Here is a 71296-nt window from a genome sequence, read left to right as displayed (position 1 = left end):
GTATGATCTCATTCCTGGCCGTCCCTGTTTCAGACAACTGCAGGCATGTGCAGCTCCGTCTGAAGGTCTGAGTCAACTCGAGTCAGACACTAACCTATCCCAGTTATGGCACCGATGTCAAATGAGAAGGATCTCAACATCAGCCGTCATCATCATCAGCGCATCATCAGCGATAATGTTTTTTGAAGTCTTGTCAAAACTTTGCGCAATGAGCTGTAGTGATGTAATGGCGCCGGTTGGGAAAGTAGGAGCTGATACACACGGTGATAATGACGCAAAGCGATGTGAGTGCTTCAACAAAAGAAAATAAACAAGTGAAAGAGTGTGAGTCAGGTGAAGTCGCGCCAGTGTCTTCGAGGCAGAGCGTCGACCAAACCATATATCAATATAAGGTGCAAACCTACAATCCTCTTCTCAGAACTCTGGTTTCAGACAAGCACACATTTATTGACAGATAAATATATTTATTGACACATAATCAGGCAGCAGTAGAAATAAAAGGTCTTGTGTGCGCAATTCAGGACTTCAGGACTAAAACAAAGCAAAAAAGGAGGCAATATCCCATGTTGGTTGTATCTGGATTGAGTCAACGTTTCAATCTGCAGACCTTTTTTAAGACATACAGAGTACAACAATGATGAAGTACAATGAAGTACAACGATGAGGCCATCACATAGTTTTCCCTATATAGGTTAACTGCCAGGAGGTAGGTAACCATCACGTTTCAATTAGTTGATTACAGAGGGATTTTCCTCTTTAAATATATCTTTTACATCTATTTTACATAAATTTTTCAAATATGGAAGGCTAGGGATTCCTGTTAAACTATCTTGGAACAAGCAGTAGCAAAAATATGAGTAGTTTACATGGCTCAAGAAAGTCTTGAGAAAGGTCTGCAGACTGAAACGCTCACCCAATACAGTTAGAGCCAATATGCAATATTTTCGCTTTGTTTTAGGGATAGTGGCTTTTTAGAAGACTTTTGCTACTCCCATGTAGCACTGTGACATATTCCTTTTATTAAAAATACATAATAACTGGAAATGCAGGTCTGTTTCACTAAAGTACCTGAAAATACATGTAAGCCTCTTGTTTAGCTTCACAATAAAAAGCTCAGGCAATATACTCTATGTCAGAATGAAAAATACTGTCTTCAGTCTAGTAATTTTCCATGTAAACAAAGCCAATAGTGGGACAATCATGTTTTAACAGGTGTTGCCACCCTGCATTTACAGACTGTTCCTTTAAAATGACTTCTTACCCAGGATACATCAAAGGACGACTATCCGAAGAACAAGAAGAGATGAGAGGACTGTAGTCTGCGTCTGCGTGATTTATTGGGCAGATGAACGGGCTGACATTTCGGATATGCATCTTCTTCTGAGCCTGTTCCCAATAAATCTGAGTCAGACTACAGAGAGTTCCCATCTCTCTGTTCTTTTCCCCCTGGACGCTCATCATTTGAAATACCATTGGTAGCGGCTAAGAAGTCCTTTTAAATCTCCCCAAATCGGTTTGCGTTATGAATTTGCCTCTGTGTGTTTTTCTTACGGAGCCAACGTGAACCTGAGGGGAAGCAGGTAAGACAAGCGGTGTGTGTTGTAATCATGAGCTGTCTGCCTCCGTCTGGATTATCTCTGCTGCCTGTCTGGGAGAATGATGTCACCCAAACTGTTGCACAAACTGTGACGGCTCCGCTCCCTCTCTGGTGGTAAACACAGTGTAATAATAATCACTGTTGTCAGACGAAAACCACTAATCTCTAATAAATTCGTTCCCATGAATTAAGAAAGATTACCTAATTTGACATTGTATTTTTAATCTTATACGATGGGTTTTTAACTTGTTTCATGGGGCCAAGGGTCATGAAAGCCATCCAGCATATAAATGAACATGTCAAATTGCAATTTAGGTCAGAATCAAAGCCAGAATTGCTTTAATTTGCCAAGTACGACGTTTACACAAGGAATTTGACCTGGTTAATTGGTGCTGACACATTGTGAGAAAGTTAGTCCCTCAGTGCAGGATTAACACAGTAGGTGCAGGACAAAATGCGACAGGAACTTGCATATACTGCAGATAATATGTACTATATGATAAAACAGAACATAAACACACTATAAATATGCATTCAAAGTCACAGATGTGCAAAGTACATCTGTAGTATTATAGCGATAGAAACACCAAAATTGGAGTTGCAAGTTTTTACCTGACCTTAAGCTAATTTTTAATTAAAAACACACATTTATTATTTGAATTTCACAATCCCGTTTGGCTGTTGCAATAGTTGGCAATTTTGCAATTGCCTGTGGTTTATAATCACGACCACAAATTTGGGTGAGGTCCAGAAGTGTGCTGCAGGCAACTGTAGCAGCAGATGTAGCTCCCAATTGGTAACATTTTTGTTGCATAAAAAAAAAATACAGTGCTTGTTAGCTCAGTTTTCAGCTTACATACCATTTGTTAAATTGATGTCCCCTGCGTTGAAAACGGTTAGTTCCTCAGTATGACACAGGCTGGAAACAATGGTGCCACTAACAGTGCCGCTGCCTGGAGCGCCCCGTGGGGAAGCCAGTACTTTTAGGGAAATCATGAAGCTTAATTCATGTGGTTGAAATATTGCTGAGTTGAAAATGAAAAACAGATGAACTCATAGAGTAAGACGACCACAGGCACAAAGCTATCTCATAAGAATGCTGCAGTGTTACATGCTCATCATCTGCGAGGAAATAGAGGAAACCGAGTTGATCTTATTAATATGATCTATTGATACAGGAGGAAAAAGTTAACTTCATCTGTGGAATCGCCCTCCATAAGTGTATCTAATGCTTTCCTCTCCATCAGCAATTACCGATGAGGTGCACTTGAAGGAGCTTAACCCCCAGCTGTTCCAGTGGAGCTGCTCAGTGGCTACAAACAGCGGGGTGTTGCTGAATGCAGCTGAATGAATGCAGAATATAAAATATGATAATTTATTTTGTTTACATGTTATCAGCCATTCAGACGCCAAAGTAAATGTTGCCAAACACCAAAGCAACAGTTTTAGTTTGCGAAGCTGGTAAGAAGATTAGTAAAAGCATAGAAAACATTCTCTCTGCTGTTATCCATCACTTGACATGTAAACAAATAGCTCTTTTTTCCAGTCACACACACACACACACACTGACCAGATGCCAGCAATGAATATTTAATGTAGTGCTTCAGTTATCGTTGTCAGAATAACAAACAGATGTGAATGGATCTCCAAGTACAGCCATTAATATTAGATGCAATCAAACAAGAGTAATGCATTCACTCACTGTTCAGGCAGCATGGAGTCACAGCTAGAGAGACCATACTTCCATCGAATGACTTGGGTTCAAGTGCCCAAATTAAATGTCCTTGAGTGAGACATGTAGCTGAGCCTGACCTCTGACCTCAGACCTGCCTGTGAAGATCACATGTTCTTATCCTCAAGGATGGAAGTAACTAATTACATTTACTCCCATTACTGTAATTGAGTAGTTTTTTTGTGTCCTTGTAAGTTTTTAAAGTCAGTAAGTTTGCAGCCATTCGCAGCGAACGATCAGTCAGCAAAGAAGAGAAGAATAATCTGGCTTTACTGTGCACTTTTTTTGTATTTTTCCATTAAAAAAAAAAAATAGTTTGAACTCTGTCCTCATCCTTTTAGTTACATGGAAAAGATGTAACATGTTATCTTTTCTAAAAAAGTAAATCAGTCACTTTTACTCTTACTATACAAGTTGTCGATATGTCAATGCAAATTACAGCTGAAACGACTGGGCATGTTGGCCACATCTGACAGCCACGTGTGAAGACGCACATCACCTGAAACTTGAAACAACGCGGACAGAACTGCAGCTACGTAGATGTGTCTCTGTCCAGGATTGACTGAAAGAACAGGAAGTGGAACCTCTGGCGAATTCTGTTGTTTGGATTTGGAAAGCAGAATTTTCCTACAGCACCACTAGAGTAAAAGCGTTCCCAGGCGCGTGGTTGTCGTAAAAACATGAGAGGCATGAATTCCAAGACGTGCGTTTCTGTGTGTAGCCACACAGAAAGCATGAAGCAGCCATTAGATAGTTTTTGGTCTTTGTCACATATTGTCAGGGGGCCCAGAATTCCTAGCGGCGGCCCTGGCTGTAGTTGTGGTTGACCTCTTTACATACATTTTACATTTTAGACATGTAGCCGACTCTCCAGGGTGACTTACAATGAGTGCAACAGTAGGATGAGCTTAAATTCCTGGATCAAAAAAATTACGAGCGACCAGTAACAACAAAGTAAAAAGATCAGCGCTATAGAGACCTGACAATATTCCTGTTGCCGTAGAATGATCATTTAAGAGAGAAGTAAAAGAAATGTGATAGGAGCTTAGGAGAGAGAGAGATGGAAGTTCTTTGAGTGCAATTGGAGGCCAATTGGAGGCAGAACACAGAGCTAAAAGGGCAGGACTATGACCTGGAGGTAACTGACATGTTACAGCATGTCACCTCATTATGTCCACAGTTGCTCTGTAATAACACCATGCAAACCAGTGGTAGTTCCATGATCATATAGTATAATAGAAAATGTTCTATTAAAGCTGCACAAGGCAAGATTTTATGTAAAAAAAAAAATACACCTGTGTTATCAGCCTAAATCACAAAGTGGGACTGCAACAGAGAAAAGCGTCCCATCCCCACCGATTGAGATGCTGTAGATTTCCCCGTATTTGCAGAAATTGAATTCTGCTGGCATGGACACTTCTTCACACACAGGAAGTGACAAATCAGAATTTAACAGTGAAATCTGTCTCCTAAACAGCGGAGAGCAGCGCTCCGTCCAGAGAAAGCTGGACTCTTCTGCCTCTCTCATCACTTTGGTTTCCTTTTGTATGAAGCGTCACAGACCGGCCTGGTTGGTAAACATGAGAGTGCTGTGTGCCGTTTACTGATGTCAGGTTAAAGGATTTCTGGGTATTGAAGTTCCAACAGTTTTCAAACCGTTACCTCTTGCTGCTTGTCAAACACAGAGCCAGAAAATAATAATAAAAAAAACAAAACCCAAAAAAGTGACCTTCATCTGCCAGCGCCAGTATTACTAAGCTGGTCTCATTTACCAGCAGTCATTATTTTGTAAGTCAGCTTTCCTCTTACAGCACTAGCCTAGTGGTCATAGCGATCTACCGGCATAAGGTTTATTTGGCGAGCTCCTATTCACCTCCCCTTAATCATCAATCATCTTTTTAGGTGGCCTTAAATCCAACACTCTCTCATTGTCCGTTCTCTACGTCTTTAGCAGGCTCTACTGTTCTAACTCTAGAATATATTTTTGGGGGACATCCTAATTCCTACGTCTATCCCGGATGTACTCCTAACTTCACGAATGGGAGGAGTTCCTGCATGGAGCTTACGCCAAAGTTTACATCTTGTTTCATGTCATGAATAAACTTTTTCATTCGAGCATTCATCCTAGTCTCTCCTGATTGAAATATGGAAATACAGGAAAAAGCAGCTAAACTAAACATCTTTATTTCCTTGGCCTGGTTACACAGATCGGTCTGACCTGCCTTGCACAAGGTGGCAACAATTTTGCAATATGTGATTGTTCCCTTCAAGCAGCGCACCACAAAGGAATGTTCCAGACAAACTGCATCTTTTACACCCACCCTGCCCCCACCGTGGTGACGTTAGGCCAGGGCATGAATAAAACTAGTACTGGTTAGAGTTATATCATATTGTATATAGCAGTGGCTATCTGTTGTTGTTGTTTTTTTTTACATTTTAGTCATTTAGCAGACATCTTCTTGTCCAGAGCGACTTACAATGAGTGCAATAGCAGAAGAAGTGTAAATGGTAACACTTTACAATAAGGGTCCCTATGTTAAGGGTTAGTTAATGCTTAATAAGCATTAACTAACCCTTAATTAACAGTTAACTAATGTGTCTGGTAATCATTTACTAATGGTGTTCATGTTAACTAAGGTATTAATTTATACATTATAAAATGTAAAATACATATTAGTTAACTGTTAATTAAGTTATTAAGCATTAACTAACCCTTAACTTAGTAACCCTTATTGTAAAGTGGTACCACGTAAATTCCGATTTCAACAAAATTGCAAAAAGCATCTATTCTATTCTATTCTATTCTATTCTATTCTATTCTATTCTATTCTATTCTATTCTATTCTTAAAAGCAACCAGCAGTAAGAAGTGCAAAGTGTACTGACAATATTCCTATGAAGGAGAGAGGATATGATTCAGTGGGCAGAGTGTGACATGAAGCACGTCTTTAAAAGATGAATAATTCCAAGGCACACTTATTAATCATACAATTGTTCTCAAATGTCACAACCTGTCAAACCCTGTTATGATTACACACCTCATTGCCAATAAGCAGTGGTTCTCAAACTGTTTAACATCTGTGTTTGACATCTGACACACTTCCAAGACAAACCTACTGTATCCATCAGCATCTCAAAAATATCACACACTGTAAAACGTGGTGTGATCACACAAGAGGAGACAGAAAAATTTATGGATTTGCTGAACAAGTGAAAAAAAAAAGCTTTAATAAAGAGGAAAAATGTGATCAACCCTGAATCCATTTCACAATTAGCTTTGCATAGCAGTTTAGGACCATTGGAGAGTAATCATATGCCACAGAGGAAAGAATATTGGTTTGTCATGCATTTATTTGTAGGCTCACTCTTTGCTTTCTTATATTGTCTCCATAGATTGTGGCATCATTTAATGCAAAAGCACATACAAGTGTAACACACTCTTTACCTTGCCCTTTTGGTTAGTCTCTCTCTCATTCATTCACTATTTTAGAGAAACACTGAAATCAAGCCAGATTGCTCTCACTCTTTTTGTCTGTCTCTCTCTCTCTCCTCCTCTCTCTTTTACACTAACACACACGTGCACAAATAAATCTACTATTTTTTGTGAGTCTAGTTTAGTCTGTCTCTCTTCATCCTCTCTCTCTGTCTCTCTCACACACTGACTACCTCATTTACCACCCCAGGATGAGTCATTCAAACTATTTCCACCAAATGATGCATTAGACCCAAAAGGAGCCGCTGATAACCTCTCTCCAGTGTCACAAACATAAACCCTGAACGACAGCGAGCCCTCTCATTAACTCCAACTGTGAGCCGAAAATGCTGCTGGATGCTATGAATAAACCTAGAGGAGTTGTGCTGCACTCTCTTGTAAACAAACACATGCAACCAGCGCACAGGCGTATCACAATCAGACGTACAGGAGTATCATTGGGAATTTAAGAGGGCAGTTTATAAATCAAACATTAAGCTGGCTGTAAATGTTTATGAACCACTGAATTCACTTGAGTGGTACATAAATAGTTAGGCTACATGTCAGCAAACTAGCTGATAACCCTCACTGATGTTGACATTTTACACCTTGGCATCAGATTTTCTGTGCCAGGCTAACTGACAGATTACAATTTTGGTCGCATGTGGAAGACACCTGCCGCATAAACCCCAAAGAATTGTGGGATACATCACAACCACTGACCCTCTGTTGCTTTATGGAATAAACCAAGGAACCAATGGCTCCCTTTACACCTGGCATTAACATGCGTCCTGTGTGAACGGATTGTGATCAGATAAAATAAAATAAAATAAAATAAAAAATAAACACATAAAATCCAGAAGTAAATGCATGTAAATGTCATTTGACCACATTACCAAAGCATGCAATGCGTCTTCAATCCGCATACATCAGCTACATTAACAGAAATACATTTTCTACACAAATCCAAATGAGAAGCACAAGCGAAAGGCAGCTTGGGTGGTAACATACTACCAAAAAATGGATTGTCATGGCACAGGAACATGAAGACAAGGTATTTACTGTCAATTTTTAAGGATGTATGATGATGAAATATTACTTCAATAATATTATTGAAGGAAAGAGAAATCCAACCACAGTATGGATGCATGAGACGCATTTTAACACCAGGTGTAAATGTAATCCAGCTAAAAGATATGTGGATGCAATCCGGATGTGGGACGCATGTTAAAGCCAGGTGTAAATGGAGCCTATAAATTCATTGGAATAAACCAGGAACTAAAGCCACACAGTTGGAGAGGAAGAGAGGTGAAAGGAAGGGAACTGATGCCCCTGGCCTAGAATCAGCTGATCTTGATTAAGTCCTACTTTAATCATTACTAAATGCTCCGTACACACACATTACATTAGATCAACACTGTAACAATGCATTCTCTGTACTCCGCTGGATGTTTCTAACTAGCAAACACACACCCACACCCCCACACACCCACACACACACACACACATATGTTTCACACATGCACACATGCCAGCTATTGACAGCTGAGTTCAGCACTCTCACCGCTTTGTTTTATTTACAAAACCACAGAGTTGAGTGTCGCCGCCACTGATGCCAGCATGCATGCCTGCCTCTCTGCCTCTCTGTCTGTCTGTTTGTCTGTCTGTCTGCCTGTCTGTCTGTCTGCCTGTCTGCCTGTGTGTGTGTGTATCTCAACATTGTGTAGCTGTAAGTGTAATTCATCAAGCAATCAACAGAAAAGCATGAACAAACGTAATCAAAACAATTAGGCATCTGTATACTTAACAATGTTAGTATGTATGTTTTTTTGGCATGCGTGTTTATTGAAATCTTGATAATGAAGCCTGGTGCATGAGTTTGTGTATGTATGTGTGTGTGTGTGTGTGTGTGAGACCATCTTCGGGTGTCATCAAGGGTGTCAGAACCGAAAAAGCCATTTACTATACTTTACAGTGAAAAGACTGAATAACCTCAGTATCATACAGTGTGAACTAGGTATAAACAAAATGTTCTACCTTTAAGTTGGCAGTTTCTTCACCAGATGCAGGTTTAAAGCCAAAACAAAGGAGTATATGCAAAAGTGATCACACAAATCAAACTGTGTTATTCACATTACAGTGTAATTGCATGAGGTATTTAAATGTAGTTGTGTGTTCTCTGTTCTGTAAATGGGTCTTAAGGGATTTAACAAGCTCATTGTTCTTTAATCCCTCTGTCTGCTAATTGTGGTAAGTAATTGCAAACTGCTTTGTTGGTTACGGGAATGATACATAGCTCATATTGTAGCTTTGTATTTCATTTGCCTCTAAAACTGCTTGTACCGTGTAAAGTGCTGTGTGTAGTGTGTGTTATGAGAAAGCACAGTGTGTGTGTGTGTGGGTGTAGGAGGTATACTGCAGAATATCGCCTCTAAAGGAGTATGGTTTGTGTCTACTGTGAAAGAGCGCGTTCTCCGCAATACATTTTTTCAAAACCACATCATGGTTTCACTTTGCCCGCTTCAAAGGGGTGAGCACAAACCGCCAAACAGCGTTATCTTTGCCGCCGAGGCCTCACAAGAGGAACAGGTGCTGTGAAGCGGTGCTAAAAGATTACACACATCATAAACCAAAGGGGAAGTCCCCGATAAGCATGTGAGTACATCAGATTATCCTGTTCATTTGAACCATACAAGGCAATCGTGAATACATCGCTGCAGCCGTGCCGAGATAAGGGACGAGCGGCACAGGCGAGATGCTCACAATTTATTTCAAACCTAATTTTAAACCTATATTTAACTAGGTAGTCAACTGATGGACATTAAGAGTCTGTTTTTCAAGAGAGGCCTAAAAAGCCTCTAAAAGTCAATATAAAAATTGCAACAACATCGTAAATGACAACGTCAATGAGCAAAAAAGAATGGTTAAATAAATTAGTTTATTACATGAAGAGCTGCTAATTTGATTTCCCTATCCAGATGGGAAAATCGGGGTAGGAGAAGTGAATGAGATTTGCTCTCTCCATCAATAACTATTGGAAAAAATGCATGTAAGGAGTTTTAAATGTTATCTTTATAATATCTCTGCTTTTTAAGTTCAAGATGGGAGAAAGAGAATGGACGTGAGCAGGATTTGAGCCTGTGAGGTTTAAAGTACATAGTAAGCGACCTAGCCTAGTGGTTCCCAAACTGGGGTCCAGGGCCCACTTGGAGTCCGTAAGGGGGTTCCAGAGGTTCCAAACAAGAGGTTCAAAACAAAACAAAAATCAAAACAAACCTCCTGGGGCAAAACCTTTATCATATTGGGTTCTAAATTGGATCTATTTGGGATTCAACATGACTTGACATGAAAACATTTGGGAACACCTGCCTTAGCCCACTGGCCCAAACACACATCCCTTCTCCACACCATCAACCGATCGATTTAGTAAAGAGAATGCAGTCACACTCGCTGCTTAATAGACGTTTCATATAAAAATAATCACCAACTTGGTCTGAGTGCAGCGGCCCACCTACAAACTAAGCAATTCTAGTCAATTTAACTACTGGTAGCTGCTAGAAAGGTTCTTACAACTTACGGTACGTCTCAACTAGCTACAGACACATGACCACCCACTGGTGATGATACACACACACACACACACACACAGCAGGACATCAGCATCAAGGGTTTGTTGGGCAAGTCTGGTCCTGAATTTGAGACAAGCAATTATATGGTAGACTTAACAGGAAGACCAGGAGGGAGGAGCGGGACTTTCACAGAGAGACAGGACTGCTACTGCCTCAGTGTCAGAGACCAGCTTCCACACACACACACACACGCACACACACACACACACACACACACACACACACACACAGAGAGGGGTCGTATTACCCCTGGGGCACAGCCATAACAGAAATGGTCAGCTAGCAAAAACCATTTCCTACCCTCCTTGAAGACAAAGTGCTTCATGCTACGTTTTTGCTTTCACAGGAGAATTTTCTTGGTATGGGACCAACTCAACAAGACACCACTGGTATGGAGCCAATAAGTTAACATTTCTATCAACATATTTTACTGTTGATGCTCTTCAGTGAAATAAAAATAGTCCTGGACTCAGTTTAAAGGCCCAGTTTGGAAATGTTACCCCTTCCTGAAACTCTGTCTCCCCCCGACTGGATTTGTTTATGTTTTACTGAAGACACTGACTGAGCTTTTGATACAAGGAGTGACAGTGAAATATTTTATGTGTATTTTTAAGATGGAACTGGTTTCTTCTTGTTACCTCCGTCTGTCAGCAGAATATCTCAAAAACCCATGAACGGATTTCCATGAAATTTGGTGGACAAGTCAGCCTTGGGCCAAGGAACAATTGATTAGATTTTGGCGGTGATCCGGATCTGGGATTTCTGCCATTTGTATGTTTAAGGGTATGTTTGCTGATTCAAGATATCAATTTAGCTTAATATTAAAGTGATGGGACGTCCTGGTGGCTCAGTGGTCTGGGGGCACATGGCATTTGGCTGCAATGTCTTGGGTTCTGGCCCGGGACCTTTGTTGCGTGTAATCCCTCTCTCTCTCCCGATCTTTCCTGTCACTCTTCACTTGCATCTGTCTAATAAAAACAAAACATACCCCCAAAACTAGAAGTAGTTTTTCCGTAATCCTGCTAACAGACAGAGAGACAGACAAACAAACGGCACCGAAAACATAACCTCCTTGGCAGAGGTAGTAATCTAAAGTGACAGGAATGATGACTTTGGGTCTAACAGCAAGTTGAAGAATTTTTAAGCGTTGGAAGAGGTTTGCACTCTCTGGTTGATCATGTTTCTTAAACAGAAGTAACTCAGCCTTGTATTTTGCATTTTACAATGAGTCAGGAAACTCTTCAAATATCAGTGTAAATATTTTGATTTGATTTGATTAATTAAGACCAGGATGTTTCCGGGGCACGGCTCTGCTGCTGACCCAGCACTTCATCTTCTAACTTCACCACAAAATGCTTTTTGGCAACAACAAATTCCTTAAAGGATCATTTTGTTTTTGTAATTGTGATGGAGTTGGTGGTAAGTGAACCCTGTCCTGTAGTGGAACTCAGGTTAAAGTAAAGCATTTCCCATCAGACTCCTAAATATATCTGATGTTAACAGACATGCAGTCAGTAGTATGTTCAGCAGTAGCAATGTCCGCAGCATTAGATCATAGTCTGTCTCTCTGAGGAGAACTGCAGTGAAACCAGCAACACTGATGAATTACAGCCAGTGGTCAGCAGCTGCTGTTGAGCACCCGCCCCCCAAAAACACACACACACACACACACACACACACACAAACACACACACACTCATGCATGTATGTATATGCACACAAACACAGAAACATAAATGCAAGTGCACACACACAAATATACACATGCCCGCACACACATAAACACATGCATGCACACTAACAAGGAGACACACACACACACACACACACACACACACACACACACACACACTGGTAAGCAGACCAATTAAAAACACTCAGGGAGTCCTTGTTTCAATAGAGTTTAGTGTCACAGTTAACAAGGTTTGGCTTCTTGCTGAGTATATCACCATTAAAACTTTCTGTGAGATCATTGGCTGAGCGAGAAAAGCATTTGCGAGGATCCTTAAGACATAAATGTTGAAAAAAGAGATGAATATAAATATGGCTGAGGGCAGAAAAAATATGTCGTTTTTTTCTTTGTTTATCTTCTATCCCCTCACTTCGCCCCACCCCACCCTCTCTCCCTTTCTAAATGCCCAGTCTTTGGTCCCAGCCTTCTTCAGGAATGCCAAACAAAGCTTGTGAGAAAGAAACATAAAAGGGTCTACCAAAAGGTACGCACATGCACACACACACACACACACACACACACACACACACACACACACACACATACACACACACGTATATGCACACACATGCACACTCATCCACCCACACAAACACCCACACCCACCACACACACACAAATACACACACAGGAAATGACTGATGTCTGGCTTTTGTTTCATTTAGTTTCTTGCAAGCCTGTTTACCTGCCTTGCTGCCTTTAGCTCCAGAGGAATGAACCGACCTCGCTGCCTAACTGAACTGCTGAGAGGACAGTTTCTCCCTCCAGTGACCGCACCGGCAATTTGGAAAATTTCATACACACCTTACAGTCGAATCATTGGCTTACCTGGCAAAAATCTGTATTACCTATAGCAGTAATGAGAGTACCAAGTGATTTCCACCAGACACAGCTGTGCATCCCTCCCTCGCCACACTTTAAATTTGGATCTGAGGAAAGTGGATAATATTTATATTTTTATATCTTTTTAGTCTGGCTTTTAACTAGGTGTGTAATGTTTGTAATGTTTTAGCTCATCTTTCATATTCGTATTATTTTATATCGTGTCTTATTTTTACTCTTTTGTTTTACCTCTAACTGTTCTGTGCATTGGTCTCTATTGCTGTAACCTGTCCATTTCCTGACTTATCTACTGCACTGGAAAGCACTTTGAATTGCATTAATTTGTACAAAAAGTGGATCTGAGCCTCAGTTTGACTAAGATTGTGAGTGGTGGAAGGAACCAGACTTCATTTTTGTGATGGACTGTTTTGAGAAGAGCTTATGCCAGAAGAAACAAAACAACGGGATGACAGCTCATTGCTACAATATAGGAGAGAGAAGGGCAGATCGATTGCTAGAGAGAGAGGGAGAGAGAGAAAGAGAGAGAGAGAGAGAGAGAGAGAGAGAGAGAGAGAGAGAGAGCAGCCTACTGTTGTTGGGTAATAGATTCATCCCCCTTCATCCCCTCATCTTCACTCACTATACTGCATGTTACCAGCTGTGTACTCACATATCCGTTCACTGATCGACTCTGAGCCATTAAAACGGCTTGTGTGTGTGTGTGTGTGTGTGTGTGTGTGTGTGTGTGTGTGTCTGAGACATCCTTGAGGAATGCTCCCAGGACTTGTTTACAGTCCTCCGGGGGGGCGGAGGGACTTCAGTGGCTTTAGAGGGACTTAGCGGACAGAGACTGTTTTACCTTCTTTGCATAATGACTTCCAGACTCTCGCCTGTTGCTTCCCTCTTAAGCTGCATACTGTCAGGCTCCATCATCGGGTTTATCCCTCAGCGAAACCCATCCTCAACCTACTTAATATGGCATGGCTCTAGAGTTTGATTGATACCTCAGAGTAAGGTAAAGTTATTGTAGAAGTGTAGAGGCCACACACAGGGAACTCCATTCACTGCAAAAATCTCCATCTTAACAAGTCATTCAGTCTATTATTGAGTCCTAAAATCATAATTTTCTTCACTTGTTTCCAATGCAAATCAACTTGTTTCCAGAATTTTGTAGAATCAAGTGTCATTTTCTTAATAGTAGTGCAGTGATCTGCCTTATTCTGACTTGTTTCAACATACTAACACTCATTTCTAGAAAATTCCTTAAACAAGTGAAACTGCATTGGAAACAAGTGGAGTTATTTCACCTCATTGCCATAATTTTTCTCTTGTTTTAAGAAAAATAAGATTTGAAGACTGAATGTGAGACTAAATGACTAAAGATGGACATTCCTGTCAGTGTTCACACATCTTTTACTGGTAATGTTTCTTTCCATGATGGATCAACGAAGCAGAAGATCCACATTGGATTCAAACGATGAATGGAGTTCAAGACAACGTGTGCAGAGTTTGCTTTTTTCAATCGCCTTTAGACTTTCCAGTTGAGTGGGTCAGCGTTTCTGCAACCATGGTCAGGAGCTAAAATGGGTCAGCTTGAGTTTGAGTTTGGGTTTTGTGGTGGGTCCCCACCTGCCAAGAGTAGCAACATGTTTTCATTATACTCAATCCCAGGAGAGACTAAATTTCTCAAATTTGGGTCAGCTCATGTCAAGTTAAATTTATTTCTAAAGTGCTTTTAAGAAAATTAGGTTAATCACAAAGTGCTTCGCAGAGCAATGAGGGGACAGAAATAGAGATGAAAACAAAAGGCCCACACAGAAAAGCTTGTGTCCCGGGCCTCAACGTGGTTAGGAACTGTTTCAGTAGCTGAGCTTCAACAATCGGGCCACTGTGGGCCCATTACAGTCACTAGCCACCCTTTTAATGAGATGTAATGCGGCTTCTGACATAAACATGTAATTGAGTCGCCGCTCCCTCTACCTCAAAGAAGAAATTAAATTATAGGTGCACTAACATTTGCCATTTTATTTGGGTCATTTTCTCAGCTACTTTACGTGACTCTGCTGATGTGAGTGACATCATGTTGCATGTTGGACAGCCAGCAGGAAAAAGGATCTCAGAGGTAGATATGACATTTTACATTTTTGTTTTGTAAGGTTCAGACTTACAGGATTGGATATATAGAAGGAACCTAGAATCTAACAATCTAACTAATTGAGTCTACACCATCATATCTGATTGGCAAGACTCAAGGCTTTTTTTGTGGAGCAGTGAAACCTTTCTCTCTCTCTCTCTCTCTCTCTCTCTCTCTCTCTCTCTCTCTCCCCTCAGTCACTTTAGCATCGTTTGTCGAACTGATTTGATGGGATATTTGGGTTATTTGACTGTTTTTTTTTTTAAATTTCAATTCACTAAACTTTATTGACAAGACATATATGTGTATATATTGCCAAAGCATACAACCTCAAAACAACAAATAGGCTACAACAAATGTAAGACAAGATGTGAATATTATAATATACATTTAACTCTCTTTCTCTCTGATTCATGGAAACAGGGGATCTGCGGGTCACTAAAAAGTCTGAAAAAAGTCTTAATATAAATACATTTAAGGCTTTAAAAAGTATTAAAATGTCATAAAATATAAAATGTCATGTAACATGTCATAAAATGTCAAATGTATGTCACTAAAATCTTGCTAAGCTCTTGCTGCTGTCAGAAGCACTCTCACTGCTCTCACGCTCTCTCTCTCTCTCTCTCCCTCTCAAATGTTCTGGCCTCACTTCCTTTAACAGGCTGTGGTTTTTGAGATGCACGGTTTCTGGCCTTAAGTGGTCAAATGCGATTTAGTATGAAACGGGAAGAAGACCTGGGGGCCTGGATTCCCTCTCTAAGCTCTTCTTTGAAAGGTTGCCATCCTCCCCTCGGCTCCTTGATTGCTCCAGCACATGTCCGAGGGAGTGTATTTTTCTATGCCTCCCTTTAGCGTTACCAGTCAACCACCCTCTCCAAATGAGAACAGAGCACTCTGGATGTCGATGTAATTTGACAGGCAGCAGCAGCACTGCAAACCCCAAGGTCACGCAAAACTATGTTGTTGTGGGTTTGGCGCGGCTCATAATTTCATTGCGGAGCGTGATTTGACCTGGTGTTCGATTGTGAACCTGTTGACTTAACTGCCTGTGAGCTGTGAGTCGAGTCAAGTCAAGTCAAGTCAAGTCAAGTTTATTTGCATAGCGCTTAATCACAGTTACAGTCTCAAAGGGCTTCATAACGCCCACATTATGAAACAATAAATGAAAACGACACCCCCGAACCTTAGACCCTCAAAGAGAACAAGGAAAAACATGAAAACCTCAATTAGGGAAAAAAAATAATGGAGGAAACCTTGGGAAGGGCCTCACAGAGAGGGATCCCCCTCTGCATGTGTTGAACCTTGGTAGTACCTTAACTTATGTAGCTTCCTGGACATGATATAACCCCAAAATTGGCGATTCTGTTATCTGTTGCTCCGGTAGAGACGATTAGAGAATTGCGTTTTTCTCTTTCTCCATTCTCTGCCATTATATGGCTAAACAGGTCTCAAAATCACACTTCAAGCACATAAACGCAAACAAAGTAGATTCTGACAATATATAAAAAACAAGCCTCTCACTTTTTTCGCCTATGTACAATTACTGGTAAACTATTTTCTTTGTTCCATCGGCATAAGTTTCCTCCAACTGGATTTCAGGATTTGCTATACTTGTTCAAACTGAAAGGTTTAATAAACATGAAAGAAAGTGACTCACTTAACCACAATTCAGCAGCATGACTAGTTTTTTCATATATTGTCAGAATCTGCTTTGTTTGCGTTTTGATTATGTGCTAGAAGTGCGATTTTGAGGCCTGTTTCTGCAATTCTCCAATCGTCTCTCACGGAGCCCCGGAGCAACAGAGTTTTGTCATGTCCAGGAAGCTACACAACCCAAGGTACTACCAAAGTTCAACATCACTTTAATATTGATAACCAAATAAAACATAAACAAAATAGACAGAATAAACACTATAAGAAGGCTTGGGTGAAACTTCTGGATGTGGATCTGGTCATTGAACATTATCCGTACCTCACAGAAACCACTCAGCCAGTGTCTGTCAGCCTGTCTTTCTCATTCACATCTTTTATTGCTGTGGGAACTACTGAAACAGCAGACAGGAGGGCGGTTTCCAGTCCTTGTGCGGTGTGGAGTCCACAGCCTGCATGCGTACCCTTTCTGGACCGAGAGAAGCCCTCCAGAGACTCAACCTCCTGGGTCATGTTTTCAAATGTTCTTGTTCTAGCTCGGGATTCCCCCATGCGACGGCGGTCATGTTTATGCTATAAACCAACTTTGGGCCAGTAGTTAGAGTAGAAGGAGTGTTGGTTTCAGTGTCAGTGTCTTTCAGATCATAATAAATTATCTATAGGTCAGTGTGACCTGGTCAATGATCCTGGACGGAGCACTCGTTCTACTTTAAGGTGAAAATAAACCCTAAAAGGAGAAGTCACAGATGTGATTTATTGGCTATCTTGTTCATTATACTCTCCAAAAAAAACATATTCTAAATTCTCAGCATTTTGTTTTTACCTGCTTGGAGTACCAGGGGTTTTACCAACTTTCAAATACTTTCCTATGATTATGTAATTTTTTTGTCCTATGTGGTAAACCCCACCCATCTGGAATTCCAAATGGTTTAAAACAAATGCAAATAGTTGCAGGTTGAGAGGGGATGCTTCTCCAAAACATTAAAGTCTGTTTGGAAAAAAATAAAATATGTAAAAGAATATGTGAAAAAAGAAGCCACAGCATTCTTGTCTTATTCTCGTAAAAGTTTTATAGTTTAGTTAGTTGGTTTAAATAGCCTTTGTTTTTCTATGGCCATTTTTCTGTTGTTTTTAACTTTTGCACACAAAAGAAGAGTCCCTTGGCTTTCTTTTATCCTTTTTTTTTTTCAAATTCTAAGAATCATTTGTAAATACAATTCGATCCAAGTTTGGAATGGTAACATTGTTGTAATAACACTTCAAAGTTCAATTTTTTGGATGGAATTTCCCTTTAAGTAAAGGCACAAACCCTTTGAAATAGCACTAACTCACTGCTTGGAGGGGGTTTCTGTTACACAACCCTGAGTCTGAGAGTTGCTTCAAAACAAAGCACACCCACAGGGAGAGCAGCGTTGACCTGGCAGGTCAGCAGTTGTCCTGGTGCGGGGCCGAGCCTCGCCCCTGCGTCCTTCCCTCTGTATTTCACAACTGTAATAGGTAGTGACCTGTTTGTGCTGCCTGTTCTTTTCAGCAGAAAGAGCTGTGTCAATATTGGTGAAGCTGTAACTCAGCGATATGCTGAATGGTTAGATAATGCTTGGGTGACAGGAGCCGTTAGTCAAACGAGGCGTGTGCAAACAGATACACTTCCGCACAATCACACACAAACACATGTGCTTACATGCACATACACTTGTACACACAGTGAGAAAGAAGGGAAAGGGAGAAGGAGGAGGAGAGAGAGAAAGAAGGGCATGTACACAATCAAATGCCACACAAATGCAAAGCAAGTTCCTCTGAAATTCACCATTACGCTATGCATTACGTAATTATTCGCTTTAATTGAAGGTTTATTCAGAGTTCAGGGCAACCAGTCTCTCAACACACAAATCTTTGAGTTTATTTTTCCTTCCAGGAGAGATTTAGATGACTGACAGGAAGATGAGCAATCGGCAGATCTATTGTCTGAAAGGTTGTGTGAACAAAACCTGGATCAAAAAGTATTATCAAATAATTCTTAGCATTGGTTTTGACCTTGGAGCAGCAGATGGGTGAGGTTTTATTTAATCTGTATCATTCAGATAGTTTCAATTCAGCAACTTTCAATAACAAAGCAGTATACTAAGTTGACTTTTCAAATACTTTCCTGTGATTTCCTAAGGTAACTGGTACTCTGTTAGCAAACACCACCCATCTGGGACTCCAAGCTGCTTAAAACAAACGCCATAGGGATTACTTGCAAATGCTATTTGACATGGGTCTGGTGTGTGAACAGCACTTTGTCGCTGCTGTCCTGAGGGAGTTCATTCTGTCTGCGCTGACAGACGGCTCAAGCAACCCGATCCTCAGGTACCGAGCGAGCAGCCAGTCCTGAGTCACTACTTGGCACTGGAGTCACAGTGGATACACACACACACACACACACACACACACACACACACACACACACACACACATATGAATATGAACATACACACACACATATACCAAACAGACCGCAATAAAAGGCACTGTGTGTGTTCCACGCACATTGTAATGCTTTATTTAAATCAAGTAATGGTTTAAGGACATTTAAGGATGGAAAAAAGCAGTGTCTCTTACATATTGCACGAAGACCTATTACAACAGACCCACACACACACACACACACACACACACACACACACGCACACACACGCACACACACACACTAGAATGTCCCCTCACACAGAGAGACTGCATGTTCCCTACTTTGTGTTTTTTATGTCTTTTCTCTGTCTAATTACTTGGCACTGGAGTCACTGGATTGCACACACACACACACACACACACACACACACACACACACACACACACACACACACACACAGACACACACACACACACACACACACACTACATCGGGTCCCTCGCTGTGCTGTGGAAGCCAGGCTGAACCCCCCAGGCCGGAATAAATGATACACACACTAGAGTCACTGTCAAGCCCGTGAGTTCAGCTGATGAGGTTTGATTAAAGCAGCTGAAACCCAAAACTCGCCATGTGTGTGTTCACTTTCAATCACCCCGGCTCACACACAAGCAAAAGGTCACACACACACCAGAAAGAAACACACACACACACACACCCTGTGCTCACTGTGTGTGTGTGTGTGTGTGTATCTGCGTGTGTGTCCTCCCTAAATCATCTCTGCAAAACAAGGAGGCATCTCTGACCCTGTGACCTCTCCAGCGCATGACTCGCCAACCGGAGCCAAGTACAGGATGAGCCTGAACGTATGGAAACACTTGAAACATCTGGAAAACCTTAAGCTCAACTAAATGAATGGGTGGAAGGAGACGCCGGCTTTTCTATAGTTATTTTGTCATCATGTGACACCCCAAAGCACGGCGGCTCCGACTGCAGAGGAACACACAGAAAAATAAAGGTGCGAACTGGAACCGAAAAGTGATGCCACATTTCTGGTTCCACAAATAACCTTTTAATATCCCAAAGAACCATTCAGGTTCTTAATTCTTAGTTATTGGATGGTGGGTGATGGCATAAATGTGGAAAATAACCAAACCCCTCCATAGTATATATTGTGCAGTTGCAGTTGACGCTATACAAGGGCAGATAAACAAAAACACAATGCAGGTGTCTAAGGAAAGGAGTGCAGAAATGGTTCTTTAAAGTGGTGGTTCTCAACATGGGGTCCGGGGACCACCAGGGGTCCTTGAGGGGGTTCCAGGGGGTCCCCAGCAAATTGATGAATTGTTAAATTTCAGCATTATTTCATTTAGAAGAAGTTAACACAATTGGAGAATGTAGAAAAAATTCTGTTTTGATCATAGTTTGACTGTTATCTCTCTACCTACAATACAGAGAGTCGTGGGATTCTGGACAAAATCATATTTAGCAATAAAAATATTCTCAGATTTGAGTTTGAGAGACAAAATCTCATCAAATGGGGATCAGTGGCCCTAATGTGAACTAAACTAAGGGTCCTTGATATCAAAAAGGTTGAGAATCACTGCTTTAAAGAGCCTTGGTTGTGATTGGTTCTTCTGTGGCATCACTCTCAAGAACCATTTTCGATTCCAGTTGGCACCTTTACTTTTCTGTGTGAAGCCAGCAACATATTTCACACACTGACGTCACACACTTGTAAAATGCTTTCACAGCGTCACCAACACCATGTATCAAATGCAAGATGACACATTCCTCGATCTCTGGCTTTCTATTTTTCCACCTCCCTCCCTAAGTGGTTTCTGTGTGTCAGGATGCGTGGCATGCCAGACATTCAGTTCCTCTCCACATGCAAATTACTAAATCACAGTTTCACGGCCGATTTCAGAGCCAGGCCGCCACTCAGGTGTGAAAAGCACCTGATGGATGGCATGTTATTCTCTGAGCAAAATACCTTTCTGTGTAGCTAAGAGCAGAGACGCCCTGTTGTGTCAACAAGGCCAGATTTATGATAGGATTCATTATTCTGCATTATTGTGGTATTTGTGGGAGAGGTGGCTCGCTATGAATGTTAAATATAACTGCAGAAATGTCTTTACGATTACTCATAATTAACAGTTAATCACAGATTAATTGTTGTAGCTGTGTAAATGTGCTGTGTATTATGTGACAGTAATTACACTGAATGTAACTTTAAATCAATGCAGTGTGATTTGTGCAGTGAGCAAAGAGTGACACCCGCTGACCAAAGCGTGTCAGGAAAACAGCAAGAAAAAGTTTGTGGTTCATTCTTTGAGTCTAGTAAACTGTTCAGTGTTACTCATTTTTCTATAACAATCCAAGGAATATTTAGTAATAATCTGTGACATTTTCATATAAATAAACATCTGTTTTGCTTCCCTCTATTACCTTTTGATATAGCACAATAGTGATCCATCCTATACCCAGTTCTAAACACCGGGTGTCTGGTCGGTCTTTCCCGGGAAAAATCCTCTGGCACACAGGAAGTGATGCATTTTACATTACTGGCAGCAGCAACAGCAGTTTATTGTTCATTGTTTATTGTGGATTCCCATTAGTCGACGCACAAGCGACAGACTAGTCTTCCTGGGGTCCATTTTAAAATATCAATACAAAACAGTCAAAGTTAAACATGTATATAAAATTAGAATTACCAATTACAAGACAACTGTTACTACCATAGGTACAAGAAACGTATTAGGACATACAGAGTACTTCAAACTGCGAGAGACAATACACTGAAATCACATAACATAGAATACAACACAAAATTTGCACTTTGTTTGCAATAAACAGAAGAAGGACTGGGTAGTTAGCATGAGCAGTGATAGTCACCATGGCTGAACAGACAACCAAAAGAGCGCCACCTACAGAAACTCAAACTGCATCAACAGTAAATCAGACGAAAAAGACGTCACACTACTGGACACACTGTTTGATTGACAGGTGATCTGTGGAAAGTGCAGTGCAGAAACACATTTTTGGTACCGATTAGTTCCAAAGATGTCACCAAAAGAAAAAAGAAAAAAACGATGATGTTATAGATATACCACTTCACAGAAAAAACCTAATGCTTGGTGAGAGGCATTTATTTGAGAATTTTAAAGACAAAATGTGTGTTTTCATGGCTGCAGATGACTTTCATCCATTGAATGCTGCTGACACTTAGTGGACACTGGTGAACAGTACAGCTCTACCCAACCAGCAGTTTAAACCCATAGGGCCATGATCCACTGTAGCATGAACACTGGACTTGTAGAGAAATTCTTCATGTTCCCTTCCAACAGCTTTCATTATGGATTATGGGTGTACCTTTGTGTAGTCCAAATTCAATCTTGTAGTTTTTATCATTATAATAGAGAGCAAAGATGAAGCCAAATTTGACAGAATCTTTTATGGAGCCATTCAGGACCAATGTTCCCCCTGTGTGTGTCTGTGTAAGATAATTTACTGGCCTACATCTAATAATTGATCACATTCACCAATAATAATATGTTGGCAGTTATCAGTAATTGCTCCACTTGTCTCCAGGCTTGTTAGTTTATTGGATGCAGGGACTTTGCCATACCTTATAAATTGTATAAGGTTTCCCAACTAAATCCTCCTTTACTTGCAAAACTCTCCTGTTTTATTAAGGGGAAAAAAACAGGAAAAGAATAACTTTTTCCTACTGTTTTAGTTGGCACTTCTCTATGGTGCATGGTCATTCATTTCAGGAAGCTTTTGTTTGTACCCTTGCATTCCTGAGTTTTGGTTGCTTGTAAAGTTAGTGATCATGGAATTTAAGATCATTCTACTGCTCTTGAAAATTGCCTAAAATGTTAAATGTAACTTAAATATCTTTCTGTTACTGTAGTTTATAAGTTCAAGTTCAAACCTCCAGCTTTTGACCCCTGACAAGAATGCACAAGTGTTAAACATTCCCATATGGGCTTGAACTCCATTTACCCTTTGTTGCTATATTTTTGCTTAGTGTAGCATACTGAGTTTGCGGAAGCTAATTGTGCAACGAACGCTTAAGCAATTCTAGTCATGAAATGTAATGAAATACGGTTGACTGTATTGTGAAAAGAAATCTAGTAGATGGAAAGGATTAATAGAAAGTCGTCAAAGCAATCCACTGACATCAGTGCAGGTGAAAGCTGTGATCCCTTATTGATTTCATCTGTTGAATCTACTTCAGTCACACGGGGGAGATGAAGGATGACGGGGATGAGACACATCAGACTTCAAGCCCTGAGATAATTGAGACATGATTGCACAAAAAGGAATAACTTTATGTTTCTAGTCAGTGTAGGCCTGCAAATGGACAGATTGGGAAACAATCAGGCAGAAAGATGGACTTAAACAAACTCAGAATTGCTGCCAGATGAAATTCAACCACAGCAACATTCACCTTTTATATTCTTGTTGTATATAGCCTGTTATATTTTTATGTGACACTGATTTTAATTCATATTACTCGGTTTTCAAGTACAGTTTATTATATTATTATTTAATGAGTTTAGTTGGGGGTTTGGGGGATTTACTTTTGAAGAACAACAGCGACACCTGCTGGTCAAATCCCTTCACAGACGTCATCTCATACAAGATATTGGGCAATGTGAAATTTATGCAGGCTATTACAAGAGAGGTGATCATGTCAGAAATCAAGTAAACCTACCCTATATATTTATATTGGAGTACATATAGGTTATATACATGCATGTATATATATATACATATGTATAGGATAGGTTTATGTGATTTTTGATCAGATCACCACTCTTGTAATATGTAATAATATAATGTTATATAAATGCATATAATATAGGCTACATGTATATAAACGGTCTATAATGTGCAAAATCTGCAAAATCACAAATAAAACAAAGAGGAAAAAGAAAAAGAAAACCAAACAAAAACAAAACTAAGAAAAAAAATATAGAAGGCTATGATAAAATCTCTCACTTTCCACAGACTGATTTTTCTGAATAATGACTCAAAATATTGCCATATTTTCAGTGAACCACACAGCAGGCTCCTCCATGGTAAAGATGATGCAAGTTCATGCTGCAATCACATATAATGTTTCATCAGATGTGTCCTGTCTGTGTGCAGTAACCCATTCCACACAAGTACAACAATACGTCGCTTTAGTAAATGTAATAGATATGTCTCTCCTCTTATCCTAGTTAGTGAGGTTATGAATCTTGAGACTCATTTGAAGTTAATGTAGGTGCATATGTACACAGGCTTTAATCTAGTAACATTAGGCCTCTATTTAGTTTCTGCACATAGAACAAAGCATTCACTAACATCAGAGACATTTTAACAGAACAGCAGAAAAGTTCAAAGCCATGTGCATATTCATTTTGTCCAGATGGTGTACTGTACATCTACCGACTACAAGCTCTGGAAACCAAGATCCAAAATGTAAACGTGACGGGTAGCATGAATCACATTACCGTAAATATCATAAAAGATCACACTGTAGACTTAAAAAATGGTTTTAATTTCCTCCATCCACTATAGCCTTCCTCGTGTTCTGCAAGAGCAAAATTGACCTCTTTAGCAATAGAAATGTAAAGACTAACGTCATAAACAAATAGACCTATAGGCTATTTCTACAGCAAAGAGTTGTGATGGTTGTATGATTTTAGAAAGTAGACAATATTTGTGTTTCATTACAAAACTATATATATCCATTTTGGAAAATGTTTGCTACCTGAAATTCATCTGGCAATATTGAAAAACATAAATGATTCTGTCCTAAAAAATAAAATAAAAACTGTTTTATAAGCAAATGTCTTAAGGTGACTCCTAATTTCAATCCTAACCCATAATGTGCAGAACTTTCATGTCAGCATTCAATATGTGACAATCATTTTTTTTAAATGAATCTAATTTTGAAGCTAAACTTCATTTTTTGCTGTGGTTTTAGTCCATCACTTACACATCAATGATAATGGCATTAATGATTCCCATCATTGGTGATTTGTTGGTTTGATTGTCATTGGAAATCACCATCTCAAACACCATTTAATAGTATCCCACATACTCATTATCTCAAAATGTTGCCAGTGTGTGATGTGTGTGCCTTTATTTTGACTGTGTTGTGCCACATGACCCATAATGTGGCACAACACATTCAGTGTATTTTTTTCGTGGACACAAATAAATCTGTACATTTCATTCAAAAGTATTTATCTCTAACTGCATATTCCATGTGCATGGATTGGAGTAGATGGAAATGTGTTACAGTACATTTATTACTTTTGGAAGTAATGAATAGCCTACTGTCATGAATCAGAGTAACAACACTCCTTTTGAAAGGAGGAAAGAGTAATGAATTACTTTTGGGAGTAACTAGCCCAACACTAGATGTGAGTGAGTTCATCCAGTTGTAAAATGCTGCCTTCATATGCTCTCGGAAATATTGTACCGGAGATGGAACGCACCTGAACGAGACAGAAACACAACTGACTATGTAAATATGACTGGGAGAGTTGTGATTTTCCAAAATACTCTAGTTGCCAAGACATTTGGGGGACAGAGAGCATGGAAGTTATGTCAACAACAGATAGCAGAAGAATCAACAACAGATAGCAAAGAATCAACAACAGATAGCAAAAGAAGGCCTATTTCATTATTTTCTAGTATGTTTGGCACCCTCTGTAAATAATTGGTATTTTGTATATTTCTGTTTTCATTCTTTGTTTAATTTTTATTTGTCATACATTTTGGTCATAACTTGTATTTTTAATGCTGAAGAGATAGCAGCTGCAAATAGTATTTAGACTAGAGCAGGGATGGGCAGCCATGCGGCATGGAGGGCCATGATTCCTTCCAGTAGTCAATTTTGCAATATAATTTCCGACCAAAAGCACTTGAATGCATGATACTGCCTTTATGTCATGTTGTAAATATCAGAATTACTGTAAGACCTGAGCTGCTGAGATGTGACCTTTAGGGAGCGGAGACCATGGAAACCATGTCAGTAACTGAACAAGGTCACAATGATATTGGTTGGTTAACTTATTCCTACATGCCATTCCATGTAAATAACTATAATTGGTGTATGTTTCTGTTTACACTCTTTAACTTTTAGTTCTCATGGTTTTTTGTTGTAATAAAATAAGACATGATGCCTGACATGAATTTTCTCCACCTCATTCTGTCACCGCAGCACAAAGTAGCACTGCATTGCTTGATTCCTAAAGTAAAACATCAACCACCAAAAAGCTACTTTTATTATGGGCCCAGGTTTGTTATTATTTCCAACCAAATGCACTTGAATACGTCACGAGTCGTATTTACAACTTCCGAACTCAGAAGTCGGAGCTTACGAGGAGCACTTGAAGGCAGCAAAAGTAAAAGCTCGACGAGGAATGTTGCTGCGCCTTCATTAGGAGTATTACGCCAGTCCTTCAGTGTGAGAGGAGGTTCTGTACGTGGCAGCGAGAAAAACCTCTATCCTTCCCCTAACAGCGGGTAGAATTGCGTTTACAGTCAATGGTGTGAGGTTAATCTGTCAAAACCAGGAAAATAAAGGTAAGATAATATTAGATAATACCTCATTTTTGCTACTAAAGTCTTTCCTTACAGAGGGGAAGCGGCTGCGTTTTGGGCTCTCGTTCCTTCCAAACATGCTGGGATGGTTGTCAATAACAACTGGGTCTAACAGTTTTTTTTTTTTTTTAGAAGGGGGGGGATAACGTGTTGCTTGATGCCTGGAGCTAGAGATTTAGGTTACCGAAGTTGTGAAATAAACAGGGCGAGCTTGCTTCCCTTTTGTGTTTGTTTGATTTCCGATTTGCTTGTTACAATGTAATGTGACTCCCTGCAAGACAGTCTGTTACAGTGTTGTAATACCGCGAAAAAGGGGAAGTTTTGAAACTTTGCGTGAACTTTATTTCCAGGGCATCTTAGTGTCAAACTAACGCATGTGACATATCACATTTATTACCAAAAAGTGACAGTGATTTTAATCTCTAGATCAAAGGGAATCCGTTACCCTCAGCTGTTTTTTAAACCACAGTGTTGTACAGCAGGACATTCACGGGACTCAAAGAGCTGCAGTGTTGGAAATTTCTAGAAACGACACTGTCTTGGGCTGACGCCACCTACTGAGGTCCAGCTGGAGAGGAGATGAGCTAAGGCTTGCTGTTGTTCCTACCCAGTCCTATTCTCATTGTAACTCCAGAAATTACACCCAATTCTACCAGTGTTAGAAAAGTACAAAGTAAAGTTCAGTCTGTCATTATTCTTTATTTAAAACAGCCTGTGGAGTGGCAGTTAACAAGCAGCTGAGATTTCAAAAGGCTTACATGCTAACAGAGAAGACACTGGTTATATCCACCTTGAACAAACAGTCCCAAATGTTCAATTCATTGCACACAGTCCAGCTACTAACTAAAGGTTGTGCAGGCCAGGTGAATGATGTCATGCCGTGATTTGTATGTAATACAATGGCATCAAGTGGAGTCAAGCCATTGCAGTTTGTATAAATAGAGGGCAACAAATGGAGGGAGGCCATGAAACTGTCAGCTGTAACTGAACTGTTGGGCAGGTGACAGCAGGCTTTCAGAGAGAGAGAGAGATGTCTGTCTCTCAGTGTTTGGTAGATAGAGCTAGGCAATAATTATAGTCTGTCATTGGAATCATATCGCGATGACATGGTGATTTTGGGATATAATTTGGTCTAAATTGATGATAACAAACACCTTTTATTTAAAAACGCTGACCAAACCAGGTATAACACATTTTCAGGAATATTTTTTGAAAATTTAAGTTTTGTTTGACATCACACCATTACTATTTGATTACTTAACATTGTGATTTTGCATATGTGAGCCATATCTTGATAAATATCGATATAAAAGATGCTCATGATTATTGTGATATTGATTTCAGCCATATCACTGAGCCCTAGATATAGTCTATTAAGTTACCCATTGCTATGGCAAAATGGTCTCTCTCTCTCTCTCTTTCTCTCTCTCTCTCTCTCTCTCTCTCTCTCCTTAATCTAATCGTTTGTAGTCAGTGTCTAGTCTAGTATCTAGTCTAGTATCTAGTATCTTTTTATCATAAATATTGGGTAAGTGCCTATCTCAGTGTTTCCTCTGTATTCATTTAGCAGCATTTAGAGCATTTAGAAAATGTGAAATACAAATTAGCTTTGTAATTTAGTCTTACTATCATAACTAAAATAAGTGCAGTCCAAATGTTTTAGAAGTAATGATTTTATTATAATTAGAACATTTTTTTAGCTCTACAACCTCAACTTGAAACACAAATCAGACCCACACAGTGACCCATATGGGACAAAACTAGAATTATCCCCCCCCCCACACACACACACACACACACACACACACCACACCTGCATGAAATTACAGACTGCTATCTACATCAAGTCGTTCATGCTTATGATAACATTCATAAGTCATTTTTTTGTTGAACATGATTTGTATGCACACTCAATGTTGTCATAACAGAAAAGGCTTTTGATTGTGTGTACACATGCAAGCAGGCACGCAAATAGTTGTTGGTGTGTGTGTGTGTGTGTGTGTGTGTGTGTGTGTGTCCATATGGATGCTTGCTTATGTAAGCTAAGAGCCAGAGATTCCAAACTTTGAGCTTCTCTGTCACTTCATGTTAATGAATGGCCTGAAATGAGGCAGGCAGTATAAACAGTTTCCCTGTGGTATGAATATAATTCTTCACACAGGCAGAGATGAACTTCTGTTAGCATCACAGCCTGCCTGGCTGCCACGTCGGGATGCTTGGTGACCAGATGCGGGGTGCTGGGCTGAAAATAATCGCTGATGTGTTTTACGTCACACAGCGGCGTGCACAGGCGCTCTCAGGGGCGGCGGAGGGTATATTAAAAAAGGGCAGTTCCCCGAAGTTAAATAGACCTTTTAGATATTTTAAGTTGCAGGCTGCAGCTCTCAGGGCAACCAGAAATTTTTCCACTTTGTCATCTACACATGGCCCGCAGAAATCTCGGTTGAAAGGTTATGAACCCCTTTTGCCATGCTGGGACTTTTGGTGTGTTTGTACACTAGCCTGGCAAGACCATCCCGATCACGTGACCTCTTATTCTGTTTCGCTCCACGGATCAGTCTGGACTTCTAGCCGCTCACATCGATTTCAGTGGGGCAGGAGTACTTGCCTTGACAGACAAACTCCTTCAGCCAATCAGCGTAACAAAACATGTCGGAAGAACGGCGAAAACGTCTTTTCCCGCCGAGAAACTCCGCTAGTGCATACTCTTGTTCTTGTTTAATTGTTGTTATTGAGTCTATTTCTGCAATAACTGCACTTATGGCTGTGTTTACTCTACTGACGTTAACGCTACCGCTCGTTGCTTCTTGGAGACGCCATTACTGTTTTGCCAGTGGCGGCCTGTATTTCACGTCATCAACTACGACGCAGTCCCTGATTATTGGCCCGGTTACATTGTAATTTCAGGAAATCGATGTGGGCGGACTGATCCGTGGAGCGAAACAGAATGTGAGGTCACGTGATCAGGATGGTCTTACCAGGCTATTTGTACACATTCCTCCCTGATATATAGTTTGCAGGTTAAGCTAAGCTATGTTAAAAATGCTTCACTCTGTTGAGTCAGAGCAGAGCGAGAGAGGAGGTGGGGGTGGGGGGGGGGTCTGAAGGGCTCTGAAGGTGAAAGGAAAGAGGAAATAAGGCACTGCCCAGTGTCCAAACAACCAGTTATTCCAAATATGTATGTCTTCATTCTGTTATTTGATTTAGAGAAACTTTGAACCGTTTAACTGGGCTGTTCAAAAATCCTGGGCTGCAAAGAAATTAAAGATTTTTCACAAACCGATTCGAGTCTTCAAACAAACCAAAGTTTACAGGATACAATCTAAGGGGGGCGTGCCAAGTTAGCATCTGAGCTACGTAAGCTACTCATGTGTCGTGCCCCAGCTGGGCCTGGCAGTTCTGGCCCGAGAACCGATTCAAACCTTTTGCCTATGATCACAGAACTCCCCAAATGGTAAAGATATATTTTATGGGCGGTATTCCCCTTTCATGTCTCCAATGCAGAGCGCGCTTTTCAGTCCTCAGAGTTGGAATGTGTTGCAGCACAACGCCAGGTGGCTAACAGATGATGCAGACGACTCGTATTTTGCACCGTCAGAGTGGCTGATCACCAGTTTCAATCAGGGAATCCCTTATTTTGTTAAGCAATCTCAAATTAAAATCACACTATCCTGTCAGTTAGGTCAAAGACTTGAATCGCTCACAAAATTTGAAAAAGATGAATCTAGGTTAAGAATAGTGTAATTGAGGAACTATTTTTCTTCTGCCGCCAGTATAACCTGAAATGCACAGACCAACAGCTATGGAAATAATACAGCTGTTTCACAGAAGTTTGAGTTTGAATCTGAAATTGTTTTGTTTCTGAGGAGAGAGTTAAATCTCTGAGTCTGACAGGCAGGAATTGTCTCAGCATGTTCATAGCCGGTGGATATGTTTCTGCGTGTGTGTGTGTGTGTGTGTGTGTGTGCAATTATGTGCGTATGTGTTTGTGTGTGTATGTCTGCATGCGTGTGTGGTTGTGTCCGTGTCCGTGTCTGTGTCTGTGTGTGGGAGGGACACACCAGTCCAGTATACTGATTACCATCAGTTACTTAGAAAAATACCTGTTTAGCATCAACCAAGTTTATCTCAGTTCATTCTCTGGTTGCAGACTGTACGGTCTGTTGGGAGTTTGCAGGATTGTGAACTTTCCATGCTCTGTTGGATTTCAGTTTTCTGGAGATTCATTATGAACACAGATGCCTGTTTTCCTGCTCTCCACTAGTGTTGTCACAATACCAAAGGTTTGTCTTTGGTACCAATACTATGTTTACTACCTAAAAATCTTACTACAATACGACAGTAAAAAAGCCATCAAGCAAGGTGTTACCACACTGTCTCAGACAGCTTTGCAGCAACCTTTGCACAGGGGTTTGATGTGTTGGTTGGGGGTCCGTCTTTGTTGGCTCTCTAAACTAAATATTCCCATATTTTGTCAACCGGTTTAGGCGAACTGGGATTCAGGTCCAGATATTGTGAACTGTTTGATGCTGTTGCCATGTTCAACTGATGGATTTTGCACTGAGTGCTACAATCCACTGTCAAGAGCTAGATTGCAGCTCTGTCTGTTCCAATCTTCCTCCTCCTCCTCCTCCTCCTCCTCCTCCTCCTCCTCCTCCTCCTCCTCCTCCTCCTCCTCCTTCTTCTTATTCTTCTTCTTGTCCTTCTCCTTCTTCTTGTAACTATTCCAGTTCACATGTATACACCCACTGGAGGTGATGTTGAAATGGAAGTTCAGCTTGCAGATCACATTTTGTGTAGATTTCTAAAATTTTGTATTGAATTCAATTGTTTGCAACACTATTGAACTAGTAATGACATTTCAGTTATCATGACAACACACCCCAACCTGAATACTTTCTACTTTTTGGTGTTGCTCTGATCAGACTGGTAAAGTTGTCAGAAAAACTATGAAAAAGATAAGTTTTGTTGTTAAATCAGTTTTAAAAATCAATTCTACCTTCCTCTTGAACCAGTTTTTTTTAAATGACCACAGCTCAAGTAGAGCAAGCTTAGCCTGTCCTTCTTCTGGATGCACTGTATTTATATGTTGTAACCTGTATTCTTCCCAAACTGAACAAGGGATGCGTTTTAACGACTTCCCCAGCTGGCTCTTGTCTGACCCAAGACAGCTGTTGCGTGGAACAGCCAGGGTTTCTCTGTGGATCTGCTGTCAGCCGAAGTCCAGCAGAACAGAGAAACAAGACCGGCTCAGACGGCAGCGATTTAACTCGCTGAGTAAACTTTTCCTGTTTTCTCAGTTGGTCAGAAAACACTTTTGCTCCCCAGTAAACCCCCCCCCCATCACAGACCTTGGATCCTGACTGCACTGCCAGAGAGTATGCTACTCTGGTTTGTAGCTCCATTAAGTTTTGGAGGTCTGCAGGACAGGAGGAGAGGCTGGACTGCATTAGGCTGCGTTCACAATGCAGCAGAAAGCGGCCCAATTCAGATTTTTTCCCACGTGACACAGATTTCACAGTTTCACAGTTTTCTTACCGCCGTGAACAGCATTTTTTTTCAATTCCAATTTGAACTACATGTATATCTAGACATGCAGCCGGCATGATACTTGTACTTGAATGCTAAAATCAGAATTTGTCACTGTGTTACTGTGACAATAAGTAAATGTTTTGTCATTCACCTGAGACAATTGTCAAAATGTTGACGCGAAAGCATGGAGGAAAACGAGACACAACAATATAAATAATGCGAAATAGCCGACTTGATTGGTATTGGGTGTATTTACTGATGAAGTCGTCACTGATTTGCATGAAAATTTTGTAGCATCCAAAGAGCAAAGGCACTGGAGTTGACTAGCCAGCCTAGAGAGCGGGACTCTGAACTGAAGTACAAAAACAGACGTCTTTTGTTATTGTTATGTCTTTTGACATCTCTGTCGGTTCATATTGGTATCGGATGTGGTTTACATCCTAGAATAAATATGAGCAGTATGAAAGCCTGCGGTGCGAACGTAGCCTTAGAGAAAAAAAGACCACTGCAAACAGTTGCCTGTCATTACAATTACGTAGAGTCGTGTTCAGCTACAGTGAATATATCAACACATTAGATACTGTGGTCCAGGTTCTAAAAATATCATGCATGTTTCTTAAATAAAGGGTTTATTGCTTTCAGGGATGAGCAGAGAAACAGATGAATATTTGGACAATAGGCCGTCATCAGTGTAATGACCTACATTGGTCAGAAATAGCAGGAGAGGTTCAGGACTAGAGAAAGGACTTGTAAATGTAACAGCCGTCTTTCCAGGAATGTGACATGGGAGTAAAAGCCTGCAACAACAGGCAAGGCTGCGTTTGGGACGGGCAATGGTGCATATAGGTTGCAATTTACCAGGAGAGAGGTTGTGGTCCTCCCATCTGTACTGTAAGTCTGTGCTAATGGTTATCTGATCTGTAGACTCACACCCAATGTGGCACACTCAAAAAAAAATAATAGTGTGTGGTGTTATAGTTGTAAATAACAAAACTGTCTCTTAAAGGGATATGAGGGGCAGAGGAAATGCTAGACTGCCAGAAACTTCTGGTCCTTTCTTTTTCTCCAAAATAATCCTTTGGTTTGTCGATTACGGCTTTTGTTAATCTCTGCTCCTTTTATTATACCACACAGTGATTTTTCAGGCTGTAGCCTAGGACTCACCTTTCAATTCATTGTTGGTTTGGCCCTGTTTTCTCGCAAGACACTCAGCCCTGGGAAGTCAGAGAGGCTCTTGGGATGCTGGAATGTGGGAGCTGAATTTACAGGGACTCGTTTGCACATTGTAAAGCCATTTCACATCCCTACTCCAATAATGCCTACTGTTGGTAAATACCATTTGGCATGGTCGTCTTGACTGTTTGCCCCATTGAAAGCATCCATTTGTCACCAACAAGCCAGATTCTGCCCAGCTCACCATGTTTATGCTTGGAGAAAGTAATTTCAATTAGTAGGCTTTACTTTGTAGCAAACATTGCAAACAATGAGATAGTAAATAGCCTTTTCATGGTGTACTAGATATCCAAATTGCAATACTGACTGCTGCTGCATTTTTATCAGTTATTCTGGTGTTATGCAAAATTCCTGGCTGCACACCAGAGAAAATCATATATTTTATTCGGGACGCACTAATCACACGGCCACCGTTCGGGTCAGTTCTAAATTGGTCGTTGGTGATCGGCTGAGCAACTGCATTATCATATTATAGGGCTACATTTGTTATTCATATATATATATATATATATATACACTGTATATGCTCTGTTATTAGTAGAAAGTTCAGGTAAAAGGCATTATTTCAGTAGGCAGTCAGATTGGTGATCATCTGGTCAGTGAGAAATCGGCCTCCGAAAAACCTGATGGCTGCACCCCTGCATTTTTTTCAATGGACAATATCCTTAGCCTTAGCATCTCATTTCTCCCCTGCCCACTTTTTGGAAGATTTCAACAATGGAAAAGAAATTGGTGCTATTTCATCCCATTTCATACCAGTTAACTTTAGACTGCTCAGCTCTCTTTAGAGAGCTGAGCAGCTCTCTAATGTTTTAGCCCCAGGATGAAATGTCACATTGACACATACTCTATTTAATGAATCTTCTGTATGTCCTGCATCCTTCTTTGCACACTGTTGGCTCTATTAATGTGAAGGACAGGTTTCCCTTGAGGCTGATAAAAATTCGATTTAATTTCTATTTCTGTCCACAGCAGGCCAGGAAAATGGAGATAGGAAGATGTGTAAGATTTTCCTTGCGCTGTTTACAACAACTGTCTCATCCTCTCTCTCGTTCTTTGGAAAAAGATTATGTTTTGACTGCTGATGGATATCTTCCTCTTGGACAGCTCTAGGTGTCACAGAGTCTCCTTAAGAGGCTCAAGCTTAGAGGTTTGGCTGAATAGATTATCTTTGTCATAACTCATTGGCAGAAAATAGAAAGTAGACGTGTATTTTGTCAGCAGGTGTCAGATAAATTAAAAGATGATTCTTTTTCCCCTTGAGCAGAGTCTTCACTGTGTTATTATCATACTAACAATTTAGCCCAATTTTCTATTTCAGAGGGCCTTGGTAAGCCTTGGATTAGATGGTGGTGCAGACAGAAGTGTGTGTGTGTGTGTGTGTGGATCTGTGCACGTGCTTGCATTTGGGATGTATGTGTATGTGTGTGTGTGTGGATCTGTGCACGTGCTTGCATTTGGGATGTATGTGTATGTGTGTGTGCATGTTTAACACAGGCGACAGTAAACAGTCATCAGTGAGGAATGATGTGGCGAAGCAGAATTACACAAAATTCAGGAGGAGAAAGTAGCGATGTTGAAACCTAAAATCACAACACAATTCTAGTCCGAGCGCTGGACTGAGAATTATGAATTTCTGCCACATGATGATTTCATTGTTTAGTCTTGTTTTCATCAGCTTAAGCTCTGCTGTTGGCTCTCTCTGAAAATCCTATGTTTCTTTCCCCCTAGATGCCACTATTGATTCGATAGGACAACAAATCAGTGAAGGCAATGTGACAACCTATCACAAATAAATCAGAATAAAACTGAATAAATCTAGAAGCAGCTTTTTTTTAACAGAAGCTGGCTGCTTAAGTTTCCAGTGAATGTTGAATAAATCCATGAACACAGGACAGCACTCTAATTTATATTTTATATTCCACACGGACGTTTTGGGCTTGAAATGTCTGTGCAGCATATGAAGAAACCAGATCTGTAACCCGTTGTAATTGGAACAAGGTTAACATTTAGAGCTCCTCCAGAGCAAGCTCTATGGTTTATAATTCTGTCATATGGACACTGTCTGGGTTATATTTAGTCATGGCATTAGTCATGAACATTTCTCAATAGGCATCTGGCGGCCATGTTGAAGTCTGATAGCAGCCAGAACAGAGCAATCAGGAGAGAGGGAGGAGCCTCTGGCTTCACAAGAAACCGATGTTTGGAAAGTTGAAGACTGGCATTTTTTTTTTACCTTGTTATTACAAAATTATTACATTTTTTCCCTCCTAGTTGCTTTTGCAAGGGCCAAACTAGAGGAAAGAGTGAGGAGGGGACAGGACACCACAAGAGTCCATGATTGGGATTATATAATATATGCATGTTCAGTATGTAAATGATATGTAGATGCGTGTGCTTTAGTATGAAAACTATTTCCACTGTGCCTGTGTCGTAGCCCTGTTTTGGCACTGAGTGACGACATTGTCCTCTCGTCATTCTTTGTTCAAGCGACCGGAGCGTAGAGGGCGATGAGGCAGCCTGCCTCCCAGCAGGAACTAATGACCCATTTAGAGGAAACCCACTGGAAACTATGAACACACAACATCGGTAGACCATCAGCCAATCCAGCGAGGAAACACAGCATCATACAAAAGCTGCTGGCTTAGGCTTAGTCTGGCTAACTGCATTTTGCTTGTATGTGTGGTTGAAGATTCAGTGTGACATTTTTGCGATCGAGAAACAATGATTGAGGTTTCTATGGTCTACTTTGTTGGGTATGTTACATGGATACATCTTTATATGGCCTTTTACATAGCTTGAATCAAAGAGTGTATCCAAAACACGTACACATCTTGGATCCGTAGTTTTATACAGCCACCAATTGATAAAAGTACCCTTTGTATGCTTTATGCGCTCTGACAGTCTGTGTAAGAGTCTGATGAAGATGTATCCTGTCTCTATACAGGAGTATCTTTAGCAGTAGCAGTGGAAATCTGATTAAATTGATGTAAATCCGTTGTGGCATGATGTGATTATGGTTGTAATTGCAGGTGATTGAAAGAGACAGAATGAGGAAGTTCCTGTCGTTAGTCTTCTGGACTCTGCTCTGCTGCTGCTGGACCGCACAGGCAGACATCTTCACCTCCATAAGTAAGCATGAAGATCTGTGTGAAGGATTTTATTTTTCCATTTCAATTAATAGTCCTCTGCTTTCTGCTTTCATTTGGTCCAATATGGCGAGTTCTTAGTCCCAGTTTACCACAAAATCCCTTTTGATAGACTTTTAAGTTACACATCAAAAGCAGTAGGGAGGGAAATCATTAGCACATAAAGAGCAACTATAGAAGTGCCAAAGGCTGTTATAATAATAAAATGATAGTAACATAATACCTTTGCTATTGGCTGTATGCAATATCTGTGATCTAAAAAAATGAAGCTTATTCTACTACTGTAGCACTGATGCTCTGGACAGAAGCATCAGCTAAATGTAACATAGTTTTGAGCTCAGGACTGCATGTCTTTTCCTGGCCATACTAAGGGTTTAAAAGGAGGAAGTGGCGAGACTTCCCTAAATTTAGGAAGCCAGTAGACCTTGACTTTATACGCAACTGCCCTGAATAACTTTAAGGAGGATATTTCGATTTAGTTCAGGTTTTATGCACAGTGCTAAAACACAGAAGCAGCATGCTAAAACATAGTGATTATTACAATGGTAAAAGCACAGAAAGAAGAAAAGTAAACTACTGACTACTGACAGGTGAGATACAGAACCCCAAACCCCAACAAAAAAAGTAAGTAAGTAAAAAATGTCTAATGTAAAACTCTTAAAAAAAAGACTTGAAGAATCTATACAATGCTGAATTCCAAAAAAAATCCTCTTCACAAAGGCTTTCAAGTACTTTTGTTTTATTTGTTTTTTACATTTCTCATGACAGATGCTCTAAATATCAAGCGCAAGGTGCAAAAATGGTATACAAACTTGTCACAAATATTTCGATTACATCTTCCTCAGCGCACAATATAAATTATAAGAAGAGATGTAAAGGTCCCCCATAATCAATTTCTTTGCATTTCCTACAATTGCCTTCCTTCGTATAATATGTAAATAAGTGGAATTAACACAAGTCATTTGCACAAACTGCTTATGTAGTAAGTTTCCCACTAGACCCGCCAGCTTGCATCCTATTACTTGATGCAGTCACTTTAATAGAATTGATTTATTGCATTTGGCTCCAGAGTTATTCTAGCTGCCTGCAAAATCAATGAAGCCGTTTGACTGTTCCTCTTCCCTGGCAACCGCTGCGAGTTCATCACGGTTGAGCGTTTCCATGGAATTGTTTACTGTGCAAACTACAGCAGCAGTAACATCCCAAACCCCTGCCTCAAAGGCTCATGGGTAAAACTCCCACTGTGGTTTGCTGAGTAATACTATACAATCTAAGCTTCAGAGTTAATGGGTGAGGATTTTTTTTTTTAACTCAACCAAAGTCTGAGGCAAAACGGTGTTACCAGAAATACATTTTATGGGTCATCAAAGCAAAGCATATATCAAACTTTCTCTCATGACTGTCGTGATTCTCTCTTTTTTTATTCTCTCTTTTCACTGACCACGGATACAGGGGATCTGCGGGTTATTAAAAAGTCTGAAAAAGTCTTAAAATAAATCAATTTAAGGCTTTAAAAAGTATTAAAAATTAAGTATTAAAATGTCATAAAATATAAAATGCCATGTAAACATGTCATAAAATGTCAAAGGTCACTAAAATCTTAGCTAAGCTCTTGCTGCTGCAACAGCACTGACACTTCTCATTTCTCATCTCTCTCTCTGTCTCTCTCTCTCTCTCTGTCTCTCTCTCTCTCTCTCTCTCTCTCTCTCTCTCTCTCTCCCTCCCTCTCTGCAGGCCAGATGACAGACCTCATTTACACAGAAAAGGAGCTGGTCCAGTCTTTGAAGGAGTACATAAAAGCGGAGGAGTCCAAACTGGCTGCAGTCAAAAGGTACATCCTGACACTTCACTGCTCCTTTGATGAGCTTCCCTGTAACTTGATGACAATCTTGATGATGACCTGTTAGTGTCTCGGTGGCAACGACAGGCTAGAGCGTGTCCCATGTGCTTGTGATGTTGTGAGTTTGAATCCCACACTCCCCAGTCACATGTCATCCCTCTTTTTCTCTCTGCTCTCTTTCCTATCATTTTCCACTAATCCTGAAATAAAACATTAACTATCTCACCTTTTGAGGAAAATCGTTGAAGTTAGCCATTGAAAAATCAACAAGAATCCAATTAATATCTGATTAATCAATAAAGAGGCAACACAAAACTCTAGTCTTTGTCAACCAACTCCTTTCCAGACTGTTCCTTGTGACTTTCAACAGCTGACAAAGAGCAAAACCTGCTGATCCTTTAGTGACTGAAGCCAAATTGGTGCATTGGTTCAGCAAGCGTGTCATTAAAAGTAGTACTTCTACAATGGCTGCATTTTGCATATCTGTATAATGGGGGCTTTGACAGTAGTAACAACCAGAGGTGTGCCCAAGTCAGCTTTGCTTGACTCCCAGGTCAGCCTCAAGTCTTGAGGCACAAGTCTCAAGTCTAAATGTAGAACATGTCAAGTCAGAGTCCAGTATCAATTTCATGTCTTAAAGAAAACAAAACATCTAGAACCTTTCAATGCAAAATGGTTTTAGTAGGATAAAAATTTGGTAACAGCATCATGAGTTTGATTTCTATAATCAGTTTCAACTTCAGTACATTCAATCGTTCCATACAAATTCAGAAAACAGAATTTAAATTCAGTCGTCTAGTGGAGCAAATCTCCACTAGTCCAAGTCATTTGCACAAACACAAGATCTTTTGTCAAGACTTTAGAAACCTTTTCAAGTCATCAAAATACAAGTCAAAGTCAAGTCCCAAGTCACCAGAACCCAAAGTCAAGTCCCAAGTATTCTCTTCATGCATGACGCAACAACACTTTCTCTGTCTGTGTTTCAGCTGGGCCAACAAGCTGGACGTCCTGACCAGAGTGTCGACCTCCGACCCTGAAGCCTACCTGGCCCATCCTGTCAACGCCTACAAGCTGATGAAGAGGCTCAACACAGAGTGGTCAGAACTGGAGAGCCTGGTGCTGCAAGACCCCTCTGACGGTAGGGAGGATAGGCGTGTGTGTGTGTGTGTGTGTGTGTGTATGTGTTTAGAAGGATTTGGTTTTACCCCTGGTCCCAAGCACCTCCCCCACATTAACAGAGAGAGAACACAGGTTGCCATCTTTCAACTGCAGCTGTTCCTTATCTCTGCATATTGCATATTTTGGCCATGTTTTCTGTGTGTGTGTGTGTGTGTGTGTGTGTGTGTGTGCGTGCGCTTGTAGCCTACATTCTAATTGCGCGTGTGTGTGTGTGTGATTGTGTCTATATCTGGGTGTCTGTACGTGTTTAGGCTGAAGTCCAGCTGTGTTTGGTAACCTACAGTACATGTGTGCACACGTCTCTGTGGGTGTCCATATCTGTTTGCAGATACCTTTGCAGATTTAAGTGAGTGTGACTGTCTATTGGTATGTGTGTGTGTGTGTTTGTGTGTGTGTGTGTGTGTGCGTGTCATAAAAGTCAGCTTGTATACGTGGCAAAGAGTCAGAGAGAGAGAGAGTGAGAGAGAAAACTTGGAGCTTTGGCAATCAGACATGATGAGTAGGCTCAATTATTTATATTCAAGGTACCTCCTCTGAATACCATTGAGCAGCTATGAATCATACTCACTGTTGAGATATTCTTCTTGTCCTTTCTGAGAGAGTGGGCCCAGCAACAGATGGTGATATCTGTGGGATGTCAGATGTGTGATGATGAAGTAGGGGAGAGCCCCACATAAAACTTCTCCAGAAGATTTCTCTAGTATTAGTCAGTAGTTGTCCTGCACTACATGTGACTGTTTCCTACAAGCAGCATGAGCAGCTGAAATGCTTCAGGTCTCACCACAGTTTGCATTCTTAAAGTAGTTATCCTCAAGTTCTTGTTTGTTTTTTTTGTTTGTTTGTTTTTGGTACTAAGGGGTCATTGCTGTGGGTTTTTTTTGCACTGCACTTCCCAGAGATCACTTGATAATCAAACAATCAAATTTTTTCCTTGGATTTTCTGTTGATAAACTTTGAATTTCTGTAGTTGGCGCTGTTTTCTTTGTCTGTTCAGCCATGGTGGCTATTTATTCCAAACAAACCGATGTTTCTACTGGCAATGTAAGACACTCACTTCCCATGGATTTTTCCCAAGAAACACGGACCAGTTTGGAACAGCAAAAGTAAAAGCTTTGATGAACTGGGTGTAGGTTGAATCAGTATTGTATTGTATTTTATCAATTGGTCATACACAGTTGCGAAATTGGCATTTCATTTCATGAAAATGTTGTGGATTATTACTTTAATTATCTTAATCTTAGGTACATCCCATGTACAAAGGATAACATTACTAATGCTGGGTATTATCTCTTGGTTTATTTAGTGAGTCATTGACTGACTAATCATTTATTTTTCTAGCATCCCAAAACACCCTGACATCCCCCGCGTCTCTCTCTTATTCTCTTTCTCTCTCTCTCTCTCTCTCCCTCTCTCTCTCCAGGCTTCATCTCCAACATGTCGGTGCACAGACAGTACTTCCCAGACGAGGAGGACGAGAAGGGTGCAGCCAAGGCGCTGATGCGTCTCCAGGACACGTACAAACTGGACTCTGAGAGCTTCTCTAAGGGAAAGCTGCCAGGTAATCTCGGCTGCTCCCTGGAGAGCGTCCATCGATTGTGTTTGTGCGAGAGAGAGAGAGAATGAGCGTACTGAGAGAGGTAGAGTAGTAGGCATGTGAAAGAGAGAAAGAGAGGAAGGAAAGCTGCACCCACCCGTAATCTCTGGTGTATTTGCGAGAACCAGTTTGAGTTTTAGACTTTTGAAGTGGGGACATTTTTTCGAAGTGAGGTCATTTTGGCCGGTCCTCACTTCTTCAAGGGGCAAGTTTAAGCTAAAGGTTATGGTCAAAGTTAGTTTAGGGTTAGGACTTTGGGGTGAATGTTTAATAGGTTTATGTTAAGTAAGGGGATTAACAATACAATTGGTGTTGCATTATGTTTTGGCCCAGGTTTTATCTTTCTCAGATTATCTAGTTGAGGGAGGAAAAAAAGAGCTCCACCCACATTAACCCAAGGTCAATGGAGATAAGGAAAAAAGACAAGAGGAAGATAAATGTGAGGAGAAGGTAAGGTAAGAGTTCAGGCTGAGGTTAGTTTAGTGTTAAAGGTTAAATGTGTAATATTTCTGCTTTCCTGAAGCATAATATGACAAGTAAATATCAGCAGAGGTTCCCGAATGGTAGTGAGTGAAACAGCGCTGCAGAGATTTCTGCATTCAAAAACACAGGGGCGGGCCGAGGATGATGTTTCTGTTGTTGTTTGAAGGCCCTCCTACCACGCCAAGGTCCGTTCAAAAATTGTTTTTGTTTTTGCCTTGCTTACCGGCAAAAAACACACAGCGGAAAATATAATTTGAGACTTCATTACTAATCGGTAGGGTGTTCTGGTAAATTCGGCATGTACTGTATATCATCATCCTCAAATTTTAACGGGGGAAGTGGTGTTACTTCACACACAATATAGCAACTCCTTACCTTCGATATGTTCCAAAAATTCACAATACGATATGAATCGTGGTGATGTCAATTTTTTTTTAAATTTTAAATAAAAATAAAAAAAACTTGGTAAAACATGACAGAACATTCACGTTCATTGGTTCTGAAACAGTACAACCTTTGCTGATGATGGTCTCGCTCTACGGAGGGCAGAGTGTTGTTGTCATGACAACACTGAACAATAGAGGCCAGCATTGGACCAGAAATTACACATAGACCCTTTAAGGTTAAGATTAGATTAGGGTTAGGATTTGGGTTTAGGGCTAAAATTAGATTTAGGATTATGATTAGGTTAGGTTAAGGGTTGAGGGTTCGGGAATGAATGTAGTCAATGGAATGTGCTCATAAGCATTAAAGTACAAGGATGTGTGTGTGTGCGTGTGGCTGCATGGGTGTGTGTGCATGAATGGAAAAGGTAGAGAGAATGAAAGATAGAGTTCTTGTGGGAGAGAGGAAGGTGTGTATGTGTACTTCTTGTGCATGCTTCTGCCTGTACGTGTCTGTGTTGTTGAATGAGGCACACGCCTGTTTTTGCATGCGTGCAACTGTGTCACACGACTCGATGTGTTTGCATGCTGAGCCGGAATCCAGCAACATTAGTTATCAGACTCAGTGAACATATCTCGACCTGCCCACCATATACCTTTAAGCAGTGTATAGTGAAGAAATTAAAATGGCCACAAATCACATGGCTAGTGACTCAAGGTAATACATTTACATTTTTACAGTTTAGCTGACGCTCTTCTCTACAGCAGCTTACAAAGAGGGAGCAGGTGAGAGGACATTAGGGCTGAACAATTAATAGAAATTTTATTGAAATTGCAATCTGGCCTACTGCAATTTTCAAATCGCAGGAGGTGCAACATTTGTTAAATGTGTGTCAAAATACCATTTTAAATTAAATATTGTCGTGCTGCAGAGATGTCCTGGTCTACACATCATATTCTACAGACTTAAGAAAACATCTTTGTTTGGTACAGATCCCCGCAAAAATCACACCATAATCATTTTAATATGTTTTTCAGTGAAAATGAGAATAATGATACAAAAATTATCATTCCCTCTAATATTGCAAATCATATCGCAATTGCAATATCAGTCAAAATTATCGCAATTAGATATTTTTTCAAAATCATTCAGCCCTACAGGACATGATATATGTCTATTGCAGGGATCAAACCTGTGACCATTCATCACCTTGCCCAAAATACAGTGGAATCTGAGCAATAACCAAGCCTCGCTTTGTTTCATATGTCAGTCAAATAAAAGCAGCTCTCATTTTAAATCCAAATACTGTTTGGAGCATGAGAAAAAAAATGGAAGCGCTGTTTGAGTAGTTTTTGTCCTAGTGGTGCCCTTCGTAATGGGTAATGATCACATAACAAAAAGTAAAGCTGTAAAATAAACAAACACATAAGTTTCTAATAGTGCTTACACACATGCCATTTGTTTGTTGCTGAGCCAAACTGCGTACACCACAGGCATCTAATTTGTAGAGAAATGACTCACGAGTCTCATTGAATGATCCCAACAATTTTACCTGACGAAGATCCTATTGGGGATTGAAACGTCAATAAACAAACACATGAATCACTGACTGAGTCCCAGTGATGTGGCAAAAAAATCAAACCTTTATTTATCCATTGTTGTGAATGATTAAGATGGCAAAGAACCCAGGTGACTTCTGGATTTTAGCTCCCAAAGTGCCTTCGTTTGTAACTACTGAACATCATTTCCTCCCTCCTCCCTCCAAAATACTTAAAAGTAGTAAAGTAAAAAACCCTCAACTCATCAATATATTCAATATTCAAATTCTATAACTGCAGTATTTAACGAATCCTGCCCCAGGTATGCACTCCAACGCCTTCCTGACAGTGGACGACTGCTTCGACATGGGAAAGACGGCCTACAACGACGCAGACTACTACCACGCTGTGCTGTGGATGCAGCAGTCCTTGAGGCAGGTGGATGCCGGGGAGGAGGCGGTGGTCTCCAAGGCCGACGTCCTGGACTACCTCAGCTACTCCGTCTACCAGATGGGAGACCTGCCTCGAGCCATCGAGCTGACGCGCCGCCTGGTGGCTATCGGTAAGGCGGAAAGTGAAGCTACACTCATAGAAGACATATGGTCAAATCTATGTGTGTGCGTACATACACATTAGTACATATTCAGTCATGCTCTCTCTTTCTGTCTCAAACTTTTTATTTGTTTATATAAAGAAATTATACAACCACACACTCTGAGGATTTGCAGTGTAATCAATGTAATGTAAATGTAATCACAGCTATTTTGTTACAGCAAATAGGCTTATAAAAGGAGCGAACAACGTGTTTCACTTGTTGCTTCCTCAGGTTCGCTTATTTATTTGTTTGTTTATTTATTCAGTTCTTGCCCTCTGTCTCACAGCTGTGTCAGCCACACTACTATTTTTTTTACTATTTTGACTCTCTCTTTTGAAGGTTTATATTGTAACATCATCAAATCATTACCACATTAACTTTGAGACAGTATAATTACTGTAAACAAACGAGACCATCAGCGACAAGACTGGCAGCCTCTACCAGCCTCTACACTGCATTTTACATTGTGTGCCACCAGGTCGGATTTTGCTTTACAGCACAAAACAGGAACTGTTTTACTTTGCAATTAACACAACTGTGTTCCAGTTCCACTATTCTAACTGCATAGTTTTCTACTTCAAGTTTGCTTTGCTCGTCCGAATACATATTTGCTATTATCAAGAGCCATTATCGGCTCTTATCTTTCCTCTTGCTCTTAAAAACAAACACATACGGAGCGACGCCAGGGAGGGAATGGGGACAAGTAGCAACATCAACTTTGCAACAGGAAGCATGGGAAATATAGTCTTAAATTTGAGAAACATAAAATAGCAGCTTTAACCTTTATTTATCCAGGGAAGGTTGATGGAGCACATTTGAAATGCTTCAGCGCACTCTGTCACTCTTCTTCTACAGTAGCACACACTGACACCAGGCAGCTGACCAGTACAACCGCAGTCCTCTACTGTTGGCAACTGAGCAGACGGATCAGGTGTCTCACTCAAAGGGCACCTAGATGGTATTTGGTGGGCTGTCTCTCGCCTTCTGCCTGTCTTTGAGTCGTACCCATTTCCTTACCTTCCCCCCTCTCACCACAGCAGACTCCTATGTTTGCCAGAGTCGCAGGGTGTAGCCCGTCCAGAGAAAGTGGTCGTGGTTTCTGCTATTTTAGTCTCGGCATCAAGGTCTGTGTTGACAGCTGTAGGCCATCCTTACAGAGCCTGCGGTGTCCTCGTTTACTTGTCAGGCTAAATGGACCGAGGTGGAGTGAGCTTTGAGCTGCTTTGCACCACCAAGCGCTGTCACATTTTAGGAAATGAAGAAGCATTTATACGCAATCATTTGTAAACCTTTCCAGTTATTTAGAACAACTTATAAAATAAATGCTAACCTTAATGGCGAGAGAAGTGCTACTGACGGGAAGGAATCCCCAGACCATTTAGGCAAAACCTGAGTTGGAAAAGTGAATGAGTAACGCTGTCCTCACCTTCACCAACAACTGTAGAAGTGCCCTTGAGCAAGATGCTTACAAATTTAACCCACAACTGTTCTAGTGGAGCTTTTCAATGGCCAGTAGTAGAAGACTGTGGTTGTACTGGGCAGGTAACAGGAGTGAATTTTTGTAATTATGTGAATGTGTAGTATAAATAGTGAAAGTGTAGTATAGCATTTGTTGAAAAAAGCACATACACATACTCAGCAAGTCTGACAATTAAAGTGTGTTTTGCTTTGATATCTGTGGTCTGACTCCTTGGTATGGAGGTAATTTCAGCAGACTTTTGATTTGTAGATTTCCCTCCTCTTGGGAGCCTTTGAACCAAACAAAGTCAGTATTTAGGGTGTTGGCATACAGTGTTTATTGTTGAGGTTCCTGTAATTTTGGTACAAGAAGCAGCTTTGCTCACACTGAAAATGATTGGGTGCTGTGCTACTGTAATTTCCCTGCTCAGTGAGGATTCAGTGCATTTCCTATGAAGACCACAAGGGGGTGTGCTCTCCCTGTTATCCAACTGAGTGCTTCACTCCCTCAAACACAAAGCAAAACTCATGAAAGAGACACTATCGCCTGGGGAGTTTTCTGTAGCTGAGTTATTACTGTTTTCCCCATTGCTCATTGTAAGTTTTAAGCATGTGTCTTCACAGATGTGTTTAATCACATCTTACAACAAATATACATTAGAGAATAGAGATGTTCACCAGAGTAATGCTTACTCAAGTAGAGGTATTGTTACTTATAGTCAAATTTTCTAAAGTCAGAGTAAGTAAGCAAGTAAGTCTAGAATATGGATCATTTATGATTTTCACTCAAATTGAACTGAGTAGCAGGAGTAGTAGTAGCAGGAGTGGCAGGAATTCAAAGTGCTTTACATAAATAAAATAAAAATAAAGACATAGATAAAAAGATTTAAAAAAAAAAAAAAGCTCAATAAAACATACACAAATGAAAATCATTAGGATTTTGTGCAAGTTACAAAATCTTCCCCCAAAAAACAAATGACCTGTTTTGGTTCTTGCAAATAATTTGATGGGTTATTATTATAAAAAAAATTTTTTATGGTTCCCATTTAGTTCATATCAACAAAGCTTTGGTATAAGTTGTGAAAGGTAAAGTCCACAGTAACTCTTTGACTGTCTTTTGTACAAAAAGTAAAACTTGCTAAATAAACGCCAAACTCTACTCAAGCTTTACTCATGCACATTCATTTTAGCAATTGTAACTCATTGGTTTGCACTTTTCAAAAGTAAAAAAAATGTTTAAAACAAAGCAGTATGACATTTAACTTCAACCAGTTTAATGTGATACTCCTCACCTCCAGCTTATTCCAGTACTTCTCAGCTCAGGGTAAATATTAACCAAAAGGTAACTGACCTCCTCCTGTACCGACAGACCCCAGCCACCAGAGGGCAGGAGGAAACCTGCGCTACTTTGAGCGGTTACTGACCAAGCAGCTGCTCGAGCTGAACCAGGCCCGCCAGCCCGCCTCCGAGGAGCCCATCCAGCTGGGGACCTACGCCAGGCCCAAAGACCATCTGCCCGAGAGAGAGACCTATGAGGCCCTCTGCAGAGGAGAGGGGGTCAAAATGGTGAGGCATGGCAGGAAAAACTAAGAGATGTTGTGGATGGGACGGTGTGTAAAGGGGAGAAAAACAGGAGGCTTCCTATAGGAGAGAGGGAGTCAGAACACTTGACCTTTGTTTTGAAAGACATCTGACTCTACTTTTCAGTCAGTGTGATTCATGGCCACTTGTACCTGTTTGTATCCCACTCTAAAAATCCCAAAAAAGTTTTAAGTTCATTGCTCTGCATTTTGCACTTGCAAAATCAGTGTTACCTTTTAAGGGTGTGAGCACACCTAGAGTTCATTTTCTTTGGTCCAAATCATAGTGGAAAACTCTACTTTTGTATTTGGTTCTTTTAGGGTCATGCCGCCCAATTACAAGCAAACCAGGACTTATAAACAGAAGTCACATGGCCTCACAAGTAGCTCATTTATTGGACAGAGTTTTGGCAACCTGTGATCCCACGAGTTTAGAGATTTTGGCAGCAGGTGGTTGGAGTCAAAATAAATCTGATTTCCAGTCCCTGTAACTTAAGCTAAGTATGATGGATTTGACTGTACTCTTTTCCGTAATTTACCATCTCTGGTGTTCATACCAGTTCAGAACACATGAAGAATTAGCTGAATTTGAGCATCAGTTGAGACTGAATTTGTTATGTTAGGGTTTCAAGCATGGGTAACTGCTGGGTGTCTATGTCAACATCTACCTCCTTATACCCATAACAACTTGTGTTTTGGGGTTGTTGATTATGTTCTTATTCCTAACGAACCACACTGTATTTCGTTTGGAAGAGAACAAACACCTGCATTTTCAGGCGGTTATTTGGTGCCACCCGATCTGCATTGTTCTCACCTGCCCAAATGAATCGAACGAAAGGAGTAAACACTCTGGTGTTTGAATAAACCGCTCCAAACATGCTTGGTGTGAACGCACCCTAAACACATTTTTACAGTACAGACACCCTTTTAAATAATTTGTTTTGACCTATTTTTGGAATATATTTCCATTATATTTTTTAACTGTTCACCCTCTGTCTCCACCAGACCGTTGCGAGGCGTAGCCGCCTGTTCTGTCGCTACCAGGACGGTAACAGGAACCCTCGTCTCCTGCTGAAGCCCATGAAGGAGGAGGATGAGTGGGACAGCCCACGCATCGTGCGCTACCTGGAAGCCCTGTCCCATGATGAAATTGAGAAGATCAAGGAGCTGGCCAAACCCAGGGTGAGACTCAAAAGACAGCAAAATTAGCATTTTAATTTGCAATTTTTTTTATTGCAATTAAGGACAAGTAAAAAAAAAAAGATGATACAGAACAAGACAGCAAGACAAACACATTTAAATAGATCGGCCTACATGTTAAAAAAGAAAGGGTGGTTGCAGAGGGAAAAAAGGCTTTGGATAAACCTTAAAGGGGAGTGTCAGAATCACAGAGAATGTGGACTTGAGCTGGACAAGAAACATTTGTGGAAGCTTTCATTTTGTTAATTAATCTCTGTGTTGTTTTTGTTTTTTTTGTTTTTTCAAGCTTGCCAGAGCCACCGTCCGCGACCCCAAAACAGGCGTTCTGACCACAGCTAACTACAGAGTGTCAAAAAGGTGAGTCCATCAGGTCAGCGGTTCTTTGGCGCCCTCCTGTGGATTTCATTCATTCATTCATGCTCTTATGATAAAATTATGATGTTTTGACATGGGTCATACATTTACCTGGACTATTTTATCATTGGGCAGAATTAAGGGATTTTAAGATAAGATTCTTACCCAAATTTTCTCTTAGGGAGAATGAACTAGTACTATTACTTCTCCAGTTTCATATCACCTATAACACGCTAAGTTTTATATGGAGGTATTATTCTGCATCACATTCAATGGCCACCCTTGCTTTCTAGACTTCCAGGTCTTATTAAGTTAAATAGACATCACAGATTTCTGGTGCTAAGTGTATGAATGTGTGTATGTGTGTGTGTGCGTGTGTATGTTTGCATGCACATGTTCACGTGTGCATGTGTGTTTCTCCAGTGCGTGGCTGGAGGGAGAGGAGGATCCCGTCATAGAGAGAGTCAACCAGAGAATACAAGACATCACCGGCCTTACAGTAGAGACTGCTGAGCTACTACAGGTGCTGTCATTTATGCTTGTAATAACAACACAGCATCATATGCTGGATGTATTCATATAAATCTGACTGACTTTTACAAAGCAATTGGATATGCCTTCTTTCACTGTTATAAACAATAATAATAATCATAATATTATTTAAAATTGTATTTATATTCAACAGAAGAAAGAGCACAACATATGGAAGACAAATAAATATAGCAATGGACAAAAATAAATAAAAGAAACAATAAAAATGGATAAAAAAGAATCAAAGACAGATTTAGATATGCCATTACATAGAAGAAAGTCTATAGAAATTAACCTTTTGAAGAGATTAAAAAGATGACACTCATTTAGCTAGACTGAGTTTCTTAAAAAAGGTTGTTTCTCTAGTTTAGGAGCCCCGGTCAGCTTTAGTCTGAATCCAGGCCGGGGAATCACCATGCCACAGGATCTCATGGATTCAGGTTGATAGTGGGATAAAAGGTCTTGTAACATAACTCAGCAGCTTTAAAAATAATCAGTAAAATCTTAAAATGAATTATAAAGCTGACTGCAACCAGTGTAACGACGCTAAATTGCTAAAAACGTCTATAGGAGATGATATAAAAGCAGGAACGACTGTCTCTAAGTCGTCCAAGGATAAAATTACCTTGATTTTTGATACATATGCCAGTTGAAAGAAACAAGACCGTACAACATCTTAACCTGATCTTCAAAAGTCCAATCACAGCCAAAAACCAAATTTCTGGCCACTGATTCAATGTTGGCAGGCAGACAGACTTCCTAGCTTCTTCTGAATCATAGTTCTGGATAGCTATACCTCACTTAAGGGATACTCTAATACGCAGCAATTTAAAATCTTACTCACTCGTCAAAATGTCCCTACCAGGTCATATGGCAAGAGAAAATACCATTAGACCTACAGTATGTTAAACCAACCAAACCTGTAATCAACCTACAGGTTAGATGCCTACAAAACAATAGACAAACTCTTTTGATTAGTTACACACATTAGTACACACAGACTTGTTTTTCCATAAGATTAGATTACAATGAACCTGTTGAAAGGAGGGAAAAAAGGCTTTGGATAAACTTTGGATAAACCTTAAAGGGGAGTGTCAGAATCACAGAGAATGTGGACTTGAGCTGGACAAGTATTGTTATTATCAACAAATTCTTTGCTCTTTGTTGTTTTACCAGTACATTTTTGATTGGACTGGAACATATTATAGTAGTTTTTCTATAACACACCTCTGTCTGTGGCTGACCAGGTTGCTAACTATGGAGTTGGAGGACAGTATGAGCCGCATTATGACTTCTCGAGGGTAAGTGCACTCTGTGTATATGAGTGTGTGTGCCTACATGTTAGCACACGTGTACCGTACATGTGTTCACATGCATATACTTTTGTGTGTAAAAGTATATGCATGCTGCTTGTCCTGTGGTGACTCTGTTTCTATGCACAAACTGCACACTGCATAAGGCATATCAGGCGAGGGTTCAAGTGAGGCAGCTGACTTGCTTCCCACTCTAGTTTGCTGGCATGTTCCTCCTGACTCTTGTGCTTAGGTGACCTCACGTGTGTTATATCTGGCAGCGATCTCCAGGCATAGTTCCATATGCAGCTGTGCAGTTGCTTGGGGCTTGGCCTTTGGTGTAGCATGATTGATTTCAAAATATATATTATATGTCTTTGCACTGAGGCCCCACTAAGGTAAAGGTCATAGCATGAACTTATGAAGTTGTTTTCCTTCAACAAAAATGTCAGACTTTGTTATTGTATCACTATCCCAAAGGGAGCAATGCATAGTCTGACGCAAATGATTTATAGCTAATGTCTTGTGTGGAAATCAACTGGTTTGTTGACTGAAACATCTTCACCTCAACAAATTATTCAAGTATTCATTATATTAGTTTTGATTTACTGTAAGTGAATTAGGGCCACATGTGAAAAATGTATTAGAGTACAGCAGAGATTAATCTCAGAATTCTGAGAACAAAGTCAGAATTCTGACTTTATTCTCAGAATTCTGACTTTCAGAACTCAAATTTTTCACATGGCCCTAATCCTTTGTATGTTTCTGACAGATGATGAAATACATTATATTTATATTTGTGAGTTAGTGCCCTTAGTGGCGGGCTCCTGTGTGAGTCTTTTCAGCGCCCGGTTAAATGTTACAACCATCTGTTGCAGCGTCCTTTTGACAGCCTCAAGGTCGATGGAAATAGACTTGCTACCTACCTCAACTACGTAAGTACCTGTGTGTGTGAGTGAACCGTCTAAACCATGTGTTTTTACTCTTGAATTTTATCTTCATAGAAAGATGAACCTGATGCTTTCAAAAGATTAGGCACTGGAAATCGTGTGGCCACTTTTTTGAACTACGTAAGTATGCGCGTCGAGTCGCCGTTGTTTGAAGGCCATTAGTGGCAAACCTCCTTGTAGTAGGCTCCATCATTCTTCTCATATCGTAGCTTCTTGGGCGCATACATAAGCTCTGGTTCAATCTTGGACTTGGATTGATTGACTTTCATATAGGGATGGGATGATTTGCTTATCTCACGATATGACACGATACGCGATACGGGGTTCACGATTCGATACAACGATACGACGTAATAAATTCAAATTCAGTGACAACAAAGTATGACTGTGCAGAATTATGTTTATTTCTGAGCCACAAGTCTTTCGAGCAATAGGATTGTCTTGCTAGAATGCAAACGACAATTTTAAAATGTCATTACAAAGTGCAAATAATATAATTGCAATGGAGAGCTTGTGAAATTGTGATAGGCAAGCCGTCTTGTGATTACTACAGCAGAATAAAATGTAGCTAATGTCGCGATTTATTTTTCTGCCCCACGATACGTCACTTTTTTGTATTGCGATAAACTGAATTTCGATATACAGTATTGTCCCATCCCTACTTTCATAGTGTTCTGCCAATTGACATGCAGTGTAGCAGCACCGTCCTATGGGTTGTAACGTTGCATTACTGGTTGTAATGGGGCAAAAAGCTGTGAAACATGTAAATTTAAGATAGATGAAGTCTTTCTGTCAATCAGTTCCAGTACATGTTGTGGAGAGTCTTGTAGGCCTTCCCCCTTAACACCTAGTACAGAACCCACTTTGATTTTACCCCTGCTAACACCGAACTGTATCTGTTTCCAAAAGGAGAAAAAGAAAAAGATCTTGTCTCCACAAAAAAAAAAAAAATGTCTTGAGATGGCTGGCTTTGAAGAATAGCAGTCATTGTATTCTGTAATGAGTGATTGATTGTTTTATTGTTCACCCTGCCTGCAGCATGTTATGGGTGTTATGGGTATGCTTTATTACAACAATGATCTCTGTCCAGGATGTAAAACTTGTGTGTTGACTAAATTAAATTAATCAAGATTAAAATATCATACAATGAAACGTTCATGATCCCCATGGGGAGCAGCAAAATACTAACAGGACACAGCAAAGAAAAATATATAAAACAAAAAAAACAAACAGAAAATATAATATAAACAAGATAAAGCAAATAGGGTTATATAAGGTGAATAAAAGTATCACTCTGCAGAAGATATTGATATATCAGCTTAACTGCTAAATCTAATAACTGTACTTGAATGGTATTGGCTCAGAGATGATTAAAAACTTACAGACTTTCCCAGTGCATAAACAATAAACAAGTTTATCTTCAACAACGATGACTTGCTTGGCCATCCACACACCAACTTTCTTAAACACCAGTTCCATGTAAAGTTGTATCATATCAATGGCAGACTGTATGAAACCACTTTGTGCCCACCTTGTCTCTAGCAGGATAGAGGTTTTTGATGCAGGACTGCAGTAGTTGATTTTGGGCAATAATCCTTTAATAATCCTTGGGACCTTGTTGTTGTTCATCATACAGCTCACATCAAACTATAACTTTAATTTTTTATAGTTTATTCGAATAGATATGGCACAACATGGAACCTTTTAACATTTCATCTGTCAATTGTTTTCCCATTGGTATTCACAGATCTACACCCATATTCTCAAAAAAGATGTGTTTTAAGCTTCATTACATTTGTTTTACTTTTCAGCTAAACGTATGTTAATAGCAACATATACTGTATGTTATTATAGTTGCTCTGAAACGTAAATCAAATGTGTTGTCCTAAACCAGATACACAGATTTTTTATAATAATATGTCCTTTGTGGGTCATTGAATACCAATGTGTATTTTTTAAGAGTGCAGGAAACCCCAGAGAAGGTTTCCAACCAGGTTGTCCTCTTTTCTCTCTGGCAGATGACCGATGTCGAGGCAGGAGGAGCAACGGTCTTCCCCGACTTCGGAGCAGCAATCTGGCCTAGAAAGGTGATACACAACAGTCTGTGTGTGTGTGTGTGTGTGTGTGTGTGTGTGTGTGTGTGTGTGTGTGTGTGTGTGATTGTGTGTGTGTGTGTGTGTGTGTGTATGTGTGAGAGAAAGAGAAAGAGTCAGAGATTATAATAAGATATGACATTTGGGAGCTGGTCATAATTGAAAAAAAGCCCCAACAGTGTGATCTAAGACACTAAATTATGCGAAGCTCGCTGTACATTATCCCACTTATTACATGGCTGCTTATCAAAGACATCAATCATTGACACATTTGGATGTAAAGTGATTTAATTACAGCTAAAGTAACTTACAAGCTTCTGCCAGACATAGTCCAGCAGTAGCCAAGGAGTAACGTCTTTTTGGAACAAGATGTTGCCAGTTAATTTGAGTAGACATAAACAACACTGACCAGACTTGTTGACAGCAGATTGATATGATTAGATGTGGAACAGTGGTCTGTTAGTCTGTTATTCAGAAATAACAGACCTCACAATGTGTTTATGTTTAAACACATTGTGATGTCTGTTATTTCTGAATAACAGAGTCTGAATTTAATATTCAACAAAGCTGTAATGATGAGTCAAGTCATGTCAAGGTTATTTATATAGCCATTTATCACAAGCATGTCTCAAAGTGCTTTACATACCATACTACATCATATACACGTCATATACCATACTCAGAGGTATGACCAAGTCAACTTTGCTCGAGTCACAAGTCTCAACTCAAGTCCCAAGTCTAAATGTAGAACAGCAAATCATGTCAGAACAAATCCAGTCAGTATTCATTTAATATCTTAAAGAAAACTAAATATCTAGGACTTTTCAATGCAGTCTCGTTTTACAGTAATCGGATAAAAACTTGGTAAGAGCATCATGAGTTTGATTTCTATAATCAGTTTCAACTTCAATCCATACAAATTCTGAAAACAGAATTTAAATTCAATTGTGTGGTGGGTTATCATTTACACAAACACAAGATCTCAAAGTCATCAAAGTACAAGTCAAAGTCAAGTCCCAAGTCAAGTGAAGTCTCAAATATTCTATTCATGCATCAAGTCAAGTCTCAAGCAATTAAAATTGTGACTCGAGTCTGACTCGGGCAATATAGGACCACAGAACTCAAGGTTCAGTGTCTGAACCCTGGGAAACCTGGGGAATATTTGACTAGTGTTTGTTTACATGTGTGCAGTTGTGTTACTCGCTGTGCAGTGCTTGTGTGGTACTCTACTGCAATGAGACAAGCTATATGGTAGTTGTCAGGCAACCCAGTGTTTGCTTGAAGAAGACTTGGTTCGGTATGTTGCTGCAATAAACCGCTCTCAGCGTGAATCCAGTGCGGGGACATTTTTCCACTCGTGCTCCAAGTCGACTTTTATCTAGCATCTGTCCCGTTACGGATTGGATCGTCTCTCTCCTGCTCCTCTTCTTACACACTGTGTGTTTCCCTCATGTTCCTGATTGTCTCATCTCTCCGCAGGGGACCGCGGTGTTTTGGTACAATCTGTTCAAGAGCGGGGAGGGAGACTACAGAACCAGGCATGCAGCCTGTCCTGTGCTAGTAGGAAGTAAATGGGTGAGTGGAAATTCAGATACATTATCATTAAATATGAACTTAATGAGGCGGATTCGATTTGGATTCATTAACAATAAATAGGGAGTAAATGAGGTGAGTCAGATTTCGATTCTGGCTGAAATTGAATTGACAGGAATTTATTAAATTCCCATCATTATTTGCTGGGAAGAGAATTAGATGATTCTAGCGAAATTGATGACAATGAGTTGAATTTAGAATTAACTAGCAAGATCTAACATTTATTTTCACTATTCTGTATTCTTTTTCTTTATTAAAGGACAACCTAGGCCACAGTGAATGTTAAGTCCATTTTCCAGTGAGCCCTCTCTCCCTTCAAAAAATCCCAGTGGATTTCTATTATCAGATGCAATTATCAGAGAAAAAATTATCATGTGACTTTTTTTTCCCTATCATGCCTTCATTCAACTCCAAACAATATCAAAACCAAATTTCTGAGATTGAAAATTAAGTGTAGTAATGTACAAAAAATGTATGCTAGGCCTTGCCTAGTAAAACATAAAAAAACTTTGGTGAATGAATAGTAGTTCCTATCCAAATACACAATAATAATTGAACCATTTTCAATTAGTGCACACATTCAGAGAGCCCTCATTGGACGAACGGGGCAAGAGCAGGCGTGTTTATGACGTTAGGCGAAAATGGAAACACTGGAACAACATTGTTTATATGGGAAGTCCCGCCTTAGACAGAACTTTTCACCAATCACTAACATCCTCTGCGGTTACATCCCGCCTCATTTCAAGTCTCTCAGCTGAGGAAAAGAGTTTTTCCATCTGAAAGTTGTTCTTGTGAAATGGATTACAGCAAGGTGCTACGTAAGCAAGTTTTATTCTTCAACATGCAGTCAGACAAATCAGTTGGACCTAATGAGAATAAAAAAGCTTGTTTCTTATCTACTATGAGACCTGTTTCGAAAATTTAGAAAATGAAGGACATCTACAAAACCTAAGCCTAACCCTAAACCTTTAGCTACATGTTACCACACAATATAAAACAAAACAACAAAAACAGGAATTTCATAAGGGAGAGAGTGCCTCTGTGCGTAACATTCACCATGGCCAGAATTACCCTTTAACATATTATTATTATTTGGCATACTATACCTGTTCCTCTACTAGCCTGGCTATTCTTAGTACTTACACAGTTTCTCTCTATTCTCAGTGTCAAACAAGTGGATTCACGAGCGAGGACAAGAGTTCAGGAGACCCTGCGGCCTGACAGAAGTGGACTGAAGCTCGCCTCATACCTGTTGAACACACACACACACACACACACACACACACACATCAACACAAACCAAACACCGGTAGTGCCTTCATTCTGGCAATCATGTAACATGCAAACATACAATACATACATAAGCGTGCTCTCCCCAGACTTGCCTTTTATTATTTACTAAGATTTTATGGGGAACACTTCCAAAAACGGGATATGAGAGTAAACTTTGCTGGCTGGAGAATATCTTTTTTTATCAGAAGAGGCAGAACTTATTTCTCTTAACTCCTTGCTTTGTCATGCATTTTTTCTCTAAAGTTAATTAAATAAATCAATGAAATTTAAATTTATATACATGCAATTGACTAACACAAGGTTGGATATGAAACGTTATCATTTTGATCTGCTGATCTTGTTTTTTATAAACACACAGACACACACACACACACACAGTCACGCATTCATTTTATATCTTTTATCAGCATTCACTGAATTAAATCATAATTTGTTTACTATTCAGATATTATAGAAGTTGAAGATGGTTTAAGGACATTTCAGGATCCAAAAAGTGTTGTCATCACCGCTCACTAATGCCACAGAGTCTGAACATATTTGCTAGTTGTTTGGCAGTTTCTGGGAGGTGTGCTGCCAAATCTCAGGAGTATCAGCTTGCAAACACACCCAGGACTTCTGACATGTACAGTATAGCTGAGGGCTGGTGTTTGGGCAGTTGATCTGGGACGGGTTTTTCCTTATAGAGGTTAATTTGGCAAACCATCTCAAGGATAATAACTTCCCTCTGCTCTTTACTGACAAGAAAAACATCAGGGAATATTGGGAGAAACATCTTGAGTGACCGTAGACCATTCAGACACACACACACACACACACACACACACACACACAAAAGGCTCTAGAGAATGAGCAATAAGCAGACATAATGACAACTTTGTATTATGATTTAAAAAAAAAAAATGGCTCTATTGTCCTTGTCACTTTATTTTCTATAGTTCCTTTGCTTTTTTTTTATTGGCACCGTCAACCATTACAGAGAATTACATTTCATCCAAATCACGGCCATTTATTTATGTAGTCTGTTTAAATTATTACACTGTTATTACATCTGTTGCTCTTTCTACAAGATGACAAACGAGGAACTCAATAAACAGTGTCTTTTATTAAAAAGGTTTACTGTCTGTTTTTTGTTTTTTTTAACTTGTTTCGCAGGTGGTTTCTCAGCCAATCATATTTATCATATCATATTTTCACCCTGGTTAAAAAGTCCCTTACTACCCTGGAGTATTTATCAGATGGATGTTCCACTGGATACATTAATTTTCTGCACACAACTTTCTTTATATACTAAACTTTACCCAGTCTGACAGCCTTTACTTCTCTTTTACTGAAGCCAAGCAGTAGCCTACTAATTTTTTTATTTTTTTTTGGACTATACCTCTTCAACCTTTTCATAATTGCAACTACTGACCTAATGAAGAACTAATAGCCAGAATTCCCCAAAAGTGTATTTTCTAATGCTTTTTTCAACTCTTTATTTCTCCATTTATTCATCATAATTGACCATATTGAATGCAGCTGTATAATGCTGTGGAGTGTTAGTCTGGATCATACATGGACTACTTCACTTCACATTTTTTCTCTTACAGACCATGAAAAGATGTCAGAATGTAGGCCTATATAATCACATTTTCATTGGACTCATTTTAGTCATTGCACTAAATTTTGAGCATCATCAGATCATTCTTTATCTTTTTTGCAACAACAATATGAAGATGTCAGACTTCTGTTTCCATTATTTGGGAAAGAGACTTGGTGACATAGTGAGTAGAGAGACCATTTTACAACTGGAGCAAGACACTGAGTTCAAAAGAAAAAGTTCAAAACTGATTTATGCATAATTTGTGAATTTATGAATGCATAATTTGTGAATTTATGAATAAATGAATAAAATTGATCAATTCCAGCCATGGAGTCTTAGGGGAAGGAAACAGGGTTTTCGGGGTGAGCACCCAAAAATGCACACAATTACATGTCACTTAAGTTGCAGGTTTTATAGGAGGATTGTTTAAAAATCTGTGATTGGGTTGGAATTTTTTATGGAAGTCTACCAGGACACCACAATAAAAATAGGCCATTTTCCAGGAAGTAAAAGTAATTTTTACGGAAGACGATTAGGGTCACGTGAAAAATTTATTTGAGTTCTGAGTTTAAAGTCAGAATTCTGAGAATAATGTCAGAATTATGAGATTAACCAATTTATTCTGACATTAAACTCAGAATTCTGACTTTAATCTCAGAATTCTGACTTTATTCTCAGAACTCAAATACATTTTTCACATGTGGCCCTAATCCTCTTCCGTAGATTTTGGTATTAAAACACGAGAACACAAAAATGTAAAAAAGTTCTTGTTAAACAGGTGTACATTATGATATAGACAATTAGCCAACATGGTGAAAAAGTCATTTTTCATTTCATTGTGAAGTATAACCTTAATACTAAATAATAATTTTTCGAGCCTGTTTTAAAGTTTTGCTCATTCTATAAAAGATAGAACCTCAGAATATTGCACCTTGAGTATTGAAAATGATCTACTCTGTTATGTCAGTGGCCTCTTGTTGTCCCATCACGGTAGGTAACCTCCCTGCTACAGTATGAAACCGCTCTGCTGGCCTTGTGGCCCAGCTCCTGCTTGAACAGCCCAGTCTGTTAACGACTTCAGCACCTGCCAGATTGCTCTCATAAGAGGCGAGGTCGGGTGAGAGTCTGTGTGGATACATGTGCTTAACTCTGTCCTCTGCTCCCAGGCAGATCAGTTTCGATCCGAGTCAAAAAAGACAGACGCACAGCTTGACTGTTTGTAATTCTGTCAAAGTATTGGAAAGATATAGGCTGCTTATATAAACCTTCTCACATGACCACAAACAACAAACAAGTAACCGTGAAAATATTATGATAAGATCCTATGAGTGGGAGGTTGTTCCGTGAGAGGTTGACCACATCCCTGGATTCAGTCAGATAAAATTAGATACCCAAGTGATAGGATTTAATAAAAAAATATTTTTAATCTATCAGTGAATGTTTTTATTAAACCATGACCAAAACCTTACCCCGACCTTAACTAACTTGTTTTAGTCGCCTAACTCAAACCAAAGTTTTAGTTGCTTAAACCTAACATTAACCCTAACCTTAACCGAAATTGTCTTACTTGCCTAAACCTTTTCATGTGACTAATAAAATGGCTCTAATTTATGTTATTGTCACATGGTGGAGGAACGTTATCTAATGTTCACATTATTCCTGTCCACAACACGTCATCTGTGTCTCAGAGTTCATGCTCATTTCAAGAAATTGTGCAAGACCGAGCACAATCAGGTGCTCTTCCCTGGAGGAAGTATCCCAGCACACCACAGCATAAAGGCATGTCTTACTGTTTGTATGGGTCAACTGGTTGTGTTAGACCATGTGACAGAAAAAGGATAGCTAACTTACTTATGTTTAGCCCGTAAACAGAACTGACAACCTGAACAAAGAAAGGAACAAACAGCTGTGGGTATTGCGGCTTATGGATCCAAACCTCTCCTGTTTTTCCCATGGCCTCGTCTCACCCTTTCTCCTTTGATTGTTCCCCAGAGCTACGCTGCGGCTTGGCAACGCTTTGGAGATTAAAACCCAATCCAAATCTGTGGCAGCATAACATCCTTAGAAAGAACCTTAGAAAGAACACTTTTAATATAAGAACAAGCAAGTATACTTTCATTTTTTATATATTTCTTTTTTTTTTGGGGGGGGGGGGGGGGGGGGGGGGGCACCTATCATTGTGTCATAACTGCACCATCCAACTTTGGTAGGGCGTTCATGTGAAATGTTCAAGTGGCAATTAGTGTCCTGGCAGAGATTCCTCTAAAGACAGCAGCCCAAGGCCCAATGCACACTCTAATCCTTGAGAATTGAAAATGTACATCAGTGCACATGGATTAATCAACAACAACAACAACAGTAAAGACACTAGGTTGATCATTCAATATTTGCTTCTGTGTTGATACGATACACCATGTAGCGATCTGCTCCGCTCTGCAGCCACACAGCCAGTACACCCAACATGGATTAAACAGTACAAGAGATTTCACAATCATGAGTTTTGTAACAAAGGGGAAAGGTGTTAACTGACAACGCAATAATTGGCTCTGGTGTCAGGAACTTTTTTTTATAGTTCTGCTCCTGTGTTTTCCAATTCATACATACTGCATTTACCTGCCTGTTGCTTGTCATCTTCACTCCTTACACTTTTGATATTTGATGCCTGTAGAGGAACAAGTTTCTCCATATAAGAATACCGCTTCTTTTTCAAACCTTGGCGGTCTTTATTCAATTCCAAACCTAATGAAACAACACAACTGAAGAGAAATTAAAGATTTCACTTTTCTCTCTCCAGTCAACAGCTGTCAACTCCAAATAATTCTCACTGAAAATGAACACTTAACAATGGAGAATGTGCTGTGTATGTGTGTGTTTATGTATCACAGATCAAATTATAGTTCAAATCAAGTTATATTTAGGCGAAAGAACCCATCACAACTCCATATACTGTATGTAGCTATATGGCACAAACCACAGTGTTAAGAGGTTTATAAAGAGGAACAGGCTATAGCATTATACAGGGTGTATAGATATTTATTTTACATACAAATATATTGCATCACTACACAGATCAAAGCTTCCAACAGCACCAGTGATTGGTTGAAAACGTTTTAAAATAATACAGTAAGTATTCCAAAATGTTTGTTCAGGGTACCAAAATAGGAGGTAAATCTTTCAAAACAATTATGATAAATGATGTCACTGATGATACTTCAACAAAATACAACACATGATTTTAACATTGTTATTTGAGATTTTTTGCATTTTTCTTGGGCAAAGATATGACAAAACTTTGAAAATACAGCCCTGAGACTCAGCTATAGCCCTGGATTGATAGGCTTGCTATCGAGCTACAGCTACTCGCCACAGATATGGGCTATTGGCACAGCAAGGGTGCTAGACCAAAAGTCTCTACTCCTGGTGAGCTGTGGTCGGACGTTGTCCGCTGTAGGGGCAGCGGAGGAAACAACAACAAAAACAAGAGAGGAAACCCCAATACTCTCCCCAATACACTCCCCGGCCAGGACTGCAACTGGAGAACAGGTACAAAATACTCAGTGAGCCGGATCCAGTGACTGCTAATGCTAATGACGGCACTTCCATGATGCAGCCCAGTACTAGCCGCAGAGCTAATGCTAATGCTAATGCTAATGCCAGCACTGGTCCCGGTGCTAACAGTAATGCTACCCCCAGGCACTCAACACCACCGGCTACCTCCAGGCGGAAAATGCGGCCTGCTAATCAACAAAATATTGCTAATTCCTCAGCTGATAAGTCAGACACTATTCTGATTGGGGACTCTATAACCAAGCATGTAAGAATGGCAAAGACTGAAAATCTAACTATGGATGACACATCTGTCAGAGAGCTAACAGGGCTGTTGCCAGTCATCCTCTCTACACATCCAAGTAACATGAGGATTATTATTCACACTGGATCTTTTGACATTCTGCGAGGGAAAACTGGCTCTGAGATCCTGAAAAAAGACTTTTGCCTGCTACTAGAGAAGCTGAGTGACTGTCAATCGCAACATGTATTCATTTCAGGCCCCATTCCAACCTTGAGGAAAGGAATCGAATCCTTCAGCAGACTCCTTGCCCTGAATACATGGCTGACATCGGCGTGCCTCACCCATGGGATAAAGTTTATTGACAATTTCAATATCTTTTGGAACTGTAAAGACCGCTTTATGCCTGATGGGATTCATCCGAACAGCACTGGTTCCAGATTACTCAGCGCCAATCTACGTCATGCTCTTGGGATGCCACACCAAAACAAGAATGCACAGATAACCATGAAGGACAAGGACTGCACACACAGGCAGACAGCCTGTATCTCTCCCCCCTCACCTGACCCTCGGCTTCACATCACCCAAGGCATTCAGAGGAGGTCTCTGTCCCAATCAGGGATCCAACGCCCCCCCTCCCCCCGTCCACCACACTCACCAATCAAGGAGTTAGTCAAAGCTGCCACGCTGAAGCTCAGCCAAATTGACTCTCCAGCATCCACTCCCTCCCCTGTCTCTCCTCTTAGGTTCACAAGCCAGATGGAGGACTTGGTGAAGTCTGGGATCAAAATGATCCCACTCACCCCCAGCTTGGCCAGGTCACAGGTATTGCCATCACCTATATGCCGCCCACCAACGCCCCCCCGGCGCACCTGTCCCCCCCCAACGCCCCCCCGGCGCACCGCTATCAGTGTCGGCAGCAACTAGGACACACTGGGCCTCTGCTGTTCAAGAACTGTTATTCATAAATTATCTGATAGCAAGCTGAGGTCCTGGGAGAGAACAACCTTCCCAAATACAATAGCCACAGTGTCAAGACAAAGATTACATAAGCGGGTCACAGTAAAATCTTCCAATCCTACAAATTTGATTCACATTCCCTGTAAGCCAAGTATCTCAGGCCCTGCTCCAACAAACCTAAAATTAGCCCTATTTAATATCAGGTCCCTGTGTAACAAGTCACTTTTAATCAATGATTTTATAACCTCTTACAAGCTTGATTTTATGTTTTTAACAGAGATCTGGCTGGACACCAAGAATGGGAATGCTATCCTTATTGAATCCACCCCACCAAATTTCATATTTGAGTTTGAAGCACGACAGAACAAAAAAGGAGGGGGTGTTTGTGCCTTTTTTAGGGATAGGTTCCTTTGTAAGAAGTTATCATTTGGAGAATTCTCATCCTTTGAATATGTGTCGTTTAAAATGGAAATGAAATTCTCTCCATGTATTCTATATTTAGTTATATACAGGCCACCAAAATACTCCCCACATTTCCTTGATGATTTTACTGAGATGCTTTCAATTATCTGCACTGAATTTGACTGTGTAGTCATTACGGGTGATTTTAATGTACACATAGATAATGTCAGTGACAAAAATGCCAAAGAACTTTCAGCCATACTTGACACCTTTGATCTGTCTCAACATGTGAAAGGCCCGACCCATACTAGAGGACACACTCTAGATCTGGTTATTACTAAGGGTGTTAACATTTCAAATGTCACTGTGCTTGATGTTGCTCTATCAGATCATTTCTGTGTATTCTTTGATCTGTCTATTACACCAAAAATCAACATTAGATCTGAAACTGTTAAAAAAAGGTACATTAATGAGAATACCACAACACTTTTTATGGAAGCCTTCAAATCTGAAACTGCCCCAGCTTCAAATCATGTTGATGATCTACTGAATACCTTCAATTCTAAAATTTCAAATGTAATTGATGCCATTGCTCCTGCTAAGGTTAAAATGATCGCTAATAAGCAAAAGGCACCATGGAGAAACACTCATTCTGTAAGGGCACAGAAAAGGGAGTGCCGGAAAGCAGAGCGAAAATGGCGTAAATCAAGCCTCCAGATTCACTTTGAAATCTATAAAGAAAAATTACATATTTACAGTCTGAACTTGAAAAGCGCTAGGCAATAATTTTTCGCTGAGATCATCAACAAGAACAGTAACAATTCACGCATCTTATTTGCTACCGTTGACAGGTTAACTAACCCTCCGGTTCCAATATCCCCAGAACTAGTTTCTACCAGCAAATGTAGCGAGTTTGCATCCTTTTTTAATGACAAGATTCAAGGCATCAGACATGCGATTAACTCCTCAATGCCAAACAAAAAAGCATCATCACTGCAGTCTCCCAGATGTAACATGGTAGGTATGACACAATTTAATCCCATTGACGATAAAACACTTGAAGAAACTGTGTCAAATCTCAAATCATCCACCTGTTGCCTTGATGTTTTACCCACTAGCTTCCTTAAAACAGTTTTGAGCAGCCTGGCAAAAGAACTAATATTTGTAGTTAACAATTCTCTCCAATCTGGCATTTTTCCAACGGCTTTGAAAACTGCAGTCATTAAGCCTCTCCTAAAGAAGAGCAGTCTTGATGCTACTGTACTGGATAACTGTCGACCGATATCAAACTTACCGTTTTTAGGTAAAGTTATTGAAAAAGTTGTTCACCAACAACTTAGTAACTTTTTAATGCTGAACAATTGCTTCGATAACTTTCAATCAGGATTTCGGCCCCATCACAGCACTGAGACTGCACTCATAAAGGTACTAAATGACATTCGCCTGAACAATGACTCAGGCAAAGTCTCTGTTTTAGTACTGTTGGATCTTAGTGCTGCCTTTGACACTGTGGACCATACAATTCTATTACAAAGATTAGAAAACTGGGTGGGACTCTCTGGAACTGTCCTTAAGTGGTTCAAGTCATATCTTCATGACAGAAAGTACTTTGTCTCCATTGGAAACTGTGTGTCTGAGCAGATGGCCATGACCTGCGGGGTTCCACAGGGGTCCATTCTGGGACCTCTCCTGTTCAATCTCTATATGCTTCCGTTAGGCCAAATCCTACAAAATAATAAAGTAGCCTACCATAATTATGCAGATGACACGCAAATCTACATATCACTTTCACCAGGTGACTATGGACCTGTTGAAACTCTGTGTCACTGCGTGGAACAAATCAATGACTGGATGCGGCAAAATTTTCTCCAACTAAACAGAGATAAGACCGAGATAATTGTCTTTGGAGCACAGAAAGAAAGACAGAATGTCTGCTCTCACCTTGACTCCCTGTGCCTCATAACTAAGAGTCAAGCCAGAAATCTTGGCGTTATCCTGGACTCAGATTTAAATTTCAATAGCCACATCAAATCGGTAACTTCGTCAGCTTACTGCCATCTAAAAAATATTGCAAGAGTCAGAGGACTAATGTCCAAACAAGACCTAGAAAGGCTTACCCACGCCTTTATTTCCAGTAGATTGGATTACTGCAATGGTCTGTTCACAGGGCTTTCAAAAAAAGCTCTTCGGCAACTCCAACTTATTCAGAACGCCGCTGCCAGGGTCCTGACGAAAACTAAGAAATACGACCACATTACACCAGTTCTAAAATCCTTACACTGGCTACCAGTCACTCAGAGAATTGATTTCAAAATCTTGCTGCTTGTCTACAAATCACTCTGTGGCTCTGGGCCCAAATACATCTCTGACATGCTTGTGCCATATGAACCTTCTAGGAACCTTAGGACATCTGGGGCTGGCCTACTGGCTGTCCCAAGAGTTAGAACAAAACACGGTGAAGCAGCGTTTTGTTATCATGCAACACAGACCTGGAATAACCTCCCAGATGATATTAGACAGACCCCGACTCTGACCGCTTTTAAGTCAAAGCTAAAAACTTTCTTATTTTACATTGCCTACTCTACCCTGTAATGGCTAAAAACGTATCTTTTCAGCTCAGCTTTTAAATAACCTTAATTTTAACTCTTTCTGTTCAGGATCCCAACAGAGCTGACACGGGCAAGTACGAATTTTCATTCGTCTTGTCCAGGTAATGCTTATTTGCGCATGAGTGAACACTATATGTGGGGGGGACAGAGCTTTACCCTGTGTGATTCTCATCCATCTCTGGATGGTGAGATTTTTGACCAAGAGGAGAATCTATGATTCTCGTCTGCCTTAGGCAGTGAGATCTGACGTAAATATCAGATCAAGAGTAGAATCAGGAAGGACAGGGGAAAAGAAAATTACAGAAAAACATATGGGTTCACTCACAATGTGCATCTAAAAGTGGGAGTATTTGTTGTATTTGTTGTGTTCTTTCATCTTTCTATCTCATTTGATTTGAACTGCACTAGTTTACTTTTAAGTCTTTTATCTTTTGTATCTCTTGTCTGTATTTTTGCACTTTTTAATTGTAAATCTTTTACCTTTACTGTATTTTTATCACCCTGTAAAGCACTTTGAATTGCCCCAGTGTATGAAATGTGCTATACAAATAAAGCTGCCTTGCCTTGCCTTGCCTATTATGTTTGGTTTAAAAATCAAGTGAACTGAGTAAGTTTAATACATGGCCCCCTCTTTTAAAAAAATATTGCTGACTTAAAGGTAAAGCTAGTAGCCTTCCTAATGCCTTTACCTACAAAATACCCACATTTTTAAGGCTTGAATCATCTGTAATTAAAAAAGAAAATTAAGTATCATCTTCCAGGAATCAAATCTCAAACGGATACACAACATTTTGGAATGAAGCCTTTCATATCAAACACGTTAAGGATTTTGGTGTAACAGTCATTTATTAACCATTAGAGGATAAGACTGAGGCCAGTGTAGAGCTGCAACGATTAATCGATTAATCGATTAATTGATTAGTTGTCAACTATTAAATTAATCGCCAACTATTTTGATAATTAATTAATCGGTTTGAGTAATTTTTAAGAAAAATAAGTCAAAATTCTCTGATTCCAGCTTCTTAAATGTGAATATTTTCTGGTTTCTTTTCTCCTCTATGACAGTAAACTGAATATCTTTGGGTTGTGGACAAAACAAGACATTTGAGGACGTCATCTTGGGCTTTGGGAAACACTGAGCCACATTTTTCACCATTTTCTGACATTTTATAGACCAAACAACTAATCGATTAATGGAGAAAATAACCGACAGATTAATCGACAATGAAAATAATCGTTAGTTGCAGCCCTAGGTCAGTGTGATACTGAGAGGTAATGTGAAGGTTGTCGAACGGATGAAATTACATTCATAAAGTTACTGTATATTCCTTGCTATAATGTGCAATAATGAATATTGCTTGTTTTCCATGCCCTCCTGTACTCAGCTTTGGTTCAACCTTTCTTTACAGGAAAACCAAGGAAATAGCTGTATAGGCAACCATTTATATAGTTGGCACTTGGCAGTTCACAAACTTAAACAAACAAAAAAGATAAAAGAATACAATACATCAATCAAAGGTGTGAGGGAGACTTATCGTGAGGTGAGAGTGACAGCGAGGTAAAGCTTATTATTTATCACTTATAAACTGTAAATTGGTCACGATCAACAAGTTGCCGGATGTCCATTAATTTCCTATAGAGCTGAGAGACAAGGGAAACTCGACTGACGGTCAAGAGGCTTGTTGGCCGAGAAAAGTTGGCCACAGCTGAACTTTTCGTAAAAAAAGCGAAACTGTAAGTATTTCATAACTTAGATATCCTTAACATACGATCAACATATTTTCCTGACTGGCTCCAGTTAAGAGTTATTACTGATGTTGGGAATGGCCTAACAGACCTGTTCAACAGCAGTGTTTGTACCATGGGAGAGAACGAGAAGCGCACTCACACAACACACAATCACAATCCGTGTCTGTGTGTATAGACGTAAATGGTGATTCATAATCATAAACTGAGGGTTGTACCTGCAAAATATGGGTTTACAATCCTGTTGATAAATTTACAGAACTGACTTTGGGTTTTCAAATGGGTTTTTTTTTACAACTGAACCATTTCACAATCTTGGGTTTACATACGATTTGTTTTGGGGGAAATACAACTCTGTAAAAACCCAACTTTTACAACATTTTCAAAGAATCACTTGCAAACATGATATTTTTGGAGTGCAACTATACATAAAGATACATAACAGGACATATTCATAATTTTACATGTGGCAGAGTAGAAATGGAGGAATGTCTTTGTTTTGTAGGCACTAGTCACTGAGCAAAAATACCCGTCGATCATCGATCAGCTCGGTTCGTTCTGTGGCCAATAAAGGAACGTAGCAGTTAGTGGAGCTGCTGCATCTCCAAGTGTGAATTACTGAGAACTGGTTGGGGAGAGAGGATGCTCCCTGCTGTTACTGACTTAATACTTTGTGTCCTTAATCAAACTTTACTGTACAATGATAGACTCAAATACCACACACACCTGGTGACACACACACACAGGCGTGCACCAACAATGATCCAAACAACATATTCAACTGTGAGCAAAGTACATGTCACTTCCAGCTCATTCAATATGTCTATCGACTAAATATGTCTAAATGGCATATGGTATTGCCACAGTTTTGCAGTAATGTGCATACTTATTTTATGCCAAGGTACCAGTCTTGCTTGCTTGGCATAAAAACAATCTCTATGTTCAGAATATATACTGTCAGTCACAATATAAAAACAAGTGAGTCTAACATATGCAAGCTATAAAAAGGTTTTCAGGATTGATTTACATTTTGTGAATCTTGGCATAGGCCAAGCTCCCCTTCAGGAGCAACAAACAAAATCTCCATCTTTACCAAATGATGACGCATTTTCATCCTAACTGCGAGATAATATCAGGAAGAAAAAGTAAAAACCCAGAGCCAGAGAGAAAGGATGCTGTAATGACCTCTGTACTGAGCCACAGACTAATGTACATTTCTCAATCCAAAAGCCTCTCTGTGTTCACTGAGTGAGCTTCTCTGCCCCGGTGTGGGATAGAGGTTTGACTTCAGTGTGGGCAGCGGTGCCATTGGATGCCTGTGCAGGAGGACATTTCAGTTCCATGGGAAGGTCGTCCACAGGAGAGCACAGCAGCAGGAATCGCTGGGGAGAGAGACGAGTAAAGTAGAATTCAGCAGGTAGGTGAGAGGAAGGTGAAAATAAACATTTTGCAGTACAGCCTGGCCAACAAGTAGTCATTTCCATGGAAAAAGGACATGACTCTTCATGTAGACAAATGAAAGCTCTACAATGTGAAGAAGTAAAAGAGCAAACTATCTTTCACCAATAGGGGTGGCTAAGTGACCGCACCAGAAAATACCTGAGAATGTGTCTTCTGACAATTTGTGTACAACCTAGACAACTGGAAGCTGATAATTTCCCAATAATGTAATGTAAAACCTGATGTAAAAGGGGCATGGCTTCCTACAAATCTTAATGCAAGCAATCCATGTAATCCTATGGGTGTTTCTTACAAAACTGTTCTTGTGAAAAACAAAAGAAGTTCTGAGAAAACCTAATGCAGTATATTGAGAAATCTTTGACAAAGCACAGGAAAGGAAAGAGTAGCACAAAATGATCACAGTATATCTGCGGGGATGTTGATCAACCACCGACACACGCACTCACAAACACACAACTTTAAAAAGAGAGAAAAACAAATACAACACATTAGAGAGAAAACATGGTTTTTGACTATGATCATGCTCACCTGTCGAAGCGTGCCTTTGCCTTTCGCCATTTTACACACCACAAACAGAGGGATGAGGGAGAGGGAGACGGTGGCTATGAACCAGCCGATGATGTTCGCCCAGGCTGGATAAACGTAACTGTTACTGAACTTCAGCGGGGAATGTTTGATGATGGAGAAGATGAATGTTCCCTGTGATGTGGGGAGAGAAAGTGGATATGTGTTACTAACATTATTAGCCAAAGTTATCTATCTATCTATCTATCTATCTATCTATCTATCTATGAAAATCTATCTGAAAAGCTCCCATACATTCTTCCTCTCCATAAAATACAGTACATCCTTAAAAAGGTGATGTAGACGATGAATCGGTCAAGTGGTGGGTTTAGAATTTCCTTTTGCTTTCACTTCACAGAATCAATATTGAACAATGTCTTAAAGACTTTACTCTAACCATATAAGCATTAGGAGGGATGATATATCTTTACAGATGTATTAGTCTCTGAGTCACACTAATGGGCTGCAGATTCACTCATGCTGTGCTTATATATGAGCTTGTAAAGAGAGGGGTTGAGGGTAGGGAGGCAAGGGGGGCGGGGGGGACGAGTGCTATAGGATTAAGTCAATACAATAAATCCGCTGTGCGTGTGTGTGTGTGTGCACAGCTGTGTGTGTTATTGCCTGTGAGTATGTGTGCATATGCAAATAACTCTCACTGAGTACAGTAGCTGTGCGTTTCTCTTTAGAATGGACACATTATACAGAATCTCAGGCTAATCAGTGTGCATCATTGAATGGAAAGAGAGACAAACAGTGAGAGAGATATATACACACAGAGGAAGAAAAAAAACAAATTAAATGAATGGCTGAACCCTTACAAAGCAGACGAAGGGAGTGATGTAGAGCCAACAGTACTTCATTACTGGGTACGGACGATAGCCAATCATGTCTGTGATGTTGCCGTAGAAACGCTCAGCACCTGGCAAGGGCAAGGGAAAGGTATGTGAAAGGTCAATTCTGGGTCGGTCCCACTGTTTACATGCACCCTTATATCCCAAACACACATATCCCTGCCCATTTAAGGAGACTTGGTCTAAAATAGACTGGGTTACTGGGTTAAAGGTATAGTTCGTCCCAAAATGAAAATTAAGGTGTATACATGCGTCATGGTTTGTGGTAAAGTATCTTATGTATCCTATTCCGGTTTCTCATAATCTCTATAAGAGCTTTATCTGGGTTATTGTAAACAGGATAAGGTATATTGACATGGTGGATTATACTGTGTATACTGACCGTAGACCCATGCGATGCTGACAGACTGGCAGAGAGAGAGGAGGAGCAGAGTGGTGCCACTGCAAACATGATGATCCAACAACTGGAGCAGGTACATCCCTCCCTAACATCAACAACAATCAACATCAACAATGACAACAATAACAATCATTAACATCAACAATGATAACATAAATGTCAGTAAACAGCAACAAAAGTTTCCTCACCAAAGATCTTTGTTTAAAACAAAACAAAAAGATCTCACAACCTGCACTTTTAACTATTATCTTATTATCTAGTATAGTAACATTACAGTGTATATGGAAAATGGTAAA

The 71296-nt window shown here is 40.0% G+C and overlaps 2 protein-coding genes across 2 annotated transcripts in view; one reads left to right on the top strand and one right to left on the bottom strand.

The window, feature by feature from the left end:
- The first annotated feature begins 26675 nt into the window (after positions 1 to 26675).
- LOC139646012 (prolyl 4-hydroxylase subunit alpha-2-like) lies at positions 26676 to 57633 on the top strand. Its single transcript, XM_071521908.1, has 15 exons — positions 26676 to 26746; positions 36562 to 36661; positions 38413 to 38509; positions 39505 to 39656; positions 41118 to 41255; positions 44019 to 44258; positions 47119 to 47315; positions 48335 to 48511; positions 48816 to 48886; positions 49307 to 49406; positions 50662 to 50715; positions 51711 to 51776; positions 53675 to 53743; positions 55229 to 55328; positions 56507 to 57633. Exons 2-15 carry the CDS (start codon positions 36580 to 36582, stop codon positions 56575 to 56577), a joined length of 1614 nt encoding a protein of 537 aa, XP_071378009.1. The 5' UTR covers positions 26676 to 26746; positions 36562 to 36579; the 3' UTR covers positions 56578 to 57633.
- An 11329-nt stretch (positions 57634 to 68962) lies between these two features.
- Positions 68963 to 71296, bottom strand: part of LOC139646011 (sodium- and chloride-dependent GABA transporter 2-like) — a 10198-nt gene continuing 7864 nt past the window's right edge. Inside the window, exons 11-14 of the mRNA XM_071521907.1 lie at positions 70983 to 71085; positions 70568 to 70668; positions 69711 to 69881; positions 68963 to 69103 (exon numbers count right to left, since the gene is read on the bottom strand). Coding sequence (XP_071378008.1) covers positions 68963 to 69103; positions 69711 to 69881; positions 70568 to 70668; positions 70983 to 71085 — 516 coding nt within the window. The remainder of the gene's footprint in view (positions 69104 to 69710; positions 69882 to 70567; positions 70669 to 70982; positions 71086 to 71296) is intronic.

The sequence above is a fragment of the Centroberyx affinis genome, unplaced genomic scaffold (assembly GCF_046629955.1).
Source record: "Centroberyx affinis isolate AG114_WGS23_722 - 3 ecotype Tasmania unplaced genomic scaffold, CSIRO-AGI_Caff_v1 ptg000941l_1, whole genome shotgun sequence".
Taxonomy (NCBI): Eukaryota; Metazoa; Chordata; class Actinopteri; order Beryciformes; family Berycidae; genus Centroberyx; species Centroberyx affinis.
This window is presented reverse-complemented; position numbering and strand designations above follow the sequence as displayed.

Coding starts and splice junctions, on each gene's coding strand:
- LOC139646012 (XM_071521908.1), top strand. CDS start 36,580: ATGAGGAAGTTCCTGTCGTTAGTCTTCTGGACTCTGCTCTGCTGCTGC. Junction 49,407..50,661: donor AGACTGCTGAGCTACTACAG/GTGCTGTCATTT, acceptor GTGGCTGACCAG/GTTGCTAACTATGGAGTTGG. Junction 55,329..56,506: donor AGTAGGAAGTAAATGGGTGA/GTGGAAATTCAG, acceptor CTCTATTCTCAG/TGTCAAACAAGTGGATTCAC.